General features: G+C 34.7%; 1 long non-coding RNA gene across 1 annotated transcript; it reads right to left on the reverse strand.

The window, feature by feature from the left end:
- Positions 1-4,359: 4,359 nt before the first annotated feature.
- Positions 4,360-35,647, reverse strand: LOC103879295. The gene is made up of 3 exons (XR_639860.3): positions 33,189-35,647; positions 25,304-25,391; positions 4,360-4,893 (listed from the first exon to the last, which is right to left on the reverse strand). It is a non-coding gene; the product is annotated as an uncharacterized LOC103879295 (long non-coding RNA).
- Between the last annotated feature and the right edge of the window lie 36,442 nt (positions 35,648-72,089).

Consider the following 72,089-nt stretch of genomic DNA (forward strand, 5'->3'; position numbering starts at 1 on the left):
GGAATCAACCCAAATGTCCATCAGTGACAGATTGGATTAAGAAAATGTGGCACATATACACCATGGAATACTATGCAGCCATCAAAAAGGATGAGTTTGTGTCCTTTGTAGGGACATGGATGCAGCTGGAAACCATCATTCTTAGCAGACTATCACAAGAACAGAAAACCAAACACCGCATGTTCTCACTCATAGGTGGGAACTGAACAATGAGATCACTTGGACTCGGGAAGGGGAACATCACACACGGGGGCCTATCATGGGGAGGGGGGAGGTGGGAGCGGGGAGGGATTGCATTGGGAGTTATACCTGATGTAAATGACGAGTTGATGGGTGCTGACGAGTTGATGGGTGCAGCACACCAACATGGCACGAGTATACATATGTAACAAACCTGCACGTTATGCACATGTACCCTAGAACTTAAAGTATAATAATAATAATAAATAAATTTTTTTAAAAAAGAAAGCCACACATACAAGTTAACAAAGGACAAGGAAATGGAATACATAAGAGGTTCTCAAAACTCAGCAGTTTAAAAAAATCCAATTAGAAAATGGGCAAAGACATAAAGAACCATTTCACAAAGGAGCATATGCAAATGACAAATAAGCACTTGGAAATATATTCAGCATTAATAGCCATTGGAGAAATAAAAAATTAAAACCACAATGAGAAACCATTTTATACCTGTAGGAATGGTTACTTAAAAAAAATAATAATAATGACATCACCAAAATCTTTTAAGAATTTGGAGAACGGATCACTCGTGTCTTTCTGGTGGCTCGTGGGGATGTGAACTTGCCCAGCCATTCTGGAAAACAACATATTTGTTTCCTTTGAACTAAATGCACAACTTCTATTTGACCAAGCATTGCATTGTGGGCATGTATTCAAGAGAAGTTAAAATTTACTTTCACACAAAACCCTATACATTAATGTTTACAGAAGCTTTGTACATTGTAACCACAATAATTTTTCCAAAAACTGGAAACAACTCAGATATTCTTCAATGAGTGCATGGTTAAACAAACAGCACTATATCCATACCCTGAAATACTACCGTTCAATGTAAAAGATCTATTAACATATACAACAACCTAGACAGATCTCCAGAGAATTATCCTAAATGAAAAGAGTCTATTTCAAAAGGTTGCATACTTTAAGATTCTATTTATATAACATTATTGAAATTATGAAATTATAGGGTGAAAAGCAAATCAAAGTTTACCAACTGTTAGTGACAAGGGAGTAAGGCTGGGTGTGGCTATAAAGGGGTAGTATGAGGAATATCTTTATCATCAATATTCATAGCATAGTAGAAATAATCTGTAATTTAAAAATAAAATAGCTCGTTATCTTGATTGTGGTGACTACCCAAATCTACATTTACGATAAAGTGATATAGAACTATACAAGTGCATTTTACCAATGTCAAAATTTTGGCTTTGAGAGTACACGATGATTATGCAAGATGCCATTGGAACAAACCCAGTGAAAATGCATAACACTTATTTACACCATGTTTGCAACTGCTTGCATATAGGTAACTATTTCCAAATTAAAAAATCCTTTGGTGTGTATAATGTTTTCATCATGTCTGTTCTACATGCAGTGACCTTACTCAAAGTCTTTCTCTGTACATAGATTTTAAGTCTGGTTTATTATTTTTTGCTTCCTTAAATCATGTTTTCCGAACTTCTTAATTTTGTGATGGATACCTTAGGCAATTTGAAAAAAAGCACTCAAATCTTTAACAATAAGCTCTAATATGAAACAATTGGCTTTCATCTTTTCTGTGATGCTGAGTCATTAGTTTGAGTGAAGAGTTTTACATAGTCTTTGTGACTTCAGGTATGAGACCTTTCGAAATAGACTCTTTTCATTGAGGATAATTCTCTGGAGATCTGTCTAGGTTGTTGTGTATGTTAATAGTTCCTTTACATTGTTCAGTAGTATTTCAGGGTATGGATATAGTGCTGTTTGTTTAACCATGCGCTGATTGAAGAATGTCTAAGTTGTTTCCAGTTTTTGGAAAAATCATTGTGGTTACTATGTGCAAAGCTGCTATATACATTAATGTACAGGATTTTTTGTGAATGTAAGTTTTAACTTCTTTTAAATACATGTCCACAATGCGATGGACATGTTAAATAGAAGTTGTGTATTTAGTTCTTAAGGAAACAAATATGTTGTTTTCCAGAATGGCTATGCAAGTTTACATTCCCACCAGCAAGATATGAGTGATCCCATTCTCCAAATTCTTTGTGACTGTTCAGTCTTCCATCATCAATGTTGATAGCACAGTGGGGAGAATCTGTAATTTAAAAATAAAATGTAGCACTGGCTTAATGGGTAAACAGTGTGAGAAAACTGATATAAGTGATTGGAAAGCTAAAGCATTGCATAAGGATAATTATGTCATAACTCATCATAATTAAGAACTTGGGAAAGAGACCACATGCCTATTGAGCTTGAAGTTCTATTGAAAATGGTAAGAAAATCAAGAATTAGTGTGAAGTTGTTGCTCTTCGTTGAGTGATCCTCTGCCATAAATAACGACTAGCATTTTTGCAAAATTGACTTTGACATTTTAAAGGCGTCATATCTTTTTCTGTACTATAGTAGTTATTGCTTCTAAAGTTTAGTCATCCAGGAGGCTGCAGATTAGCTCAATTAGTATTAAGTATCTTTTAAAGCAATCATTTTTTATATGACTAAGTAGACTTAACTAAAATTTCTGTTTATGTTAATCATGGTTTTGGCTACAAATAACAGAGTATCCAATTTTTTAAGTATAAAAGTGTGTTATTCTAACTATACATGTACACATACACATATATGAATATATACACATTCATATACATATATGTAGACATATATATGTATAAATGTGTGTATAGTGTTAGAATAATACACACACACACACACATATAGGTTGATATATAGACATGGGTTGATAGCTCCAAGGTTTGTTCAGTGGCTTTAGTGTCAAGGATCTGAGCCAACTTGTCTGAAAAGTTTTTGATCTTCTCGTGATTAAAATATGGCTTATAGCATTGCTAAGCATCATAAAATTGTCCAGAAAGAAGGGCTGATATGAAGGGATAGTGAGACAGCTTGCTGAACATCTCCTCTTTTTATCAAGTAAATTAACATTTTCCATCACTAAAACTGCATTCTATTTCTTTGCCAGGTGTGGACTTATGAACATCCCTAAACTGATCATTAGTAAAATTAATGAGTTCATTCTCTAGAGGTTATTGTCTAATATCTGAACAAACTCCACAATAAACTCCACAATTCTTTTATTCAGAAAGCAAAGATAGACCACCAATAGTGGCTACTACACCATGAAAAGACAGAACTAGGGGAAAACTGTGGGTTCTAAATATTCAGTATAACTTAATAAATACAAAAGAATGTGCCAGATGCATTAGTTTTAATGGAATAGGTGAACGTTCCATTCAAATGCCACAACTTAGCACATATTCAAGATTAGAATGCAATAGCATTTTGATATTATAATCTATACGCACTTCTTTTCATTCAATGCCACTACATATAACCTTGAAGTGAGGTGGCCATATCTTCCTCTCAACCTCCCCTATTTATGATCGAAGGCTTGAGGGATAAGTTGACATCTATTGCAAACATAGCAACATACATATTGGATTTCCTTTGAAAATTATAATTTCAAATACTCCATTCTATTAACAGCTAAGTATAGTAGTAATTTTTAGATCAAGTATTCCAAGTTTCTAAGATCAAACTTCCATAACCAGAGTTAAGTAAAAAGATTCCCTGCTTTTCCCCCAACTCAATATAACCATAGTGTATAATTGATCACAATACTTTTCAAGTTGATAAGAAAGAGAGAAAACCACACAGAGAGGGAAGGAATATTACATGCACTGTCTTCAGCAAAGTTGAGAATTTATCATAATAGTTTAAAACAAATCCTGAAAGAATAAAAGTATTTTGAATATTTATTGAGAAAGATTTATATAACTAATGTAAAGATTTGCTTATTATTTTTCAGAAATATGTTACACAATTATTATACAGTGAATGGGTGTTAGCTATGAGCAATAAGGCATAAGGTAATTGAGTAACACAAAGACAAATTGGACAGGAATATGATAATGATTCAACAGCTCACTTCAATTCCAGAAAATAGAAGTGTTTTAAATATTCAGAGAAGTAAAAGCTACTTTTCTCTCTCTCCCTCTGCCTCCCTCTCTCCACTCTGTTGAAGATGAGTATGGCATAGAAAATATCAAGGATTAAGGAAATTTCAGTGTTAGAGGAAGCATTTTATCTGAGCTTTGAAAATTATATGTATTTTATACATGCAAATATAGAAATATCTGTATTTTTCACTAGCCCCCATACATTTATCTTCCTGCATTGACATGCTATGTCAATGTTTTTTTCTTCTCTATTTTCTTCTAACATTTCTACCTATGATAATATTCAACTATATGTAGTTGTGATAAATTACCTGAGTGTAAAAAAGAAACTTTTAATTTAATAAACAAATACAAAACTTTGTGCACTAAAAACTCTTCGCAAATTATTACGTTAATAATGGCTATTTTTTGGCATAGTAACAAATACAAAACTACAGAGCCACTTTTTAGCTCTGTACCTCCCCCTTAGAAACCAGTTCACTTAACTCTTGGAGGACAACACTTTACTAATAAGCACAGGAGGAAAGAGGAAGGGAGATTGGGAGTTTGGGGAGACCTCTGCCTTTTTCCTGAAAGCATCCGGACAGGTGGGCACACCATTGGGCTCTCTCTTTCACTTCTCAGCACTGTATGACAGATGTGCACAGCATGCAGCAGTCAGAAAACAGCAAAGTATAAAGAAGCGGCTGATTCTCTTAACCTGCAAATTCAGAAGCCCACAAATTGGTAGAAAATCTCGCAATAGTGAGTTCTTGAGGAATTTAAGGTGCCATATAGCACAAAACCCTAATATATAATCTCTTCCTCAAGGGAAAGATGTAGTTTATACAATTTTAATGTGTAGACTAGTTTAACATGAAGATGAAAGTAATCATGGTTGTTCTACATGCATTTTTTCCATTGTTCCAAGTGGGGGGAAGAAAAAAGCAGAGATGTGTTCTCAAACCAGCTACTACAGATACTATATTATAAAAATGCTTTCAGTTATTAAGAAGAAACAACATTTATTAAATTGCTTTAAATATTTAATTGTCTATAATTGCTATTATATATCATTGTAATTATATCCTTACGTCGTACTAACCAACACCTTCATTGTTCAAGGAGGAAAGAAAACTTTATTCATTGTTCACTGAAAGAAAACTTTCAGAATGGCCATTTTTAAAGGATAATAAAATAATCCTAAAGGCACATGCGAATAAGCACGTAGAAAAGAAAGCTAGGATTGTAAGCAACAGGGTGAAGTGGATGGTGGGTTGCGGGAAGGTTAATTGTATACTATTTCCATGCAAATGTTTCTCAACTGTCATTGACAAAACAAGAAAAAGATTTTCATTTGCAGTTGTTTTAAATTAAAGCTTTATTTTTTAATTTTTTTTTTTTCTGGTGAATACATTAAGGCATGGATAGTTCATTCTGAGTTTTCAAAATGAGACCTCATGATGACAGATTCAGTAGCATGGACATGATAATCACTCCAATAATGGAAGCTGACTCATGAAATCAAAGTGTTACAGGAAATACTAAGTTGTTTCCTTCAAGTTTCACAAAAAAAATTGGCAGAAAAAGCCAGGTGGACAACGAACAGAGCAGATACCTACTCTATTCTTTTTCTTATCTAATGGGACCAGCCTAAGCATATCCTGTGTCCTTACTACTGAATCTTGAATTGTATGATATTAACATTCAGCTTGACCACCCATGTGTGTAAATCTTAGGCTAGATAAGCACTAGTAATGCAGCATCTTCTGCCTTCTATTGCTTACTCTGAACTTACATACATAATATTCTACAGTCACTAATACCACATCAGAGCGGTCTGAAATTGTTTATTCCTCCCGTTTCTGATTGCTCAGCCACTGACATTCTATGGAGAAGGTGACACATAGATGTTTAAGCAGAGCATAAAAAAGGAAGACATGTTTTCTGAGCAGTCACTATAATCACAACAAATAAAACATACTGCAAAAATAGATAAAGTGTTTAATCGAATAGGAGCTCAGATCCTAATTCTCCAATGACCTTCTCAGTTGAAAAGGATTACCTTTGGGAGTAAATACTCTGAGACAACACATTCTTATAGACAGCTGTTATTAAAAAATAACAGAAATTTTATTTGACACTCAAATAATGGATTTGATTAAAACCTAGGGGCTTATTGTAAGTCAAAAACAAAAATTAGACTCCTTTACATTTAAGTGCTAACTACTTTTTTCTATTCTTGTTGAACTTCCTATTCTAAAACCAGGAAAGGTGTGGCAAATAACTTTCAAACTTTTTACAGATTCTTCCTACAATCGAAGTAAATGTGAAATGTAATGCATCAGGTCCTGTAACCTTATCAGAGACATTAAAACATACAGGATTGTCCAATGTTTCATTTTATTTTTAAATTAGCAATGTTGCAGCATGGTGAATGTAGTCAATAATAAACTTGTATACTTGACATTTACTAAGACTAATAGATCTTAATTCTCATAAAAAGAAAAAGTAAGTATGTGAGGAAATGTTAGGTAGCTTGATTGGGGGAATCATTTCACAACAATACATACATCAAAACATCAAGTTGTAGGTCTTAAAATAATTAACAATATTGCTCTTTTATTGAGTAACATGTTTAATTTCTGCTGTAGTATATTTCAGTTTGTCGTTTCTGTGACTATTAGCATTTACATAAATAATGTGTAATCTTGCATTCTCTACATAGATAACCAACCTGCTGACACATAAAATTATGACAATTATAAAAAAAGGTACATAAGCTAGTGATTAATAACTTAGGTGCTATAATAGGAAGGATTGGCTTGGCATACCTTGGAGAAGAAAATTTATAAATAAAATGCAATTTATTTAGTACAAAAAAATAGTGTAAGTATTGAATATCCCGAATCTAAATGTCCAAAATCCAAAATGCTCCAAACCAGAAACTTTTGGAATGCCACCATGACACTCAGGGGAAATACTTATTGGAGCATTTCAGATTTTAAATTTGTGGATTAAAGATACTGAGCCAGTAAGTACAATGCAAATATTTCAAAATCTGAAAAAAAATTGAAACACTTCTGGACCCAAGTATTTTGGCTAATGGATATTCAAACTGTATATTTCTTAATAGTTTATTAAAACCATCATAGCGCAGATGACATAGTCTTATCAATGCTTTGATAATTAAGAAAGGTATACTTCTCATATACATTTATTTCTGAACTCTCTGTGGGAGCAATATCTGTATGTGTGTGTGTATTTGTGTGCATATACATTTGTGTTGTGTGTGCATATAGTATATATAAGAGAGAAAGTAATAATAAATATAAAAAATAATTTGGAACTCATAACATGTTATCAGTATGGGTGAAAACTAGAGATTTCTAGAGCACTGGTCAGTATGCCAAGTCGACTTCCGCTAATCCTTTTACTCAGTCACCCTCTATAATTTTTGTTTTCATCCACATAATGTCTGGGATCTGTTGCCATGTAAATATTTTAAGATTACTAACTGAACCCTTCCTATCGTCTTAACTGGTTTGATAGTCTTCAAGTTTCTTTATTCAGAATTGCAGAAAGTATGTCATGGTTCATGGGCAGTATTACAAAACTCTGATATCCTAACAACAACATTTATTTTGATTATATATAGGCTATACATTAACTTCACAATGCTCTGAGACTATTTATATGTGGAACATGTGTAGCTTCTCCCCAGAGGATTTTGAAATGATCCCATGGACTTATAGTTAAAAAAAAAAAAAGTCTAACACTCGGAGCACATAAATTCTTCGAGAGTGAATTTCATTCATAGGGAATGAAAACAGCCCATCCTATAATCAGGTGGAGGCTTCTAAGTTGTCAAATCTTCCTTAGACACACTCCTGTATAACATCTGAGTAACAAGAACTGGATAATTTTTCAGGGATTCCTGAATGGGTCTGTCCTGTAGGTATAAATACTAAATCGCCCTTCTGTAGCTGATCCAGAACTGTGTAATACAGATACATTTGATACACTATAATACGCTTTTTCCATTTACTTATACATGCTTTTCTAATAATCATTCCATTTTTAAAAATAAAAGCACTCAGATATCATTCAAAAACACTAATGGTTTGGTTTTTCAGTAGAAATGTATCATTAAACAGATTTTAGAGTGGATACCAGGCTTAAAATCACTTCAATTTTATAATCTTTCCACATTGGTTGTCAGAAATACTGGGAAATGGAAATAGCATCTATTAAATGAAACATCACTGTATTATAAGACAGTTTCATCTTTTAAAAGACCTTATATGCATTGTAAAAGAAATTGGGTAGCTCATTAATGAGAATAGAGAAGAATAAGATCTGGCTATTATTCCAAATGTTCTGTTTTAGCCTCTCTCTTTTTTTTTTTTTTTTTTTTTTTGAGACAGAGTCTTCCTCTGTTGCCCAGGCTGGAGTGCAGTGGCCAGATCTCAGCTCACTGTAAGCTTAGCCTCTCTTTTTTAATTAAAATGAAAAAGCATATTAGAATAGAATAGCACAATATGTATTACTAATATGATTTTCTACACTCAGAAGTCACAGTTGCTGTTTTTGGCAGCTGCCAAAGGAAATGGGCAAAAGAAACCATGAATTCACAGTGAATGATAAGTTATACCATACCCAAGGAAATGTCTTGCTGATACAGAATTCTGTATGATGTGTTTTAACTGGATTTATTCACTTCGGATCCTGGAGTCCTAACTATAACTGTAATGTAGTAGCCTCCTGAACAAAATTCAAAATAATATCTCAAAGACTTCTAAAACATGTTGATGTTGAAAAGACGTACCAAGGATGTCTGAATTCATTCTCCAATTGTTAACAATATGCATTTTCTATAAATTCATTTGTAATTAGTTATAAAACATGTTAAATTGCTTCTGTTATAAAAAATCACTTTTTTTCCTTATCAGGGTCCATTAGAACCTGTATCCTGGTAGTTGAGAAATTAAAATACTAAATTCTATTATAAACTTACTTCTGAGATACTAGCAGTATTCATGTCTATTTAGCTTATATTCATAATATGATATCATTTGTTTTTGCACTAATTTGTTGCTACAAAATAATATTTAAATACTAAGATCTATACATGAGTTTCACAGAAATTTATTTTTATGGTGAAAATGTTTATTTAAATTGACAGATAAGAGTATATGTGTTTATTGTATATGACATAACTGCTTTGAAGTATATGTATATTACACATATCTTTATACACACACACATATATGCTAGTTATTTTGTACTAGTTATTTAAATTTTTGATAGCATTTACTATATATTATATAGTATGTATATATTATATAAAGATATATACACACATATATATGCTAGTTGTTTTGTACTCGTTATTTAAATGTTTGATGGCATTTGCTATATATATATTTAGTCTAAATATATAGCAAAATATATTTATATCTTCACTTGCACATTAATGCAAGTGAAGACATAAACATGAATAGTATTTAATTCATGAATAACATGTATAGTATTTAATTACACAATCATTCAATTGTGTATATATATATAAGCTTTTTGCTAAATCTAGCAAATTAACATATACTTTACCTCACATAGTTATCATTTTTGTTGTGAGAACACTTTATATCCACTCTCTTATGATTTTTCTAGAATATAGTAAATGTTACCTATAGTCATAATTGTTTGCAATAGAGCTCTTAAACTTTTATTTCCTTACTGAATATTTGTACCCTGTGACCAATATTTCTTTAACCACCAAACCCCAACAATGTCAGCCCCTGGTAACCACCATTCTCTCTCCACGTCTATGATAGCAACTTTTTAAGTGTGATATTTGTCTTTCTGTGCCTGGCTTATTTTCACCTAACATAACGTAACACAACATAACGTAACATAACATAACATAACATAACATAACATAACATAACATAACAGTACCCTCCAGGCTCATTGATATTGTAGCAAATAATGTCCATTAGGTTAATCCATGTTGTAATCTTATTTGTTATGGCTGAATAGTATTTAATTATTCAATCGTGTATATATACCATATTTTCATTGTCTATTCATCCATTAACAAACGGGCATGAAGGCTGATTTCATATCTTCGCTATTGTGAATAATCCAACAATTAATATGCAAATGAAGATATCTTTTCCACATACACACAGTAGTGGAATTGCTGGATCATATTTTTATTCTGTTTTTACTTTTATGAGAAAACTATTTTTGAGGAATACTGTTTTTTAAAAGGACTGTATTAGTTTACATTTCCAACAATAGTCTGTAAGTTCCCTTTTCTCCACATCTTTGTCAACACTTATTTTTTGTATTTTTGATAACAACCATTCTAACAGGCTTGAAGTTACATCTCATTGTGGTTTTAATTTACTTTTCCCTGACAATCAGTAATGTTAAACATTTTAAAGTATATCTGTTGATCTTCTGTATGTCTGCTTTTTATAAATGTCTATTCAGATTCTCTGCCCATTTTGTAATTAATTAGGTTTTTTTCTGGCTATTAAATTGTTTGAGTTCCTTATATATTTTGGATATTAACACCCTACCAGATGTGCATTGTTTGCAAATATTTTCTTCCATTCTATATGTTGATTCCTCACTCTGTTGATTGTTTTCTTTATTGCGAAGATTTTTAGCTTGATGTAATTGTGTATGTGTACATTTGCTTTTTTTTTTTGCCTGTGATTTCAAGGTGATATAGAAAAATTGTTACTTATATTGATATCATGGTGCTTCTTCCTTAGAAGAAATCTAAGAAGAAATCTCTTCTAGCAGTTTCATAATTTCAGGTCATACAAGTAAGTCTTTCATCCACTTTGAGTTAATTTTTGTATAGGGTGTGAGACAAAGGCCAAATTTCATTCTTCTGCATGTAGATATCCAGTTTTATCAACACCAGTTATTGAAGAGATTATCCTTTCCCCCTTGTGTGTTCTTGACACCTTTGTCAAAAATGAGAGTTGGCTGTAAATACACGAATTTACTTCTAGGTTCTGTATTCTATTCCATTTGTCTATGTGGCTGATTTTTATGCCAGTACCTTGCATTTACTTACTAGAGCTTTGTAGTATACTTTGAAGTGAGATAGTGTGATGCCTCCGGCTTTGCTCCTTTTGCTTAAGATTGCTTTGGTTATTTGGAGAATTTTGTAGTTCTATAGAAATTTTAGGATTGTTTTGTCTATTTCTGTAAATAATATAATCAATATTTTGATAGGGATTATATTGAATCTATAGATCATTTTTGGTATAATGGACATTTTAACAGTATTAATTATTCCAATTCATGAACACCAGATATCTTTCCATATATTTGTGTCTTCTTCAATTTCTTTCACCAATGTGTTACAGTTTTCAGTGTAGAGATCTGATATTTCACTTCCTCAATTAAATTTATTTCTAAGTATTGTATTTTTATTTTAGCAATTGTAAACAGAAGGACTTCTTGATCTCTTTTTCAGATAGTTTGTTGTTAATCATAGAAATGCTACTGATTTTTGTATGTTAATTTGGTATCCTGTAACTTTACTCAACTTTTCTGTTAGTTCTAATGGAGTTCTGGTGAAGTCTTTGGGATTTTTTTAAACATATAATCCTGTCTGCAAACAGAAACAGTTCAACTTCTTCCCTTCCAATTTGGATGTCTTTAACTGCATTCTTTCCCCTAAGCACTCAGGCTAGAATGTCCAATACTCTATTGAAGAGAAGTGGCAGTAATGGGCATCCATGTCTTGTTCAAGATTTTAGAAGAAAAGTTTTCAACTTTTCCCCATTAAATACGACGTTACCTGTGGGTTTGTCAGATGTAGCCTTTATTACATTGAGGTTTATTCTTTCTATACCTAATATGTTGAAATGTTGTATCATGAAGGGGTGTAGAATTTTGTCAAATACTTTTTCTATATCTAATGAAATGCTTAAGTGGTTTTACTCTTTTTTTATTCTTTTATGATTTTCGCTCTTCATTCTGTTAAAGTGATATATTGCATTTACTGAGTTTTATATATTGAACCATTCTTGCATTCCTGGGATGAGTCCCACTGGACCATGGTGAATGATCTTTGTAATGCACTGTTGAATTTGGTTTGCTAGTTTTTGTCGTTGTTGTTGAGGATTTTTGCATCTATGTTTATCAGGGATATAGGCTTACCTTGTAAAACAAGTTTGAAAGTATTCCTTGCTCTTCGATTTTTGGGGAGAGTTTGAGGAAAATTAGTACTAGTTATTAAGTGTTTAATGGAATTTAACAGTGAATCTATCCGTTCCTTGGCTATTTTTTGATAGGAGACATTTTACTGTTGATTCAATTTTCTTACTCATTACTGGTTTTAATGTTTTCCATTTCTCCATAATTCAGTCTTGGTAGATGTTTATATTGTCATCCAATGTGTTGGTATGTACTATTTTATATTAGTGTCTTATGATATTTTACATTTTGGTTGCACCAGTTTCAATGCCACTTTTTAATTTCTGATTTATGTATTTGAGTATTCTCTTTCTTTATTCCTAGTTAGAAGTTTGCTTATTTCACTTATCTTTAAGAAAAAAACCTCTGTTCTTGATTTTTCCTATTACTTTTCTCAACTCTATTTCATTTTATTTGCTCTTAGCTGTAATATTTTCTTCCTTCTACTAAAATTGGACTTAATACGTTCTTAATTTTCTAGCTTTTTGAGGTGCATCATTTGGTTGTTTGAGATCTTTGGGTTTTTTTTGTTTGCATTTTGATGTAAATGTTTATTGCTAAATCTCCACTCTTAGAACTGCTTTTCCTGTATCCCATGTGTTTTTCTATGCGGTCTTTCCATTTTGATTTTTCTGAAAAAAATTTTACTTATTATTTTAATGTATTTATTCACCCATTGTTTGTAGGGGGCTCGTTGTTTAATTTCCATGTATTTGTGAATTTGCCAAATTTCCTCCTGTTACTGATTTCTAATCTTTATACCATCGTAGTAAGAGAAGACACCTGATGTGATTTTAATACATCTTAAACTTGTTAAGATGTATTTTGTGACCTAACTTATGATCTCTGCTGGAGAATGTTCCATGTTCAGTTAAGAAAGATGTGCATTTTGCAATTTTTTCTCACTGATTTTCTGTCTGAATAATCTGTCCATTTCTGAAAGTAAGATGTTGAAGTGCCCTAATATCATTGTATTGTAGTCTATCACTCCCAGATCTATTAACATTTGTTTTGTATATTTAAGTGTTCCTATGTTGGGTATATATATATATATAATTGTTATATCCTCTTGATGAATTATATAATGACCTTCTTTGTCTCTTTTTATAGTTTTTGACTAAATATCTATTTCATCTCATGTAAGTATAGCTACTCCTGCACTCTTATGGTTTCTGTTTCCGTGGAATATCTTTTCTCACCTCTTCACTTTCAGTCTGTTTTTTTTCTTACAAGTAAAGTGAGTCTCTTGTAGGCAGCATATAGTTCCATCTTGTTTATTATCCATTCATCCATTCAACCACTGGTATATATTGTTATCTTCCTTCTATTTTTTGTGCTTCCACTAGATAATTTTGCTTTGTGGTTGCCATAAAGCTGACAAAAGTTTTTGTAGTTACAACTGATTATTTTAAACTAAAAACAACTTAACTCTAATGGTGAATAAAATAAAACACTTTCCATTTTTACTCCATTCCCTACATACACATTTAAAATATTTGATGTCACAATAAACAAAAATAAAAAAGAATTAATATTCCATATTTTTAAATAATAGTTTTGTTTTGTATCCTTTACACAAAAGATATAAGTGATTTATACACCACCATTACAGTAGTAGAGTATTCTGAATTTGATTGTGTACTATCTTTTATTAGTGAGTTTTATACATTCAGATGTTTTTGCATTACTCAGTGTCTTATTTTCTTTCAGCTTGAAGAATTTCCTTTATCATTTCTTATAAGACATGTCTGGTGGTGACAAATTCCCTCTGCTTTTGTATTTCTATGAAAGTGTTTATCTCATTTTTTATCTAAAGGACAACTTTAATGGGTATATTATTCTCAGTTAATTTTTTTTTTTCTTTCAGCTCTTTGAATACATTATCCCACTCTCCTTAGGACCGTAAGGTTCCTGCTGAGAAATTTCCTCCTAGGTATACTGGAACTCCCTTATCTGTTATTTGCTTGTTTTCTCTTACTGCATTCAAGATTCTCTCTTTGTCTTTTTTTTTTTTTTTTTTTTTTTGACAATTTGATTATGATATGTCTTGAGGTAATCTTATATGGATTGAATATGATTAGAGACCTTTGACTTTCCTGTACCTGATATTTATCTCTTTCTCTAGGTTTGAAATGTTTTCTACCATTGTCTCTTTAAGTAAGAATTTTATCCCTTTATCTTTCTCTTCTTGAACGTCTACAACTCTAACAATTGCTGCTTTGACACTGTCCCATAAGCTTTCTTCATTTTTCCTTTTTAAAAATGTTTTTCTCTTCTGACTGTATATTTTCAAATAATCTGTCTTTGAGTTCACAGAGTCTTACTTCTGCAATTAATTCTACTGTTGGTGCTCTATTGCATTTTTCATTTTGGTCATTATACTTTTAGCATCAAGATTTCAATTTGATGTTTTAAATTATCATTTCTATTTCTCTATTAAATTTTTCATTTTGGTTACTTGTTGTTTTCCTCATTTTGTTGAATTGTTTGTTTCTGGAGTTTTCTAAGAAACCTACTGGACAAAAATCTTTGGAAGTTTGGCTTAGGGAATCTGCATTTAAAAATACCCCATGTTGGTTTATGTGCACTTTAATGCATGTTCTACATTGGTTTAATAAATTTTTATACTATTTGTATAGTAAAAAATATTTTATTATCTGTAATTATTTCACTATATGTAACATAATACAGAATAGACAGAGAAATAGATGAGATAGAAACATAGTATGTAGCATGTATTGTGCATATATATGAGGTAAACCTCGTATAATAAAAATAATAAAAAATAACATTGTATTAATGTGGATCTAATTTTCTGAGGTAATAAGAAAGAGGTTACTGATTTCTCTACATTCATCTAGTCCTTACAACTCTGAGCCTTCCAACTGCTTTCCAAGTAAGTAACTAATATTTTATCAAAGGCAAAATTTTAATAAATCTTGTCCAAATTGTAGTCAATGTTTTATTACATTTGTATGCTATTGTCTAAGCTGAAATTAAAAAGTAAAACAGTTTTTCACTATAATAAATGTAGTTATGTTAACTGGTAAAGACATGCAACATCACAATATTTACTAGGATTCAAAAGTAAAATCATCATAATAATTTTATTTCATAATTAAATATTTACTTAAAAATTTTTAATGTGCCAAATATATTGTTTTAGCTAACTTGAATTTTAAAATGGAAACTGTTGAAGGATAATAATTTCTCAGATTATAAATTCCATAAGATTAGGGCTCATAATGTTCTTGTTCTTAATATTATTGCCAATTCCCAACATTAGCCTGACACATAGAAGATTCTAAAAAGATACTGACTACACAGTTATATCCAAATTTGTATCGGTATGAAATTATTTGAATAGTACCTTCTGCATTTGAAGATTGTTTTGCAAAATAGTAGTTGTTGAATAAATGTTTTTTGGTTAGAATTGGGTTTGATTTATATTTTCGTAATCAAGGGAAAATTAATAGTAAAATCTATTAATAGATGGTGTTCAACCCTTTAATGTGAGGACTTTTTGCTTATCTATGATGGCAGATATCACAAAAATTATGCATGGACTTTTTTTCTTAGCTTATCAGTTATAGTTAGTGTATTTTATGTGTGGCCCAAGACAACACTTCTTTCAATGTAGCCCAGGGAAGCAAAAAGGTTGAACACCCACCATCTAGTATTTACACAGTACTCACAAGTTCATACATTAAGAAAATACTGTGTCTATTCTCTTCAAGAGGTAAAGGATATTGCATCTACTAATTTTCAATTGTGCTTATTATATAAACGTAAGTTATTATTGTTATTACACAATGTCTTCATGTCAACTTGTGTGCAACAATATATCTACATAGATTGCATGCACACACACATTTATTCCAAACCCAAAAAGGTTACATGAAATAAATCAGACTCAGGCAAGAATGAAATGCTTTTATATGATATATTTTTAAGAGCTGCATTCATGTATGATACTTCAAATTACATTGTCTGAAAAATTCAATTGAGTTAATTGATTTAGGCTTATTAAATTACTGAGATTTTAGAAAGATACAGTTTAGAATACTACTTAAAATTAAGTAAAATTCAATATGGTAACTTAAAAGACAGTTCTAAAATAGAATCACATTTAAGTTAGTTTTCTGTATTTTCTGCTTATAGAACAAATAAAGAAAGTGGAGCAGAAAATCAGTCACATTAAATTTACCACCATCCAAAAAGCCAAGGCAAGCTTAAAAAGTACATTAAGCTTTTATATATGGCTAAGGTTCACAGGTTAACAGAGACAAGTAAAAATTATTGCTAGTTCTACTAAAAGCTTCCACTCAAAACGGAGCTTAAAGATATTTTAAATATCTTCTTTAAGTTACATATATGTTACATTAGAATAAGCAATCTTGCAGAGCCAATTTTTCTCTTACTCCAATTATTATTGTTATTACACAATTTATAGAAATGTTAATGCTTTGCAATTTAATTGTTAAAGAGTATTTTATAATTCAATTTTATTTAGATTTTGTGTCCTTATACATTGTTAATTGCAAATTTATAACGCAGGAGCCGTAATTTTTATTTTATTCATAATGCCCATCTCCCTATGTATAGCGAGTTAATGTTAAACTGCCAGTAGTGATTTTCAAAAAGCATATGATAATAAACATTGACTATAGAACACTATGACAGTCAAGAAGCAAATGACTATAATAGTACAACTGGAAACAGTTAAAAACATTGGCATGGAGAACTCCAAAGCAATCTGAGCTGGATGAAAAACAAAAGCCTTTGCTAAATAGCTCTTTCCTACAACTCTCTAAAAATATAGCACAAAAAGGCAAAACAACCTTCTCCAAGCATCAGTCTGTCATTAATTTTAATCTCTTTATTTGCAGATATCCAAAAACTCTGTTCACTGTGTCTTCATTCAAAATTCTGTCATAGTATAATTGTAGAACTCAGGTTGAAAGTGCTCCACAAGGTTCTGTGTAAAGCAGGATTTTGCTGACTTTTTTTCAGCCAGTTCTTAAGAATTAAATACACACTAATTTGGGTGAACATTTGATTTTTTGGAAGAACCTCATGTAGTTGAATATGGCCTAAAAATTTTGTCCAAGAATATCTGATACCACTTTGAAAGCCATAATTTCTTCTTTCTGAACTTTTATTTTAGGTTCTGGGGTACATGGGCACGTTAGCTGCATGGTTGTATTGTGTGTCACTGAAGTTTGGGGTGTGCATTATCCTGTCACCCACGTTGTGAGCATAATAGCTGATAGATAGCTTGTCAGCTATAAAGCCTCTCTTTTCCTCCCCCATCTAGTAGTCCCATGCCTCTATTTTTTTCACCTTTATGTTTATGTGTACTCAGTCTAGCTCCCATTTATAACTGAGAACTTTTGGTATTTGGTTTTCTGTTTATGTGATCATTGGCTTATGATACTGGCCTTCAGCTACATACATGTTGCTGCAAAGTACATAGTTTTGTTCTTTTTTTAAGGTTGCTTCGTATCCTGTGGTATATATGTACCACATTTTCTTTTTCCATTCCCCCATTGATGGGCACCTAGGTTGATTCCATGTCTTTGCTATTGTGAATAGTGCTTCAGTTAACATACAAGTGCATAAATCTTTTCAGTGAAACAATTTATTTTCCTTTGGACGAATACCTACTAAAGGGATTGCTGAGTTGAATGGTGGTTCTAAGTTCTTTGAGAAATCACAAAACTGTTTTCCATAGCAGTTGAACTAATTTACATTCTCCCTAATATTACATAAGCATTTTATCTTTTCCACACCTTCATCAACATCTGTTATTTCTTGACATTTTAATAATAGCCATTCTGACAGGTGTGAGAGAGTATCTTATTGTAGTTTTGATTTGCACTTCTCTAATGATTAGTGATCATGAGCATTTTTTTCATATGTTTGTTGACTGCTTGTGTGCCTACTTTTGAGGATGATCTGTTTATGGTTTTCCCCATTTTTTAATGAGATTAGGGTTTTCTAGGTATAGAATCATATTATCAGTGAAGATAGATTGTTTAATTATTTTCCTAGTTGGATGCCTTTTTTGTCTTTCTTTCGCCTGATTGCTCTGGCTAGAACTTCTGGTACTATCTTGATTAGATGTATGGAGAGTGGGCATATGTGTCTTGTTTCAGTTCTTAAGTAGAATGCTTTCAGCTTTTACTCATTCAGTATGATGTTGGCTGCAGGTTTCCCAAAGATTGGTGTTATTATTTTGATGTATACTCCTTCATTGCCTAATTTTTGAGAGTTTTTATCAAGACATGATACGAGATTTTATCAATAGTTTTTATCGTTTCTATTGAGATGATCATCTGGTCTTAGTTTTAATTTTGTTTATGTGATAAATTGCATTTATCGATTTGCATATGTCAAGCCAGTTCTGGACCCCTGGAATAATTCCTAGAGATCATGGTCAATTAACGCTTTAATGTGCTGCTGGATTCAGTTTCCTGGTATTTTTTTTTTTTTTTTTTTTTTTTTTTTTTAGAATTTTTGTGTCTATGTTCATCAGTAATATTGGACTGTAGTTTAAATATTTTGTTATGTCTTTGTCAGATTTTGCTATCAGAGTGTCACTGGCTTCGTCAAATGAGTTAGGGAGGAGTACTTCTTCTTCTATTTTTTGGAATAGTGTCAGTAGAATTGGTACCAGCTCTTCATCATATGTCTGGTAGAATTCAGCTCTGAATTAGTCCTGTCTAGCATATTTTTGGGGAGTTGGTAGGCTTTTTCTAACTGATTCAATTTTGGAACTTGATATTGGTCTGATACGGGTTGGCTATGTCCCACCCAAATCTCATCTTGAATTGTAGTTCACATAATCTCCACATGTCATTGGAGGGACCTACTGGGATATAATTGAATCATTCATGGAGGCAGTTTCTCCCATACTAGTCTCATAATAGTAAGTTCTCACAAGATCTGATGGTTTTATAAGGGGCTTCTTCCTTTGCTTGGCTCTCATTCTCCCTGCTGCCACCTGGTGAAGAGGTGCCTTCTGCCATGATTGTAAGTTTCTTGAGTTCTCTGCAAGCATGTGGAACTGTGAGTCAATTAGACCTCTTTCTTTTATAAATTACCCAGTCTCAGATATGTCTTTATGAGCAGTGTGAGAAGGGACTAATACAGTAAATTGGTACTGCAGAGAGTGGGACGCTGCTGTAAAGATACCTGAAAATGTGGAAGTAACTTCGGAACTGGGTAACAGGCAGATGTTGAAACAGTTTGGAGGGCTTAGAAGGAGACAAGAGAATATGGGGAAAGTTTGGAACTTCCTAGAGACTTTTTGAATGGCTTTGACCAAAATGCTCATAGTGATATGGACAATGAAGACGAGGCTGAGATGATCTCAGATATGTAGCTTAGCTTGGCAGGTTATTATATTTTTGGCTGGAGGTGTTTTTGTTTTTGCTTTTTTTCTTCCAGAATGCTGAAAGTAGGCCCCTTCTGGCTTGTAATATTTCTGCTGAGAAGCCCACTTTTAGCCTAATGGGCTTCCTTTTGTATGTGATCTGAACTTTTTGTCTACCTGTCTTTAAGATGTTTTTCTTTATTGTTGACATAGTGGGTCTGGTAACTATATTCAGATAATCAGGCATTACATTTTCGTAAAGAATATACAGCCCAGACCTCTTGCACGCTCAGCTCACAATAGGGTTCACAATCCTATGATAATCTAATTCCACCACTAATCTGACAGGAAATAGAGCTCAGGCAGTAATGCTTGCTCATCTGCCGCTCACCTCCTGCAGTGCAGCCACAAAGGAGTACTGGTCTAACAGGCCACAGATGAGTACTGGTCTGTGGCCTGGGAGTTGGGGATCCCTGTTTTGTACTATCTGGTAGATGTCTGAATTTCGTATATGTAGATGTCTATGTTTCTAGGGAGATTAGAAAAATTTTCTTGAGTCATTACCTCAAATGTATTTTCTACATTGTTTATTTTTCTCCTTCTGTCCCAGGAATGCCAATAATTAATAGATTTGGTCGCTTTACATAATCCCACATTTCTCAGAGACTTTGTTCATTTTTTAAAAATGTTTCAAACTTTTTTTTTTTTTTCCTGACTGGGTTAATTTGAAAGACTCGTTTTCAAGCTGTAAAATTCTTTCTTCTGTCTGGTCCAGTCTATTGAAGAAGCTTTCAACAGTGTTTTCAAATTCCTTAAGTGAGTTTTTCAGTTCCAGAAAATGTGATTGACTTCTTTTCAAGATTTTTATCTCTTTCTTCATTTCCTGAATTGTTTTATAATTTTCATCGTGTTTATTTTCAATCTTGTCCTGGATCTCCTTGAGCTCCCTTGCAATTCATGCTTTGAATCCTTTATCTATCATTCCTGAGTTTCCGTCTTGGTTAGGGACCATTGCTGAGAGCTAGAACGATGTTTTCGTGGGGTCACAAATTCATATTTTTTTTATGTGGGCAGATTTCTCATGTCGCTTCCTTCTCATCTGGAATAAGTTTTATTGGGTAGGATAATTTTGGCTTTGCTTCTATACTCCTATGCACTTCTGTTTGTAGGTTTTGTATTGGGCTGTGTGTTTCAACGTGCTGACCAGTTGATGGCATTTGCAGGTAGGAGTCAGGTACCACACAGCTGGTGGATGTGGACCTGATCTTTATTTACTGTGAGATATTCTCTTGTTTCAGGTGAAGGGCTGCAGAGTGGGCTGCCTGGTGCTCTGAGCTTCCTCTTCCATGTAGTTGGTAGACACAGCTGGTCAGAACTTGAGACCCTGGCTCGCCCATGAATACCCCATTGGTGATCACAGGCACTAGCCCTCACAAAGCTGACTGAGAGGAGTTCCTGGTGAAATGTGCTGAGGTCTCTTCAAGGGAGTGAGAAAGTTTCACTGGCTCACTGACCTAGGAAAAATGTGATTTGTTTTCCTGTCACTCTCCTCTTCCAGGTCTCATGATTCCTAATTTAGATGCACACTGTAGTCTACCTCTGGACCACAAAATATGGCTGAGAGCCATGGAGAATGCCTGTTTGATGACTGTAGGAGTTGTTTCAGGGCATACTGTCATGTAGATAACTTTATGGCTTATCTGTTCTCCAATGAGGCAATACTGCTACTTCTTGTAAACGGTGGATGGGAGCTCCCATCCTTGAGCATGTGAAAGTGGATGTTGGTTGTAGTAGTGTTGGATAGTTGGGTCTTTAGAATGGAGTAGGTAGTTATTAGTTCCTAGGGCCCTAGATGGCTGCTAGACATTTTGTATGAGTTCTGAAGGGCCTGGTTTAGAGTTTGGCTAATTCACAGTTCAGGGGCTGGCTATGATTGGGGTGGAAGGCTGGTCCTTGGGTTACTGGCTGAATTCTTAGGCAGGGGCAGGCAAAATGCTTAGATGGAGGGAATATCACAGGACTGCAATGGTTGGGCTGCAGTGAAATGTTCAGTTGGGTTCAGTGTGACTGTGCTATGGGTCTTTCAGTGGGGAGGGCAGGACCTTTCAGCTGGAGCAACAGAGACTGGCAGCTGTGGGGCACATGGCATCCTCATGCTTCTCTCCTAACCAAGTGATGCTGAACTTTCCTGGTGGGGACATGACAAGTGCCAAGCATCATCTGTTTACTCTGGGAGTTTTGCCCTAGAGGAATGCAGAGCTGCAAGTGCTGGCAGAGTTCAGGGGAGGGCAGGGCCATTGTGCTGGAAGTCCAAGCCAGTGAGCCTTGCTTGGCTAGAAACAGCAGGGGTCGGGGTGTGGGCTGGTGGCTGCGGATAGTTGCAAGGTCTACAATCTGGGAGGCTCCCAGGGGAATGCAGAGCTATGCTCACTGGCAATGTTCAGGCATGGAGAATATCAGTGCACTGGAAGCCTGAGCCCAGCCCTGCCTGAGGAGGAGTGAGACAGTCTGGCTGCTCCTTGGCACTGTAGATGCAGCCTCTATTTGGATCATGGCAGTTGGGTGCTCAGGAATCCAAAGTCTGTGAGGCTCCAACCCTGAGTGGGGTCTCTGCAAAAACCGTAGTTGACTCTCTGCATTGGTCTGGAGGCTGGGGAGTATGTGTGTTGGATTGGTCAGGGGGGTTCTCCTATGCTCAGGATTGCAAAGGTCTGTAGTGGAAGTGTGGATTTACTGTGGACTCTCAGTCACTTATCCTTTCCACATGTCAGGGAGCTTCTCCCATTACCTCACTGGTCCTCTGTGGGTAGCTGTCCAGCTTCATTCCTCTGTTCTCTGTGGAGTCCCTCACTTTCTTGGTGAATCCCAACATGGTATCAGAGATACTCACCAGAAGAGTGAGCATCTACTCACCACTTTGTTTTCTCTCCATGCAAGAGTGGTGCGTTGTAGCTGCTGCTTCTAGGCAGCCATCTTGAACCCAACCTCAAAATCCACAATTCTTTAAGTTTAAGAAGAAAACATGTCTAAGTGGAGTAACCAATTTTCTCGTACTAATTTTCTGTATCATTTTGGATTATTCTCTTAAATGGTCTTAGCATCAGATGCCTTGTTTATAAAAAATGTTAATTAGATTAAAGCAACTTTAAGGTGTCTTAATGGTTTTATAAAACTGTGAATTTCTTTATGTAATCTTTGGTAGATAAAATGATCCAAGCCCCAATTCTTCCATTAGGACCTCCTAAGAAGAAAATATGGTATAAATTTTATAAGAAGACTCCTACTCGCAGACCATAAACTGAATTATCAGGAGTATATATGATTGGGGTTCCAGTCTCATTTATGCTTTGATTCCAAAAAATTAGCAATAAAAGACTGCCTTGAGATTAGCAATCAGCCTATAGGGCCCAAACCTAAAACACCTGCTTTATAAAATTGTGCAATCCCATTACTGGGTATATATCTAAAGAATTATAAATCATTCTACTATAAAGGCACATACACAGATACGTCTATTGCAGCACTATTTACAAAAGCAAAGACATGGAATCAACTGAAATGTCCATCAATGATATAGTGGATAAAGAAAATGTGGCACATATATACCACGGAATACTATGCAGCCATGAAAAAGAATGAGTTCATATTCTTTTCAGGGACATAGATGAAGCTGGAAGCCATCATTCTCAGCAAACTAACATAGGAATAGAAAACCAAACACCACGTGTTTTCATTTATAAGTGGGACCTGAACGATGAGAACACATGGACACAGGGAGGGGAACATGACACATCGGGGCCTGTCATGGGATGGGAGCAAGGGTAGGGAGAGGATTAGGACAAATACCTAATGCATGCTGGGCTTAAAACCTAGATGGTGGGTTTATAGGTGCAGCAAACCACCATGGCACATGTACACCTATGTAACAAACCTGCACATTCTGCACATATATCCCAGAACTTAAAGTAAAATGAAAAAAAGGAAAAGAAAAGAAATGTCCAAGCTGAAAGGGACTAAGTCAGAGAAGAAATTTATTCAGTTGAATGAGAACTTATTCTGAACTTAGTCCAAGATTAAAAGATTTTTATGACAAATGTTCTTGAGAGTGAAATGATGTGAAATCCCTCAACTTATCTGGAAGTCTTCCAATAAACCCTAGTCAGTTACTCAGAGGGGAAGAAACATTGTAAAGCAAAATTCTAATGAGTTGAATCTTGAAAGAACGTCAGAATACAAGGCCAATGTTAGTGCTCAACATTGGCCAAATAAAGTCACGCTGTCCACTAGTCTAGAGCAACCACTGGAGCAGAGATGGGTCTACAACATGTCACCTTAGATTGGGGGAAGGAGGAAAGAGAAAGAGCACAATAAAAGGAAAGTTTATGGCAAAGAGGAGGCACAGAAACTTAGTGTCTGGGAAACATGCAATAAGACTCTCGGAAGAAAATGAAAATAGAGCTACTAGGAAGATCATCATGTTTGTATTGCACAATATTGAGTACTAGAAAAAAAGGAATTTGGGAGCATTGTTTCATTGCAAACCAGGAATATTAATAGGTGATGTAGCGTTAAGGACATTCTCTAGACTGGCATCAGACAAGTCTGCATTCTAACATTGGCTCCCTTACTTATACTCTATGTGATCTCAGTAACTCATCTTTCAGTTTCTTACTTGCAGAATATGAATATTGACAGCTAACATGACAGTTTTTTATCATGATTAAATGTGATAATATAACACAAAATAGGTACTCAATGATTGCTACTGCCGCTAATATCACTGCTGTTATTTCTTTCAGTTAAATGGGAAGTAAAGCAACCAAAGTCCCCAAGTTTTAATCAAGTAAAACATATTTCAGAGGACATTAAAATTTTAAATGCCACAAAATTTCTCCATCATCTATTCAGTAAGCTCCTCTTAAAGAATTTCTTTTCACCACATTAATATTTACCTTAAGTTTTTAGATCAATGAAAATATCAGTGAGGTACATGCACATTTGCTAGGATGAGTGACAATTATTTCATTGATTCTTTTATTCCTTACCCTCTAAATCAATAATTGGGGATGTAGGTAAACTACAGCAAGTAAGGGCCAATTTACCAAATTTTATTGCTTTGCTGACAAGGCCCTTCAAAGAGCATCTACAAATAACATGGAATCAGAAAAAAGAGTAACATGTGGTAGCCAAAGCTACTCAATCTACAGTAAGACAGATGCAGTTCAAAAACAGGAAGACCTTGCCACCGGTCAAAAAAATCAGCATTTAGTCTTAGTTTCCTATGTGTTCTACTGAATTTTTCCCAGGTAAGCTTTATTTCAGGTATGACTATACAATATATTTAGATTGAAACTAAAATGACTGATTATTAAAAACATTACCTTTGATTAAAAAAAATCAAAATCACATTTTAAGTAGACTTACATGTTTAAAGTCAAAAAATATGTAAGCACAGTGAAAGTTTGTGGAAGTTAGGACACAGATGGAGAAAAGCAAGAGGTCATATTCCAATGTGTCTTCTCACCTGTGTTCTGTGCACCCAAGTCTGGGATTAATATCTTCTTTGCTCCTTAGCAAACCTTGTGAAGTATGCTTTGATGACTGCTTTATACCTGCAGAAATTCAGGCTCAGAGTTAAGGTCATGTCAAAGGTAAATTAGATCATAATGAGTTGAGGTAGCATCTCAACTTTACCAAACCTCGGAGCTGATGCTGTTTCCACTATTCATTATGCCTCTATGTTCAAAGAGAAAGGAAGCTTATATTTTCAAAACCTTCAGGGAGCAATATATTATTTAAAAATAAAAATTTCACGTGTCTCAATAATCCATTTACTGGCAAAGTTCATTATTATGATCTAAGCTTTAGATTTTAGGAAATACACACATTGAGCATGAGTAATGTTCCTTTTTGCTTTTGAGTCATATCCCCAATGCCCTTCCTCTTGGCCTCCTTTTCAGTCATGGAAATTCCTATTCATCTTTCAAATGGTGTCTAATATTGCTTCCTCTGCAAAGCCTTATTTATTCAAACTCTATATTTTTCCAACTACACAAAATGTTGGATGCCTATTATGTGGCCCCAGAACACAGGATATTTGTGCATGAGAGTATTTCTCAATTCACTGTACTTATTTGTTAATACATCAGTTTTCTGTGACTTCTGCAGACAAAAGAGGCTGTGATCTCTACAAGGACAAGGTTGTTGGCTTATTCATGTCTCTTTATCTTTAGTGACTACCAAAGTGAATAGTATATAGTGGGCCAGGTGCATTGGCTCATGCCTGTAATCTCAGCACTTTGGGAGGCAGAAGCAGGTGGATAGCTCAGGAGTTTGAGACCAGCCCAAGAAACACTGCAAAGCCCCATCTCTACAAAAAAAAAAAAAAAGTAAAAAAACGTAGCCAGGTGGGATAGTGGGCCTCTGTGGTCCCAGCTACTCAGGAGGCTGAGGCAGGAGGTTGAGCATGAGAGGCAGAGGTTCCAATGAGCCAAGATCATGCCACTGCACTCCAATCTCAGTGAAAGAGTAAGATCCTGTGTGATGGTTAATACTGAGTGTCAACTTGATTGGATTGAGGGATACAAAGTATTAATCCTGGGTGTGTCTGTGTGGGTGTTGCCAAAAGAGATTAACATTTGAGTCAATGGGCTGAGGAAGGCAGATCCATACTTAATCTAGTTGGCACAGTCTAATCAGCTTCCAGTGAATATAAAGCAGGCAGAAAAACGTGAAAATGGGACTAGTTTCCCAGCCCACATCTTTCTCCCACACTGGATGCTGCCTCCCCTCGAACCTCGTACTCCAAGTTCTTCAGTTTTGAGACTTGGACTGGCTCTCCTTGCTCCTCAGCTTGCAGACAGCCTATTGTGGGACCTTGTGATTGTGTAAGTTAATACTTAATAAATTTAATATATATACTTGTCCTATTAGTTCTGTGCCTCTAAAAGAACCCTAACTAATACACCCCATCTCAAAAAAAGTAAAAATAATAAAAATAGTACATAATGTCTGATGATGACTAAATGAATTGTTTCTTGTTACATATTCTGCTTATAAGAAATAAAATATTTCACTATTTAATTCACTTGTACAGAGATAGAAGCCAAAATCAAATTTGAAGTGAGTTGTGCTGTTTTCTCCTTTCCAGCTTCCTCACAAGTGAGAAATACCTAATGGAAACTTTGTACTGAATCTGAGTAAAACTAATTTCAGTTCTGAATAATCACTTTCCTGAAATTGATCTTTTACTTTTTTTTTCCTCTAATATTTTCAAAAAGAAGGGAGAGTGCCAACTCATTAAGAATATCTAAATACTTTTATTTTTCAGGCACTGAAAACGCTTGGATATCATACAGACAGTTTCATTATCTTCTGTTTAGAGGCACTCTGAATGTGAATTGCATCTGAGTCAGTCTATCCTTCCAGGGATTGAATTAGTTTTCCTCACACTCTCAGAGGAGGCAATGAATAACACAAGTTACATGTCAGGAGCATTCCCCGGAGATGATGATTTTGATTCAACATCCTACTGTTTAAAAAATATAGCAATATAATTGTAATATGCTACTGGGCATATATTCTGATGGCAGTTACCACTTTGAAAAGGATCAGATTAAAATGTCTTTATTAGAGGTCAAAATCAGCTACAGAAATTTATTCTAACCAAATAAATAATCTTATTTAGACATTTAGGTATGAAATTTATTACATTGGATCATTCTTGATAAAACTGCCTCGCAGCAAGTACACAAGATAAAAATAAATACACAAATACACAAATGAATGAATCTTCCCTGCGTCCTTCCTATTCAAAGACGACATTACTGTCAGTGATTGCTATTTGTGTGTGTGGGTGAAGCGGAAGAGACCAATCTGTAACCTCTAGTCCCTTCCACACTGTGCACAGATGGAGATTGTTCTTTGATTTGCAGCTGCTATTTGCAGAGCTTGTCACTGTTTGCAATTCTGTTACTTGGGCTCAACTTAGGCCAGAATCCTCCAGCCTGAAAACCCCTTAGTTCCTGATTGCAATAAGCCTGTTTGTTCTCAAGGTAGACTCTCATGAGAAATTACTGGAAAGTCTTTTCAGTGCATAGTTTTGTGTTGCCTTCTTCTGTCCCTTTTCACCTACTATCCTATGATTGGTGGAACAAGTTGCTCTGAGTAATTTTAACACTCATCTATGATTTTTTTTTCAAGTCATGATCCTTCCATACTGGTGTCCTCATTGCACTGTTAGGAAATAAATCTTTTGTTTATATTAAAAACAAGAAATTGTTAGTGATGACACACCCTGTCCTGGACTGAATTTGTTTGTTTGTTGTTTAAACAGCATTCATCAAGGGACTCCAATAAAATAGTCCAAAAAAAAAAAAAAAAAAAAAGTCGTGGTGGGGGCGTATAGTATGCATTGTGTTTCCAGGTTACATTCGTTCAGTAACATTATTAGAGTTTCTATTATTTACAAGACAGTTTGATAAATGCTGGGCCTATGAAAAGGTATAAGGAATAGCCCCCTTCCTGATTTACTGACATCCTACTAGGGAAGAAAAATCTATAACAAAAGAATTTCAAAACCATGGGATAATACTGTATAAATTAAGAGAGTTGAGTGAGTAAGTTTTCTGGTAGAATCCAGATGACTTTAAGAAGCACATGCAGGACTGCCATCAAATTGTGCAAATGTTTGTCAATATCTGTAGAATGTGCAACATGAGCCCTAATGCAAACTACGGAGATGATAATAGTATGCTAATATAGGTACATATATTATAACAAATGTACAACTCTGGTGTGAATATTGAAGGTCATGGAGGCTGTATGCATGTTGGGGCAGGAATATCTGAGAAATCTTTTTACCTTCTGCTGAACTTTTGCTATGAACCTAAAACGGTTCTAAGACAAAAAGACTGCCAACAAAAAACACACAGTAAAGGCACTTTAGGCTTAAAGAAAAACAGAAATGTATGCAAAATACAAACAAAAGTGAACAAACCTAGCAAGTTAGGGGAATAATAAACAGTGTAACCATTTAAAAGAATATATATTAATTCTACTTTCTACCAGTTAGTTTAACTTATCATTTGAGACTTTGCTATCATTTTACAACCTAGTTTGGGTTTACTTGAATTGGTTTTTATTTTCTAATTAAATTTTATGCAACTGGAGAATATGAAAACTAAGTCCTAGAAACCTGTATAATTTTGGCACCTGTGAATTATTGAAAACTGTTTTGGCTATATATAATTTTTCTCTCCTAGTTCATTATGTGGCAATATGTTAATTTTGTTCTGTTCTGTCTTATTATTTTCTAAAACGGCCCAAATGCAAAACACAAACTAAACACAAATTAACTGTAAAATAATCAAATATAAGACTAACTTAGATACCTAGAAATAGTGCAAAATACAAAGGCTAAAGTTTAAAACAAATAAGGAGTAAGTCCTAACAAAAGAGAAGAGATGAAATAATAAATTTATATTAAAAATAAAATTCTGAAGTGTTTTTTTTGTTTTTGTTTGTTTTTTTTTTTTTTTTTTTTTTTTTTTTTTGAGACGGAGTCTGGCTCTGTCGCCCGGGCTGGAGTGCAGTGGCCGGATCTCAGCTCACTGCAAGCTCCGCCCCCCGGGTTTACGCCATTCTCCTGCCTCAGCCTCCCGAGTAGCTGGGACTACAGGCGCCCGCCGCCTCGCCCGGCTAGTTTTTTGTATTTTTTAGTAGAGACGGGGTTTCACCGTGTTCGCCAGGATGGTCTCGATCTCCTGACCTCGTGATCCGCCCGTCTCGGCCTCCCAAAGTGCTGGGATTACAGGCTTGAGCCACCGCGCCCGGCGTGTTGTTTTGATTTAAAAGGCATTTTGAAAAGTTATCTTCTTTCTGCCAAGAACCTCAAAGAGGCCAACATTAAAAAAGACAGCCAAAGAATCTAAAAGCCAGTGTATGGGAATATAGTCCCTACTCTCATGAGTAAGCCTGTTACACAAGTCCATTTCTATGTATTCATTTCACCCATGTATTGTGTGCCAGATTGAGAAAACAAACAAACAAATATTTCGTTGGTCCTGGATATTGTTTTTAAATTGCATTATTTAAATTTCTTGGAGTCCAACAGAATTTACCCAAGGTCCACATAAAAAAATGGGGACACTGAGCAATTCTAGTCCCCTACCTCACTTTGACCAATACAGCTCTGGTCTTTTCTCTCATATGTTTGGATTTGTATGTGAGGTGCTGGTGAACAATAGCAAGACAAAAAATTAATGGAAAAAATATTGGAAGGAAAGAAAAGAAAACTGTTAGGGGAGTAGAAAGAAAAAAAGGGAAACAAAAGAAAAAGAGAAGTAGATAAGAAAAGAAAAAAAAATCCCCTATGAAAGCATAACACATTTAACATGCATTCATTTTCCTAGATAGACTCCTAGGGTATGTTACTGATTGTGCTTCATATAGCCATTGAGCCCTTTAGTTGCTCTATCTTGTTGATCATTTTCAGTAACTATTATTATTATTTATTATTTTATCCTACCTACCCAATGGTGTTATGGAAGACAAATCCACCAGCACAAAGCTCTGGTATGACATTGTTATGAAGGTTAGTAAAGAGGCAGCAATGCCACAGACGGGCTTCAGGGACTAAGTATTGTTTATAACACTTGTAGCTGCCTTGTGCTCTTCGGATAGCACAGACAGTCTGGGAAAGCAGTACTGACAGCACACATTTGCCTGCCAAGAAGGCTGGGAGGTAATGATTTAAGACTCTTATAAATCTCAGAAATGCCTGAAGGCCTTAGTGGTTTGTAAAAGCAATACTGGTAAAGAACCAAGTATCAATGTTGCTTGCAGCAATACAATTTTAATGTCATTTTTAATATTTAGATTTATGACAAGACTCCTAAAATAGCAAACTAGCAAAATCATGAATTGCAATGTGAGTTAAACAGTATTATGAAGTTCATTCGTTTCATCTCTTCATGTTTTATTTATTAATTTACAAGGTGATGAAGATGTAGTTATGAGTTGAAGACAAGCACTCTCTTCCTTTTATAGCATATGATTTGGTAAGAAAGACAGACAAGATGACGGAAAGACAGATATTAGTACTGTCATCAGTGTTCAAAAACACAGAATCTGAACAGGGAGATCTAATTCTTCCTGGAGAAGGAGTGGTGTATAGGGAAAGCTGTTGGGAGTGACATTTAACCTGTGGTCTAAAGAATACACGAGAGTTAGATTATATAATAGGGCATAGGGATAAGCACTATAATTAGAGGAAAGTGTATACACAAAAGTTTTGCATAATGACTGAGCTTTTGAGGGAGCTGAAAGAAAGTGAGTAAACATGGTTGCAGCTGAGAGTATGAGAGAGAAAGTAGTCTCAGATGAGGGTGGGTCTTAGAGACAATCTGTGCATGACCTTGCTGGCTCTGCTAATTCCTCAAGTTCCATATTAAGTATAATGGATAGCAATGGAAGGTGTTCCACAAAATGCTGCATGCGGAACCATAACCCTATATGGGATTTTGTGAAAATGTTTAAGTTTCAAATTTTGGTGGGACACAGTCCTATAGGCAAAAAGGCTTGAGACCACATGGCCTCTCTCTGTATGGGAAAAGATACTCTTCGGAGGGAGGTGGAAGGCATATGGATTAGTCAGATGGAAGCAAGCTGGATTTCAGCCATGCCACCATTAGAGATGGTATATTTATTTCAGTGTTTGAACTGCACAACTGTACATAGCAGTTACCAACATGATCCAATGGTCTGCTTCAAGATCACTCTTTAGAAAGAGCAAGATGTGGAAAGAAGTAAATCAAACCTAACAGTGTTAGAGAAATTCAGGAAAAAATAAGTTGCCAGCTTACACCAACTAGGATGCTAGTGGTAGTAATTCAGATAAATAGAAGAAAGGATCTTTTGAAGGTACAATTAACGTTAAAATTAAGACTCCATACAGAGTTATAGACAACCCTATTCTGAAAAATAGGAGAATAGTTTGACCTAAATCATGTTAATAAACATGTAATAAGTGAAAGGAGAAGATTAAACATTCAACCCTGTTATAGTAAATAGGTTTTAATAAGATCTGCACTTTTGGCCGGGCGCGGTGGCTCAAGCCTGTAATCCCAGCACTTTGGGAGGCCGAGACAGGTGGATCACGAGGTCAGGAGATCGAGACCATCCTGGCTAACCTGGTGAAACCCCGTCTCTACTAAAAAATACACAAAAATAGCCGGGCAAGATGGCAGGCGCCTGTAGTCCCAGCTACTCGGGAGGCTGAGGCAGGAGAATGGCGTGGACCCGGGAGGCGGAGCTTGCAGTGAGCTGAGATCCGGCCACTGCACTCCAGCCTGGGCGACAGAGCAAGACTCCGTCTCAAAAAAAAAAAAAAAAGATCTGCACTTTTAAGGACTTCCTGAGTAATAGACAGTACCTTAAGTCCTTTATATGTACCACTGCAATAATCCTGCTAATACTATGAGATCGATAATGAAGATGATCAGAATAATACATCTCACATGTAGCACATAAAGAATTTTGTCAGTATCCCAATTTTTTGACATTTTGACTCATATTACAATCCTAAAGTTTGGGTTAAAAGGTGTGAGCAGTTTTCAAGAAAGATAATTAAGGCTCAGAAAAGCGAGGTGGGCACTTTGAGAGGCAGAGATTGAAGGATCACTTGAGTCCAGGACTTCAAGACCAGCCTGGGCAACAGGCCAAGCCTCATCTCTACAATAAAGACAAAAATTAGCTGAGCATGGTGGCATGTGCCTATAGTCCCAGCTACTTAGGAGACTGAGGTGGGAGAATCTCTTGAGTTTGGGGGAGTCAAGAGAGGTCAACCTGCAGTGAGTCATGGTTATACCACTACACTCCAGTCTGGGTGGCAGAACTAAAACCTGTCTCAATTTAAAAACAAACAAACAATAACCACCAAAAAAAAAAAAAAAAAATAGAAAGCAAGAAAGAAAAGCTGAGTGGCTCACATCAGATCTCTCTTATTGAATAGGAGTCTTTAGATCAGATTCCAAGAAAATTATTCCAAATCTACCTTTAAGAGAAGAGTCCTATTTTTACAAGAAATGAATAACTGAGACACAGGACCATTAGTAATAATTAATATCAGATAACTTTTCAGGCACAGGAAACCTGAGAAAAACAGATGCACTTAGAATGTGAAGAATAATGACAACGAAGAGAGGGTAAAGGCAAACAATGCCCTCACCGTTTTTTTTTTTTTTTTTTTTTTTTTTAGCTGTGTTCTTTAAAACTGATAAGACATATTCATGATGATTTATAATGAATATAAATATTATTTATAAATAATCTTTCCCATTTTCTAGAGTAACAATATTGATGTTGAGGGTAGTCTAAATAACAATTATGGGAGATATATTCAGGTTTACCTCAAGTTAATTATCTGTAGTTAATGTCAATTTCATCTTATTTTTTAGGATTAGGAAATTTATTTCCTATCTCCTTGTTGATTAAACTGAACAATTTCAAGATGACTCCAAGTCCCTCTTTTACTCTTCCTGAGTTGTTCAGTAGCACTCGTATCAACTAGGTTCTTGTTTGATCTCTTTGTGATGAAAATATGAGAGGAACCAAGCGCAAAGATGTGAGCAGAAAGTCACAGGAAGCAAAGCACTCACAAGATGTTTCAATAACAAAACATTTCAGAAGTAAGAAAAAGGTCAGAGACAAGTATTTCTTAGTGTTATGAGAAAGAACTGTAAAAAGTTGCCATGGGAAAAGATCTTTTCAATTCACAATTTAGAAGGGAGATTTCCACAGCGTTCTTCTCATCGTGCCCATGAATTGCTCCTGGTATCAATAACATTCTCTGAAAATTAGGTTCTGAGTTCTGTAGGTGACCCCAGGATACCAAAGGGTTACAGCTGCCAAGGAGAGTGGTTTGGTCTTAAAATTATTAGAAGGAATATTAGAAAGATTATAGAAACCAATAAAAAAAGGTACACCAACCCACACAAATATAGTCACCTGATCCATGACAAAGGCGCAAAGGTAATACAATGGAGAAGGATACTCTTTCCAACAAACGACGTTGCAGCAACTTGACATCCACATACAAAAAACAAAAGTGAATCTAGATAGAGGTGTTATACTCTTCACAAATTAACTAAAAATGATTCATAGACCTAGATGTAAAATGCAGGATTATAAAACTCCTAGAAGATAACATCAGGAAAATCTAGATAACCTTGGGTTTGGCAATGCCTTTTTAGATATAACACCAAAGGCACAATCCATGAAATAAATAATTGATTAGCCAGAATTCATAAAAATTAACAACTTCTGCTGTGTAAAAGACATGGTAAAGAGAATATGAAGCAAAGCCACAGAACTGGGTAAAAATATCTGCAAAACCCATACCTGTTAAAAGACTGTTATCTAAAATATATAAAAAGCTCATAAAACTCAAGTAGAAAAAGAGCAATCCAAAATTTAAAAATGGACAAAAGATCTAAACAGATATCTCACCAAAGAAGATATACAGATGGCATGTAACTATATAAAAAGATGCTCAGTATCAAATGTCACCAAGGAAATGCAAATTGAAACACCAATGATATATCACTATCCACCTATTTGAATGCCCCAAACCTGGAGCTCTAACAACATCACATGTTGTTGAAAATGTTGAACAACAGGAATTCTCATTCACTGCTGGTGGGAATACAAAATTGTTTAGCTACTTTGGAATACATTTTGAAAGTCTGTAAAGCTGTTTCCACAAGATCCAGCAATCAGGGATTGCTTAGTATTTACCTAAACGAGTTGAAAGCATATGCCCACACAAAAACCTGCACACCCATGCATAGCAGATTTATTCATAACTCTATGAACTTGGAAACAAACAAGATGTTCTTTAGTAGGTGAATAGATAAACAAACTCTGGTACATCCAGACAATGGAATATTATTCAGTACTAAAATGATTTAAGTTACCAAGCCATGATAGATATGGAGTAACCTTAGATGCACATCACTAAGTGAAGAAAGCCAATCTGAAAAGGCTACACACTAGATGATTCCAACTATATTCTAGAAAAGGCAAAACTGTGAAGACAGTAAAAAGATCGGGGTTGCCAGGGATTAAGAGAGAAAGAGGGATGAATAGGTGGAGAAGATTTTAGTGCAGTGAACAGGAAGCAGTATAACCATTTAAAAGAATAACTATACGTACTGGGAGATGAAGAAACTCTTGTGACTCACTTTATTGCAATATTTGCTTTATTGTGATGGTCTGGAACTGAAACCACAATGTCTCCAAAGAATGGCTTATTTTTAGTTTTCTTTCACTTAACAAGGGGTATCAGGCATATGTAATATTTTGAAACTAAGTTTTTTATTTGTATTATGTTGCTGACATCAACCATCGACTTGGATTCATCTTTAACTGTTGTGTAATACGGCACTGTCTGAACATACTGTTACAATGTATTCCATGAGTGTTGGATCCCTTGATGAACACTTGAGTTGTTTCCAAGCTTTTGTTACAGTGAAAATTAGTGACATAACATTTCTGAACCAGTATTTGATTGTATAAGTGCAAGAGACCCTCCTAGACATTCCTAGAAATAAATTTTCTGTGTCCAAAAACATGAGAATAATCAACTTAAAATATAGTGCCAAACTGTTTCAGTGATAGATAACTAACTCTCCAACTGGTAATATGTAAGAGATTCCACAGATTTTCACTACCTCTAAAACTTGATATTGTGAAATCTAAATGTTGCCAATGTAACAAGAATAAGACAGAAAATTATAGTGGTTTTGATGTTGATGTCACTGCTTACAATGAAGTTATTAATAAATTTCTTATTTTGTGTGGTGACCTATGTAAATGTAAAATGCCTGTTCATGATTTTTGTCCATTTTTTCTGTTACTTTTATTTGCATTTCTCATTATTTTTTCCATTTGCAAACACACACACACACACGGAAAACCTTAGGAACCGAGCATGGTGGCTCATGTTATCCCCACATGTTGGGAGGCTGAGTCGGGTGGATCACCTGAGCTCAGGAGTTTGAGACCAACCTGAGCAACATGGTGAAACCCCACTTCTACAAAAAGGACAAAAAGGACAAAAATAAATAAAATAAAATAAAATAACATAAAATGAAATAAAATAAAATAATACCAGGTGCAGTGGTGTGCACCTGTAGCCCCAGCTGCTCAGGAGGCTGAGGCAGAAGAATTGCTTGAACCCAGGAGGTGGAGTTTGCAGTGAGTAGAGATGGCCACTGCACTCCAGCCTGGGTGACAGAGTAGGACCTGTTTAAAAAAAAAATGGGGATGGCACTGAATCTATAAATTACCTTGGGCAGTATGGCCATTTTCACGATATTGATTCTTCCTATCCATGAACATGGTATGTTCTTCCATTTGTTTGTGTCCTCTTTTATTTCACTGAGCAGTGGTTTGTAGTTCTCCTTGAAGAGGTCCTTTACATCCCTTGTAAGTTGGATTCCTAGGCAATTGATTCTCTTTGAAGCAATTGTGAATGGAAGTTCCTTCATGATTTGGCTCTTTGTTTGTTACTGGTGTATAAGAATGCTTGTGATTTTTGCACATTAATTTTGTATCCTGAGACTTGGCTGAAGTTTCTTATCAGCTTAAGGAGATTTTGGGCTGAGACAATGGGGTTTTCTAAATATACAATCATGTCTTCTGCAAATAGGGACAATTTGACTTCTCCCCATAAAGCTACCAATGAGTTTCTTCACAGAATTGGAAAAAACTGCTTTAAAGTTCATATGGAACCAAAAAAGAACTCGCATTGCCAAGACAATCCTAAGTCAAAAGAACAAAGCTGGAGGCATCACACTACCTGACTTCAAACTATACTACAAGGCTACAGTAACCAAAACAGCATGCTACTGGTACCAAAACAGAGATATAGACCAATGGAACAGAACAGAGTCCTCAGAAATAATACCACACATCTACAGCCATCTGATCTTTGATAAATCTGACAAAAACAAGAAATGGGAAAAGGTTTCCCTATTTAATAAATGGTGCTGGGAAAATTGGCTAGCCATAAGTAGAAAGCTGAAACTGGATCCTTTCCTTACTCCTTATACGAAAATTAATTCAAAATGGATTAGAGACTTAAATGTTAGAACTAATACCATAAAAACCCTAGAAGAAAACCTAGGTATTACCATTCAGGACATAAGCATGGGCAAGGACTTCATGTCTAAAACACCAAAAGCAATGGCAACAAAAGCCAAAATTGACAAATCAGATCTAATTAAACTAAAGAGCTTCTGCACAACAAAAGAAACTACCATCAGAGTGAACAGGCAACCTACAGAATGGGAGAAAATTTTTGCAATCTACTCATCAGACAAAGGTCTAATATCCAGAACCTACAAAGAATTCAAACAAATTTACAAGAAAAAAAAAAATAACCCCATCAAAAAGTGGGCAAAGGATGTGAACAGACATTTCTCAAAAGAAGACATTCATACAGCCAACAGACACATGAAAAAATGCTCATCATCACTCGTCATCAGAGAAATGCCATATCAAAACCACAATGAGATACCATCTCACACCAGTTAGAATGGCAATCATTAAAAAGTCAGGAGACAACAGGTGCTGGAGAGGATGTGGAGAAATAGGAACACTTTTACACTGTTGGTGGGGCTGTAAACTAGTTCAACCATTATGGAAAACAGTGTGGCGATTCCTCAAGGATCTAGAACTAGAAGTACCGTATGACTCAGCCATCCCATTACTGGGTATATACCCAAAGGATTATAAATCATGCTGCTATAAAGACACATGCACATGTATGTTTATTGCTGCACTATTAACAATAGCAAAGACTTGGAATCAACCCAAATGTCCATCAGTAACAGACTGGATTAAGAAAATGTGGCACATATACACCATGGAATACTATGCAGCCATAAAAAAGGATGGGTTTTTGTCCTTTGTACGGACATGGATGCAGCTGGAAACTCTCATTCTCAGCAAACTAAGGCAAGAACAGAAAACCAAACACCACGTGTTCTCACTGATAGGTGGAAACTGAACAATGAGATCACTTGGACTCTGGAAGGGGAACATCACACACTGGGGCCTATCATGGGGAGGGGGAAGGGGGGAGGGGGGAGGGGGGTGAGATTACATTGGGAGTTATACCTGATGTAAATGACGAGTTGATGGGTGCTGACGAGTTGATGGGTGCAGCACACCAACATGGCACAAGTATACATATGTAACAAACCTGCACGTTATGCACATGTACCCTAGAACTTAAAGTATAATAATAATAATAATAAATAAAATAAAAAAATAAAAAAGTGAAAAGGAAGAAAGGGAAAAAGAGAGAGAAGGAAGGAAGGAAGGAAGGAAGGAAGGAAGGAAGGAAGGAAGGAAGGAAGGAAGGAAGGAAGGAAGGAAGGGGAGGAGATGAAGGAAGGAAGGTCGGCAGGTCGGCTGGCTTATATGTATTATATTTATAGTTTGTTTGTTTGCTTCTTTGGGTTTGGTTTTGTTTCCTTTTTTAGGTGAAGTCATGCTATGTTACCTAGGCTGGTCTCAAATTCCTGCGGTCAAGCAATTTTCCCACTGCAGCCTCCCAAGTAGCTGGGACTATAGGTGCACACCAGTGCACCTGGCATAGTTTGATAGCAATTATATTAATATATATATTATATCTGTGTATAGGATACCTTTTCACATTATTTTAATGTGTCTTTTAAAAAAACAGAATTTCTTGATTTTAATAGAGTCAAATTTGTTAAGCTTTTTATAAGCAACAAAATTTGTATATTGTTCAACAAATATTTAACCTGCTATTACTTTTCACCAACCTAATATTTCCCCCACAAGATCTAAGGAGTATTTCAACTTTAAAAAATTTTTTTACTAAGAAAACTAGTTTTGCGTTTTGACATTTAGTCCACTACCTATCTTGAGCTGTACATAATCTGAGGCAGGGATACAGTTTTATCTTTTTCAGCTTGAATAACCAATTTTTTACTTCTATGTACCAAAAATCTCTTTAAGATATGATGAAAGATTCTCAAGTATTTATGTATATTTTAGAATTACAAATCCTTTAAATATAGAACAGTGGCTTCTTTATACCTCAAAGCAGATAATATCTCGGAATGGACACTAATACGCAAAAAATAGGAAGAATTGGAAAAGTAACATTTAAAAATAATCAGAGTTGTGAACTTTTTAAAATAAAATATATTCAGGATGTGTTTAGTTACACGAATCTATTGAAAGAGGGTGTTTACATTTGTTTAGAGGACTGTGGGGGCTCAGCATGAGGATCTGTAACCCTGAACACTGAACATTTTCCAAACTGTAATTTAATAAACAATATTAAATATTTTATGTTCAGATATTAAAGTACTCATGTTAAGATTATCTACTCTCAACATAATTAACTTTTCTTAATCTTCTAGAGGAAACTTTATTGAAGAGATATGAGGTATGCAGCATGCAATCTTTTTGCCAGGTAATAAGCAAAATTTGCTTGTTTTGAAATTCACATGACAGAGTGCAGTAATGACATTTTTACTCATATAAATAATAAATTCTAGAAATACATTTTTAAGAAATTCTTTGATTAGCCGATAAAGTAGTAAATAATATTTAGCTGTTTTTGGATAGTTATTAACTTTGTTCAAATAATTTCTTAACTTCTGTTTTAACAATGATACTTTATATAAAATTTACAACTTACAGAATATATACATATATACTCTTTTTTTTTTTTAAAAAAAGATGGAATTTCACTCTGTTATCCAGGTTGCAGTGCAGTGGCATAATCTTGAGTCATTGCAGTCTTGCCCTCCCCAAGCTCAAGTAATCCTCCCACCTCAACCTCCTGAGTAGCTTAGACTATAGGTATGTGATATCACGCTTAGCTAATGTTTTTCTTTTCTGTATTTGTTGTAGAGACAGAGTTTTGCCATGTTGCCTAGGCTAGTCTTGAACTCCTGTGGTCAAGTGATCTGTCTGCCTCTGCCTCCCAAATTGCTAGGATTTCAGGCCTGAGCCACCATGCCCAACCATAAAAATCTATTTCTGCAGTAATACTACTGAATAGAGACGAGACCCTGCCAGCTTGAAAATTTGTATATTATAGTGTTTCATAACTGTTGAATCAACAAGAGACATTAACTTACACACCAAAAAAGAAATAGTGCTAAAAATATATAGATTTAAATCTGTATGAAAATATACCTTATTTTCAAGAGCCAGAATGCTCTGCAGCTGCTCATCCAAAAGACAGTCAAATGATCATCCAGTGTCTATTTTGTCCCGTGTTTATGTAATACAATAATATATTACTTCATAGCATAGCAATATATTTGGTTCATCACTTTGAAATTTAGTGCTAACTACCCAAATAGTTTCCTTGTGCCCATAGAAATTATGTTGTCTTAAAATTTGTCTTGGCACAAATTTTCTGTCTTAAAAATAGCAGTGTAAGAAGGACTATATCTATTCCTTTCATTTCACTTTGAACTATAAGAAATGGAGGGTTATAGGTCAACAATATTTTCCAGTTTTCAAGGTGACTATTTCCCTGGTTCACGTTAAAGAAGGATGAAATGTTTGTCTGTAATTACAATTATTTCAAATATCTAAACAAAATTATTTACCATTCATATCCTACCTTTAGCTGGGTGAGTCATTTGATGACAATTTTCTATTATTTGCATAGCACATGTTAGAGTTTAGGAATAAACAGACAGTTGTCATTCAATTTTTTTATAGGAAAGTGTTTAATTGCTGAGAAGTAAAACACAAACTGACCTTACAGCTTAATTATAAAAATGAAACCTAAAACATGAAAACCAAGGGAACGGAAAGGCAAGGCAATAAATATCATAATCAAACATTTCTTTCATCAAAATATCAGTTCCCTTCTTAAATTTTTAGGTTAATGCTCTAAGTTTATTGTTGAGGCTGCTTTAATATTATAGTTTGATGTACTATCTTCCAAGTGATCTGATGTTATAATCCACCTTGGGTCAGTATCAGAGACAAAATCCATAGCTTCATGCCACTTAACTAAATAAATATCAACACTCAGGCGAAGGGCTTTGGATTCTGTGATTTTACACGTTCCTCACCTAAGTCTTATTATCAGGCAGTTTTGGTAATTGACGTGCTAATATAATTGTTCTCAACACTTAATTGGGTGTCAACTTTAAGTTCAAAAGGAGCTATGCCAAAGAAGCATTTTTATGTTTCTCATTCTTGATTTTTTTGTACTACTGAGTATAGAAGTTTGGCTTGAAAATAGTGATAATATTACATAACTTCACGGAAAAAAGAAACACAGTGTTTTAAAAACTTTTGGATGGATGGGCTGTAGTCTGAAGTACTACAGGAAGGGAATGCAAACCCATATCTAGAGGATTTGTCAATTCCAGTTAGTGTTAAAAAAACACAAACACCAAATCAATAGTGATGAAGCACGATATTTCCCTGACCCCTTCGCGGAACTCGTGACAGGTGTGCCTCGTTTATTCAGCCCAGCGCTGTCAACTCCTTGCAGGAGAGAGAATGCGAGTAAACAGGGCAGGAACTAGAGGGCAGGAGGACTGGAACCAGCCAGCCTGGTGGCAGCGCAACAGGATCAAACTCCACTACTCAGACCTACTAAGTTTAACTCGTCGTGGCAGGGAGAATGCAGGTGAGCAGGTGCACGAACTGGAGCTAGCAGTTTTGGGTACCTTCAGGAGCAAACTCTATGCGGGCCCCCTAGCAGCGTCTAGATGGGGATGCCTGCAACCCCTGAAGCCCCAGAGGACATGTTACAGTGCTCTTTAAGCTCTGCCGTCCATGTATGGCTTATGTATTGACCTATCAGTGGAACCTCTGCCTTTTCACATGAGGTGGCTGCCCTCCAGCAGCAAGGGCAAAGGACCAGCGTGACAGCTTTTTGTGTTCACACTTGTGGTTCCCGAGATCTTGTCTGGCATCTAGGAAAAGTGAGGTCTCACTGACGAATTGAAGGATAGTAAATGTGGGAGATTTTATTACCAGTGAAGGTTACTCTCAGCAGGAAGGGGAGCTGAAAGGGGACAGGGTGGAAAGGTAATCCTTCCCTGGAGTGTGGCCATCTCCGGCAGGATTCTTCTCAAAGTTATACCATCAAGCTGTCCCTCTGAAATCAAGCCTCTTCTCTCCAATGTCCAGCTGTAGGCTCTGACGTCTACCTGCTTCTCCTCTCTGCCAGCTTAGTCTGAGATTTTTATAGGGACAGGATTGGGGATGGGGAGGGTCATGGGTAGTTTAGGAAAAGGCAACACTGGAGCAGGAAAACAGGGATAGAAGTTCTCACTTTGGGCAGTGGGTTTCAGGCTTTTGGGATTAAGAGTGGAGTTTCGCTGGGAACCTGCCCTTTTCTGCCTAGAATTTCTTTGCTCCGTGTCCTTATCAGTGTCATGTCATTTCCCAGAGGCTGGATAAATTTTATCACATGGTGTTTTTTTCACCACTGTATTTCCTATTGCCCTAGAGATGGAATAATCTTTTGGGCCCCTTAGCAACATATAGGCAAATTATGGATTCTCAGGTCTCATATATTAATGTACTTTGTTACTCTTCTGATCTTTTTTTTTTTTTTTTTTTTTTTTTTGTTTTGAGACTGAGTCTCCTGTGTCTCGCTCTGTAGTGCAGTGACGCGATCTCCACTCACTGCAAGCTCCGCCTGCCAGGTTCACACCGTTCTCTTGCCTCCGCCTCCCGAGTAGCTGGGACTACAGATGCCCGCCACCACTCCCAGCTAACTTTTTGTATTTTTAGAGACGGATTTCACCTTGCTAGCCAGGATGGCCTCGATCTCCTGACCTCGTGATCCGCCCACCTCGTCCTCCCAAAGTGCTGGGATTACAGGAGTGAGCTACCAGGCCTGGCCTGATCTTTTCTTAAATAAGATACTAAAGAAATCCCAACCACTATATCATATTGCTATAAATTCATAATTACTTAAATGACAATAAAAGCAAACAAAAATTTATTAGAGCCACTGGCAAAAACAGTGAATCTTCTGTAAAGATAGGTGCTTTTATATCATTAATTTATTATTATATGCTAAAATCCACTCTCACACACATTCTCATGACTCTCATTGATGGTTCTTGTTCAAAACTTGTAATTTTTTAATGATATAGGCCATTTTCTTCTAGCAGGGACTGTTACTCCTGTACTCATACAACTCTGACATGTTCTTATAGTAACACACCTAAAGCCAATTAAGAGTAGCAAAAGCAAATCTTAAGAAAAAAGTATCATTTTTTGATATACTGATTTTGGTTGAATTGTTACATGGGCTCAGGACAAATTGTCTCTGGTGTATATACTCAAATGTCATAATCTGAAATCTCAGAGACACACTCATTCCCTATCATATCCCAGATTTCCAGGGCTGTGAAGACCTACACTAATGTGTAAGACTTATATTCTTCAAGGTACTAAACCTTGAAAAGTCTTTAGCAGGTCAATTAATTTCCAAGAAAAGTGAGGTGGCCTGACTAAAGGTTCAGATATCTAAACTAATCTACAGTGGACACATTTTGTACATTATCAGGATATGATGATGGAAAGTGCTCCTCTGTGCTTTAAAAATATTAATGCTAAAATACTTTCCTTTAGTTTTACATTTAGTACATGTATTAATATAGAACTTTTTCTCAGACCTATACAATGTCAGATTTTTTATTCTCTCAAGAGGTATCTTAGTCAGATTTCATTATGAACTCCATACATAAGAGCTCTTTGGCATTTATCATTGAAGAAATACCATAAGTTGTAAAGTTGAGCTAGGGAGCAGACATTTATATTAGAAATAAGAAAAAAAAAATAAACAGTTCTTGTAAGATGTTGATTCATAGTGAAAAATATAAATTCTGAGCAGCTGACACATGGAAGCAGGGATGGGTGCCTCTATTTTGTTAAAAATAGAAGAAAATATATCAGTATAATAATTCAATTAAATAGGCTGTTATATCACAACTTTCAATGTGCCTCTTGGTTGTTAATTTTTAATGACATAGTTAAGTCAAGAATTAAAATAGAAATTCCATTTCATTTATTAAAATAGAATCTCCATTCAATTTATTAAATTTCTTTCAGTTCTTATTAGGAGTTTTGCTATGTTTTGGTTGTTCTGTGTTTTCTAGTTTTGTTTTATGGTAAAACAAAATCAAAATGTCACTGCAAGAAAAGGAGCTATGCTAGTTGATGGAGGAAAAAAAAGTAAAGAAGAGACAAGAGAAAAAAATTGTACTTTCTTCAGAAATAGAGTATTTTCTGTTGTGAAATGACTCTGTTCTAACCCCTGATCCTGTAAAATACTACTGCATGCAATACAAATGGACCTCCAATTGTAGGATTGAACCACAGACCCCCGGGCTTATTTAACAAAAAGTAACTCTCTTTAGCTTTTCCCTTTCCACTTCCTGGGGTCACCTTTGACTGCACTGAAGAAAAGAGTGCTAGAAGCACTCTGTATAACTCCCTTTACACTACTGTCAACTCGTGCAGCCTGTCCTTTCTATCTTGCCTCTACTGGTGGTAGTTTGCAAGATTCTGTTGTGGTTTCTTGACAAGCGTGTGAAATTTCTGTGAGTTTCACTAAAAGAAAAGAAGCAAACTGGTATATAATACTACCTAAAAAGGACAAGAGAAAAGAGAAGGTAAAAGAATGTTTACCTTTTATTTTTCCCCCACTGTTGCATTGTTATCTTAGAAACATTTATTATATGTAGGAGCTGCTCAATAAATATATATTTATGGAAGGAATAAATGTGTATGGTTCACTCAGCCTTCCAATCACTGAAAAGGAATATATGATTGACTCTCTACGTCTGATTATGTTAATATCAAAGAAGGTGTTAACAAAATACAGAAACAAACAAAAATAATCACATTTTAATATATGAAATACTTTTCTACTGTTTGATATATTTAATTTAAATTCATGAAATCCCACTGGGTAAAAAAAGTCTACAAAGCGTTTATTCAATTCTGCTTAATCATGGACTATTATTCCCCCAACTCACCTCCCCCATTAAATAGAGACTCCATTCCTTTTATTTCATCCAAGATTCATGTATTTTATAGGTCAAGTCAGCTTGCTGACACTGAATTATAATAATTGTCAGTCTAATGCTTTCAAAAGCCTTTTTTAAAGTATATCTTTGAACACAATAATTTCTTACCAACCAGAAGGGAAGTAGTTGAAAGCTGTACTTATTTCAATTTATCAGGCAGAGTAGCAGGAAAGTAACATGTGTTTTACTATCTTTGTAGTGTTAAAACCATTTGCTATGCTAGTATGTCATAGAATAAGCAGTTGATATATAACCAGGCTGTTTTTTCTGTGCAAACTATATGCTTAAGAGAGGAGGCAGAGAAGAGGCAAGGTATATACCAGCAGTCTGGAAACCCCTCAGCATAAATTTCCGAGCCTAAATCTTGTTGTAAAGGTCACATATTGTGTTATATAATTGTCAGCTTGAAAAGTTCTTTGATAGCTTGAACTTTACTACTTGTAAAAAGTGCTGGGCTGCCAAGTAGAGTACATTTTCCAGGTTTCTGAGTCCATGCTTGAGCTAAATAAAGTGTGACAAATCCCCTGAGGGCAACCCAGGCTTTTCATGCCATAGGCACCTCTGACTCAAAAGTTACAGCCTTAAAGTAATATAAGACGGCACAGCCAACTACAGAGGTTGCCTGAGCCAGGAAGGAAATTCTCTTGAGATAATGTATACGTGACATCTCCAAAATGCTTCAGAAGTGATCATAAAATACAATGTATGATTTTTTCTATAGAAAACAGCTAATTTAATAAAACAAAGACAGTCCAACCATTTGGATTTGATTTTCTTTGTCCTGGCCAGCTATTTAACTGACATTTGTAGGAATCCACTTTGAAGTAAATTGATGACTCTAAAAGGACAATTTATAACTGAACAACTAGCACTTAACCATTGGTTAAGCATCTCCCCATGTCTATCTGTTATAGAAATTTGACTATAAGCTATTTCAACACACACACACACACACACACACACACACACACACAGAAACACACCTGCCTTTTGAAAGGATTTTTTTTAAACTATCATAACATTGGTAGATTTCTTAACAGTTGTTGACCAGCTTTTAAATCCAATTTTACCTGAGAATTTCTTATGAAAGTGAAATGAAGGTGTTTCTGACCTATATATCTACAAAAATTGTTTCTTTTCATATTCCAAATACCAAAAGTTAGGAAGAATTGACTTCACCACAACTAAGTGGCATAGAAATGTTAAGGAAAATGGTCAATATAAAAACGTACATTACTGGGTTTCACCAAAAGGGAGCTATAGTATTTATGCCTATTCCCAGATGCCCTGACTGGGAAAATGAAATGGCTCAATGTGAGGCAGAAAAATCTGCTCCCTTCCCATTTTTATTGCTATATTTTTCTACCCTTTTCTCACATGGCACATAATAACTTGGCCATTCTCTTCAGGGTCAACTTTAGGAATAAACAGAGAAAGGAATATTGTCTATCCCCTGGACAATAGGAAAATTCTCCACCCTTAGCCCATTCCAAAGAGGTGCTGGCCAGGTGTCACAGGTTGTCAGTCCTGGAGTCTCAGGTGTCCAGTCAGAAGAGGAAGGCCCATCAAAGCAGAAGTGGATATGAATATTCACAATGTGAAAACAGGGCAGTCAAGAGTACTTTGCATATCACTTAATTCAATTAGTCAGGTTTTACAAAATGATTTGTGCCTACAGATAACTTTCCAGAAATTTCTAGAGGAAAGAGAAGCAGTCGGTATTATATGAAAAACTCTGGAAAAGTCACAGTAAGAAAAGTTGTATACGAGAGTTAAAGCCGGCATTTTTTTCCAAATGCATTTAACAAATCCTTATCTTTTATATTTTTTAAACAATAGTTATTAGCATCCTCTTGTCCCATGAAGCAGGAGCTGGGGAGGTTTGGAGAAGATCATTCCTGATGTGTGTTTGACTTTTGAAATCATGCCATTACCAAGATTTACTACAAAATGATCAAACTATATCAAATAACACTGCAAATGAATGCTTTATTTAATGTAAAAAGAGATAATCCACTTGTAATTTTAGTTCATGGATGTAAAGAACTGAAAAAAGTATCCCTCCTATTTTTACAATAAGCGAAATGCTGGGCAAACTTCAAATTAATGATTTTCTGAATCCTATAAAAAACTGAGGTTACAGAGCAGAGTAACCTAACCCAGAATCTGGAGAGGCTGCCAGCAGGTAGAAACAAACCCAGGCACTTGCTTAAACAAACCCAGATGATGCTACTGGATGCATCTGGATTCATCTAAATTGGGGAGAAAACTTCAGTGAGAAATTTTTGAAACTTGCTAACCTCCCATGTGTGGGTTTTTATGGGAGTGTAAAAGCACTCTCAGTGTAAAAACACCAAAAGGAGATGGGAACCTTTACTGATAGCCACAGACATAGGTGGGGGTTCCCATCTCCTTTCAGGCTTTTTCTCCCTTGGACACCACCAGTTGCCAAATGGAAACTCAGAGAGAACCCTAAGAGATGAAGAGAGAGAAGGAAGTGGGAGGGATGATGGAGAGAGAAAGGAAGAGAGAGAGAGAGAGGGAAAGAGAAAGAAGAGAGAGAGAGAAAGAAGGTGAAAGAAGAAAAGTAAAAGAAAGAAAGAAGCAAAAAAAAAACCTCTTACAAGGAAAATTAAAATTGTAGCCTGAGTGTTCTGGTAGAAACTTTCTATAGCTGGAAAAGAAAAGAGAAACCCCAGGTGAGCCAATTAATCTTTAAGCGTGGCCTGGATTCAATGACTCATTTGTATGTATAATGTAGACAAGGCAAACTAATAACTTCACAGAGAAACAGGCAGAGGCCATCTTAAAACCAAATGATCAAGTTTAATATCACCAGTAGTAAGTTGTGTTGATATATTGTTCCCTGATAAACTGCAACAAGAAGGTAAATTCACCTAGGTGCTATCTTTTTTTTAAATCTTAACCTCAAGCTAACCACGTGAAAACCCAAACTGATGGTCATTCTATTAATATTTCACCAATACCCTTCAAAATTGTCAATGACATTAAAAAGAAAGACTTAAGCAACTGTCACAGATTGGAGGAGACCAAGGAAACGTAATGAACAAATGCAATGTGGTAAACTAGATTGGATTCTGGAACAGAAAAAGAACTTTTTTGAAAAAACTAGTGAATACTCAATAACGTCTGTAGTTTAGTTCACAGTATTGTACTAATGTTAGTTTCTTAATTTTGATAAACACATCATGGCTATGTAAGATGTTAACTTTAGGGTAAACATGAGTAAAGATGTAGAAAAATTCCCTATACTTTTGTTGCAAATCTAAAAACCTAAAATTATTTCAAAATAAAAAATATAAAAGAGGAGTGGTAATCACTTAATCCCCCCACTGTCATATCTAATGGAATCTTATAAGACTCACTTGCATTTCTATTTCTCTTATATCTTGTTTAGAATTGCAGATAGAAGTAATGATGATATCTATACTTTTTCCTACTTTAAGACTTTGATATTTTAAAAATATATCAATGTGCTGAATCAGAAAAAATAAAAACAGGAGTTCATAAGCTCAATTAATTATGAGCAGGATCTTTCTTCCTCATACCTTATTCATCTGTGTTACAGTGTATGAGTCCAACATGATGTACCCTTACTCCTGAACATGTTTCATTTCCACTTATATTTTCACAATTTGACATTTCTCTTTCCTCTCTGCTCTCCTCTTCTTGTCATATTTTTAATATTGCATGCTTTTTTCCAGCCTGTCTACCAGTGCTATTTAAAGGAAAAGATTTGCAGTGAAGTACTAGTTTGACTGCTCCTGAACTGCAGCGTGTACTACTAGATGAACCAAAGGTATTTTAAAAACTTTGCCATACATTGTATCTTAACACTTGTCATAGAAAGACAACACTTAGTGACACTGGTTGAAAACCCATGTTTGGATTTCATTGTCACATCATTTCTCTCATTCTCTTTTGCAAAATGTCTTCTAGATTGATAAATTCAAGCAAAGCATGAGAATTATCAGACTAAAAATATAATTATGTGAATGGTTCGATATACATGTAGACAAATGCAACATCAACTTACATTCTGGTGGCATCATATAACTGCAAACTAGAATTTAAATTAAAATCAATTCCCAGTCCCAAAATTTAGACTCTAAAAAATTGAAATTACATATTTTAATTTAGTTTATTTATTCAAAATCACAGTACTGTTATAAAGGTCTTTATGTGGAACAAAGTGTGGTGAAACTGATGAGCAGAATTAGTATCATTCTGGAGCTTATTAGAAATGGAGACTTGAGCCCCACCCAGGATAGACTGAACCAGAAGAATATACGTATCAATAAGAAAGCCAGATCATTCAACAAGCCATTAAATGTTGAAAAGCACTGCTGTAGACAAAATCCAATGTGCTTAACTATAAAATTAAATATTGCTGTATTTGTAAAACCATACTGTTGTACTGTGACCATCAGTCATTGTATGATTTTCAAACATGAATATGATATACCTATTATAGACGAATGAGTTGGGATTATAGCAGGATTCAGAGATAAGCAGAACTGCCAAAACTAAGGCTGGAAGATTTAAATTATTAATGAGATCTTGATAGATGTAATTTACTACATACTCTCTGGTAAGTATATATCCTTTTAGACTCAAATAAGTAACTGATTTGAAAAGGCTATAATCGTCTGCTAGAGTTGTAAGTATTGTTCTCGGATCCAGTAAAAGAATCAGGTGACCAATACATGTCTTTTGGTATGTCAATAATTGAATGGTTATCTCCATTTCTTTGTGTGGAATGGCATCAGGAGTGTAGAAGAAAGTAGGAGACATCACTGAAATCAGAACAGCCCTTCAGAGGCAAGAGAGTGTCTGTATTTATTACTATAATTATAGTTACTAACCCTTAGTGGAGGCCAGGCATGGTTCCAAATGCTTAATATTTATTACCTAATTTATCCTTTCTAACAACCCTAGGAGAGAGGTATTATTATTGTCTCTATTTTATGGATTCAAAAAAAGGGGGAGAGAAAAAGTAAGCTATTTGTTCATGATAGTTCATTGCAGAAACAAGTTTTGAAATCAGTCATTTTAGATCCCAGTTCTTAACTGCTATCCTTTTTCTTATATACATTGGAAAGTCACCATTTTGGCTTATTTTATTATTTACTGATCAAAAGTTGACTTATGACTCTCCATAGCTGACAGTTTTACAATATATATCTTGATTTGCCAAATTTCTACATTGTTTTTGAAATCTAAAAAATTTCCCTATAGAGAAAAATATGTATATGTACACATATATTTCTTACTAGAGCTATTCTTATACTAATTAGCCATAATAATTGTAATTCTCTCTTTCTCTCTTTCTGTGTGTGTTTACGTGTGTGTGTGTGTGTGTGTGCATGTGTGTTTAATCATAAAATTAAGAAGATAAATAACAGACAGACTTTCCTGGGATAAAGGTGCAAAGGGTGAGTATTGATGAGGAAATTGAAAGAAAGAATATATATGAGTATTTAAAAAAGAAATTGCTTCAAGGTGAAATTACATGAGCTGGGAAAGGTAGAAGGAAGACAAGGTTATAGCACTGTACTGTGTGTACATTTCCCCTGGAAAGCAGGAATACCAATGTGGAGGCATGGGAAGAAGGAAACAGGGAGGCCCATATTAGAATCTTAGGAGAAGGTACACGTAGCTTGAATATGTACATTTGATATTTCACAATTTTTTAAATATAAAGAAATACATTCTGTGACAGAGCCCCAGATATCAACACATTCTTAATGAGTAGTCTTGATGGGTAATGTAAACACTGATTCTAAATTAGTGCCACAAATACCCCTTAAATGCTCACAGCAGAATTGGAGGCAGAGGCAGGGAATCTTTGAGATAAAAAAGTAAAAGTTGTAAGGATATGATTGCACATGAAGAAAATACTAAGGAATTTACAAAAACACTACTAGAACTCATATACGAGTTTAGTTAGGTTGAAGAATACAAGGTTAGTATGTAAAACAAAAAGTTTGTTTCTATATACTAGCAGTAAACAATTACAAAGTACAAATTTTAAATGTTACTATTTATAGTAGCATTAAAACCTTGAAATACTCAGGGATGAATTTGACTATATATATATATAGTCAAATATATATATATAGATATAAAAAAATACTTATACTCTGAGAACTACTAAATAAATGGAAAATATACTTTGTTCTTGGACAGCAATGCTCCATATCATTAATATTTGTCAATTATCCATGTAAACCAAATTTTGGTTTACATGATTTGTAAATCAAATCATGGTTTACAAATCCAAATCATTTGTAAACCATGATTTGGTTTACAAATCCAGTATAATCCTAGGCATTTGGAACTTAATACTCATGGTATTAATACTCATGGTTAGTGTTAGCTATTGACCTGAAAGTATCATTTTTTTTTATATTTAACTTTTCTTTTCATTCATAAGTAATCACTGCTTAAAAATTTTCTCTGAATATACATGTATGTATTAAAGCCAATTAATATGAGTGAAAATAAAATTCAAATTTTTATCCTTAAAAAAAGAGTTTTCTTTTTTTATTTAAAAAGAACATGGATTTTAAAATGTTGAGATAGACTTCTTTAGAGAATAAAGGTAGAGTAAATATTGAAACCAAATTTTAATTTTAGCAACCGGTAAAAGCTGTCAGGCCAGTGTGGGGAACTGGAATGTGTCCAGGGAAAAAGGCCTGTCCACCTGGCTCTCCACATGTATAACACATCCCAGAGCTACAGGACTTAGCAGAAACTGAGCTGGGGGAAATTGGGTTGGAGGAAGGGATGAGTTCAACTTGACTAAAATTGGTGTCTCAAGTGGGCAGCATAGGCAGCACCAAACTTCTGCATAAAGAGGTAAAGATAACAATGCCAGAGATGAGACCAAAATAGCCAATCCAGTGAAAACCGAATCATAAACCAGCTAGATATCTCAGAATAGTACAGTAGAGAATCAGGATATGGCATCTCTGAAACTTTGCCAAAGTATTTGCTGCTTTCAGCCAGTTCTTATTGGCCTGGTTGTCGTGCTTATCTCGCAAGGATTTTTTATTTATTTTATTTTTTAAAATTTGAGATGGAGTCTTGCTCTGTCACTCAGGCTGGAGTACAATGGCGTGATCTTGGCTCATTGCAACCTCTGCCTCCTAGGTTCAAGCGATTCTCCTGCCTCAGCCTCCTGAGTATCTGGGATTACAGGCGGCCACCACCACACCCAGCTAATTATTATATTTTTAGTAGAGATCCGGTTTCACCATGTTGGTCAGGCTGTTCTCGAACTCCTGACCTCAGGTGATCCACCTGCCTCGGCCTCCCAAAGTGCTGAGATTACAAGTGTGAGCCACCGTGTCTGCCCCATCTCTAGAGAATTTTAAAGACACTGCACATCCTCAAGTATTTGGAGAGGAGGTTTACAGGGTCAGTAAAATTATGCTTTATTGGTTATAAATGTTCTATTTGAAGTAACTTAATTAAAATAATTCCCCTTTCCCTGTTCCATGATAACATGCACTACATGTATGAAAAATTAATGAAATGCTATATTTTGGCTAGACAGAAATTGTCATTATTACTGCAAAAGATGAATCTTAAACAGTATTCTAGAAAAAGAGTTGCACTGAGAGCCAGGACCCTGGCTTTGCCACTGTGCTCCTGGGCATTTCACTTATTCTTTCTTAGATTCAGTTCTCTCATCTATAAAATGAGCAGGTTGGGCCAGATAATCTCTGAGGCCTATTCCACATCCATAATTGTACAAATCCATCATTATTATCACTGCTTAATGTGAACAGCTATCTTGTCAGTGTATACATATACTGATTCAAAGCTGTTGGCTTAATATAATGAGACTTTAAAAAATGTCTGTTTAATTTTTCATAGAAAGAAAACTGAAGTAATGGATTGAACACATTTTAAAGTAATGTAATTTAGGATGCTGATGCTTTTATTAGAATGGAAAAAACGTGGTTTGATTTCCTATAACATCTATTCATGTTGCACCCTCTTCCAATATTTTTATACAGATTTTCCCTCTGCCAACAGCAGTAACCAATTTTAATTGAATGGGGGAAAACAGTTCTGATTGTCTGTCATTCTATTGGATTTCATATCATTGAATTTCAAGCCAGTTTCACTGGGACCTGCCAAGAGTGGCTTATGCCAACCTCTGAGTCTCCTTGTTACACTTCTATCCTGGGTAGCATTGTTTGCCTTTTTGTCTGCTCTCTGATTAAACTGACATCATTTTGCCTTTTGAGACTCTGGTGTCATTTTCTGTTGACAGTGTCTAGTAATGGTAACAGACCGGTGTCCTTGTGGAATGGGTAGCAGCCATTGATTGGTAAGGTGTATTAATGCTGGCCTGTTAAATGACATGCAGACGTGTCTTTGTGCTAAATGGCAGCTGAATGGATGCCAGCGAGAGAGGTTATTAAGCACAGATAAGAGGCAGCACCTCTATTCACTGGCAATGTCACTTTCTCCCATTTGAGGAGAGACATTTGTTCAAGACACTTTTTTTCTCCTCTCGCTGACAATATGTAAGGCAGAAAGTTGGTGTCTACATTGCTGCATGACTGCAGAATAGATTGTTTCAAGAAGGTGAACTCTGGAAAGGTACATGTAGAATGGTTTCTACTTAAAGTCGTATTTTATTGAATGTATACCTTCAAATAATAAAATTTAAATTGTTAACACTGTCAGAAAAAAACAATCAAAGGCACAGTAAAAACAGGTGTCATTTAACATTGCTCTTTATCATTTGGAAATAAAGAAATAATTTTATCTTCTCGGGTCTTTAAAGAAAAAATTGCCTTTTAGTATTAATATTATAAAATATTAAACATTTTGAAATAAGCAAACAGCAAAATATAATGAAACAATACAACTTTTCAAAATAATTTAAGAGTAAAATAGTGAAAACATTCTTTGTTTTCATTTTGTTGTTTAAATTTTCAGGTATAAATTGTATATGGTTTAAGGTATCAGGTGTATAATACACTTAAAATTGTACTTACTATTGAAAACCAAAAAAGTCTTTCTGTTCAGAGGAAAATGTCTTCAGTTGTCCTCTTCCTGTTATAAATTAAGCAATGCTGACATTTTCTGTTCAGGTTTAACTGGCTAGGCTTCTTATTTGTGGTTTTTCCTTTACTTTGAAATATTCCCCAAATCCTAACTTAGAATCAATCACACTTTAGGAGTTTAGCCTGTTGCAATGATTTATAACTCCTATATCTTCCTTCAGTCTCCAAATTCCTATGAATGTACCCCTTTTTGTCTTATCATAAAGCAATTAAGTGGGCGAAGGATATGAACAGACACTTCTCAAAGGAAGACATTTATGCAGCCAACAGGCACACGAAAAAAATGCTCATCATCACTGGTCATCACAGAAATGCAAATCAAAACCACAATGAGATACCATCTCACACCAGTTAGAATGGCGATCATTAAAACATCAGGAAATAACAGGTCCTGGAGAGGATGTGGAGAAATAGGAACACTTTTACACTGTTGGTGGGATTGTAAACTAGTTCAACCATTGTGGAAGACAGTGTGGCAATTCCTCAAGGACCTAGAACTAGAAATATCATTTGACCCAGTCATCCCATTACTGGGCATATACCCAAAGGATTATAAATCATGCTGCTATAAAGACACATGCACATGTATGTTTATTGTGGCACTATTCACAATAGCAAAGACTTGGAAGCAACCCAAATGTCCATCAATGATAGACTGGATTAAGAAAATGTGGCACATATACACCATGAAGTACTATGCAGCCATAAAAAAGGATGAGTTTGTGTCCTTTGTAGGGACATGGATGCAGCTGGAAAGCATCATTCTCAGCAAACTATTGCAAGAACAGAAAACCAAACACCGCATGTTCTCACTCATAGGTGGGAATTGAACAATGAGAACCCTTGGACACAGGAAGGGGAACATCACACACTGGGGCCTGCTGTGGGGAGGGGGGAAGGGGGAGGGATAGCATTAGGAGAAATACCTAATGTAAATGACGAGTTAATGGACGCAGCACACCAACATGGCACATGTATATATATGTAAGAAACCTGCACATTGTGCATATGTACCCTAGAACTTAAAGTATAATAATAAAAAATAAATAAATAAATAAATAATAGATTTGCTTATAGAATATATTAAATATAATTACTAAGTTTGAAGCATTCTGTTAGGCACTGAGGACAAAAACAAATGGACAAATATTAATCCCCTACCTCCATTATGTCACTTCTTTGAGTCTCTATTTTCTTTTCTGTAAAATGAGAATTACAGTATATCAAAAAGTTGTTTGGGAGTTTTAGATGAAATAGTGTATAGAAAATACATAGCTCATTGCAGGATGCAGAGTTAATGATTATTAAGCATGTCTTTATTTCCAAACCATCACGAAAGAATTAAATCACAACCTCTAAGTTCCACCATATTTGAACCATGTATCAAATTTGTCCAAGAACCATTCCTTATAGATAATAATCAAGAGATCAAGATGTGAAATATGATCTCTGACATGTTTGTTTTTAACTCGAATAGAAGACAGCAGTCGAACATATACACACAAACAAATATATGTGTATTATTTACTTGGTGACTGATATGTAATCTGCACTGGTGTTGTTGTATGTTTGTTTGCTTTCAGAGGCAGTGTCTAACTGTGTAATCCAGGCTGGAGTGCAGTGGTGTGGTCATAGTTCACTGCAGCCTTGAACTCCTGGCTTCCAGGGATCCTCCCAACTTGGCCTCCCAAAGTGCTGGGATTACAGGTGTAAACCACCATGCTTGGCCTTGCACTACCTTATTTACAACTCTCTACAATCCAAGTCTCTTCACCCATTGGGATGGTGTTTCATTACATCATGATAAAGTTTTAAGACATAATTATTTCAAGAAATTCATAATTATAAATGTTAAGGGCTTTAATTACCTTTACAATGGTTTATGATTTTCTGCATATCCTCTTGTGCATAAAGTTTTGGAAACTTCTTGATCATAGGGGCCCATTTACATGCCTAAATTACAAGAAAATACGAATTATTTATTAGCTGCTACTCTAGATGTTACTATGTTCTCAGGTGTATTCTTGTTTCTCAAGACCTCGGGTAAGATTTGAGTTCATTACTTTAAACACATATTTGGGAGGTTGAAATGGATTATCATTTATTCACTTGAAACTCGGTATATTTTGGTTTGAGAAACTACAAATTATAATGATTCTCAGAACCTGATATTAATAATAAATACATTTTTATTATGCCATGAATTCTTAATATTTTCCAGAATATTCGGTATTGTTTCTTATACTTTTAAAATTTACTCTGCGAAATATAAATGTGCACACGTCTTTTTTATGGCTTTTGAAATCACACATTGTGCTTTCTCAAGTACATAGTTTACTATTATCTGTAATAATAAGTCAGACTCAAAGAACTCCAGCCAGAACCTTTCCAGAAATAGAGAATGGCAAGATGCCACAGTCAGCTATAGAACCTGTAGTAAGTTTTTTTTGAAAAGCAGTTTTAAAATGTGCTTACTATTTCTTTAGGCACTTACTCTCCTGTGAGGCAGAGGAATGAATGTTTACTCTGAAAATTTAATCTTTCTTGAGTAGTTTGTTCTCATACTTTCTTATATCTGGCCATACAGCTATGATCCTGAAATAGCATTTCATCTCACCATTTATGGTATGTAAGAGTATGCACCATTATTTGAGATTATTTATAAAAATCTAAACAGCATTATATTTTCAGTTAAAGAAAGCTTGGTAATTCCAGATAAAGAATATGAATTATTCTACCTGTATAATAAACTTATGCCCAAAATAAAATCCTACATTTTGTAGTAGCACTATACCTTTTACACAAAAGTATGAACTCAAAATACATAAAACCAAATTTGTGCTATTTTATTTGATGCATGTTACTCTGCTCCATGCATTTCTCAGTTTGGCTCCTTTGCAAAATGCCTAGACAATATAAAATTTAGAAAAAGCCAATGTGCCATCTCCACATTACTTCAATCACTGCAATGCTCGTGTCTGGCTGACATAAATGAAATGACAGCTGTTTCTTCAGTGCATTTGATAAATAGGTTTGGAGTAATTTCCTGATGGATAGTTTGGTTGCTAAATTTCCAGTTGTTGCAAGAGCAATGATGACTCTGACACTCTTCTTTAGAGGTAATTAAACTTTCAGCCCATCTGTGCAGTAACTTTCATAATATTTTCAAAGGGCACAGAATGCTTTTAGTATTTGTACTACTTCATTTGTGCTTGCTAAGGGACCTATTATCTAGCCGAACATTGTTGAAACAAGTTTTTCAAAAATGGTTAGTAAAAGAGGACATTAAAAATGTCACACTAATCAAGAGTATAATGTTAATGCTGAATTTAAAAACAAACTGAAGGATGCCTTGTTTACCAAAACTACATTTCACATTTTTGTGTTAGGCATTTGATCTTTGACAATATATGTTATTCACTCCTGATGTGAAATGATAAGTCCTGAATATGATCTTTCTTGTACTGCAGATATTATTTTCTTAATTTTGAGAAGTTTTTAGCTTTTATGTACTTCATTAACAGAAGATCATATTAAAATATGGAAACAATGAGTTAGATAGACACAGAAGAAAATATTTTTACAATATTAGATACACTAATGGTCATTGTCTCCAGAAACTAAATTTCAATGCATTAAGTATCTAATGGCATCTAGATAGAAGTAAGATTTTAAAGAGTGTAAGAACTTTTATATTTTAAAATGTTGTCTTACTTCTTTATTTTTTCTTATTATATGTGTTTTTTGTATGTAGCTTAAGAATGAAGAAAAGGCCAGTGCGGTGACTTGGGCCTGTAATTCCAGCATTTTGGAAGGCCGAGCTGAGCAGAATGCTTGAGCTCAGGATTTCGAGACTGGCCTGGGCAACATGGCAAATCCCATTTCTACAAAGAATACAAAAATTAGCCAGGCATGGTGGTGCACGCCTTTGGTCCCAGCTATTGGGTAGGACAGTGGAATTGGGGGGTGCTGAGGTGGAGGATTGCTTGAGGCCAGGAGGTCCAGGCTTCAGTGAGCCCTGATAGTGCCACTTCACTCCCACTTGGGTAACACAGTGAGAAACTGACTCAGAAAAAAGAAGAAAAAGTTGAAAATTAAAATCTTCTCTAACTCTACCTAATTAATTATCATCAGTTTAGTTATGTAAGTGCTAAAAAGCACACAGACACAAATTAAAATTACCCTATGCATTTTCTTCTGCTATCTGGTCTTTTATTTTATCATAAACATGAAGTATTTTTTGACATAACTTGCTCAAATTTTTAATGTTAATATTCATAATTTTTATTTGTAATTGACACATTATAAGGGGTACAGTGTGATGTTTCAATGCATGCATACATTAGATAATGATCAAATTGGTATAATTACCATATCTATCACTTTAAATATTTATCATTTCTCTATGATGACATTCAAAATCTCCTCTTCTAGCTGTCTTGAAATGTACATCACATTGTTATTTGCTATAGTCACCCTGCTGTTTAATAGAACACCAAACTTAAATTTTCTAACTATTACTTTGTAACCATTGACCAATCTTTCCTGGTCCCTCCATCATTTTATGCCTGACCTCTGGTAACCACTATTCTAATCTCTACTTCCATGAAATTAACATTTTTAGGTTCCAAATATGAATAAAATCATTCAGTGTTCCCTCTACGTGCTTGCCTTATCAAAAACATTTTAAAAGTTAGTAACATTTCTTTTGATATTTGCAAACACTTCTATCAATTGGGTAGAACTTATGATTTAACCCATCTCTTTTTATTGGTAATAGGATGTCTATCTTAGATGGTTTATTCATTTATATGTTCTCTTTTTTAGGATATTTAAATACTTTTTTTTTGAAAGAATTTGATAAAATAATAATAGCAATCCTGTTATGTGTGATGCATGTATCATCTATGATGAGTTGGGATATACTGTAGTTTATATAGACAAATCTTTCCATCTTGATTGTTCATAACTTTATATAATTTATATAAGGAAATATCCTTTTCATATATACAATAAAATTCATTCATAATTTCTTCTGTTATTAATACATTTCTGTTTAACCAAAAGGTACTTAATTTATCTGAAATTTATTTCTCTGCAGATAATGAATCAATGTTGATTCTTTTTTTTCCAAAAGTATCATAATAATCTAAATGCCATTTATATTATCTTTTCTCTGCTTCTAATTTTCTCCTTTCTGTGGTTATTAGTGATTTCAAACTTTATCATTATTCTGGAGTCATTTTTAATGACTTATAAATTCATTAACATCAAAACAGAGCTAAAACTTTCAAAAATACATGATTGAAGTTTTGTAATTGAAAACTAAATTGCTTTTGATAAAAGAAGAACACAAGGAATTCAAAATCTAACAAAAAAGGTTTTTAATAAATAAGTTTAAATTACAAGTGAATGGGATCAAAACCAGTGAATTCAGTGTATGTTAAACATCTACTGTGTTTATGCGCTGCTGAGTATGTGGGTCTCAAGCAAGAAGAAAATACGGTCCTTTCACTGAAGACACTTCCAAAGAAATAATGCCATTTGGAAAGATTGTGATAGGATTGATGCATGTATAGTGTGATGTGCAAGCATCATCCTTCAACTCAACTTGGCTTTCAAAAAAAGCTTCCGGGAGGTGACATGTTTGTCATGAGTAATGATGAGTGAATAAATATTGCAGGAAAAATAAACAAATAAAGGTATGACTGACTATAAATAATGCTATAAAACGAGTAACATAAAGTTTAAGGAAAATGGAAATTGCGATATTGTAAACTGTATGAGTTCAGCTACTCTTATTTGGTCATCTGGTAAATAGGAGAAAGAAAAGCATAATTGTTCCCCAAGTATCTATCTAGTCATGAAGACTCTTTTGACTGAAATAATAATTGGTAAGAGAAAAACAGAATAGGAATAAGAATGTAAGTTCTTAACTGATAACTATTCTCATTTTTTACAGTTAATATTTAGCCTAGCTGGAGATCATAATAAAGTTATAAAATCCCATGTTTTATTGACTTATTCAAAGGTTGAGTTTGACCCCAAACTGTGTTTTTTCCAAATATATACAAGCATTGAGATTCCTAGAATTGACTCTTAATAACAAGGTCTACTCTCTTGGCAATACAAGTTTCAGTGACACAATATTAGTTAATGCAGAGTTGATCAGCATAAGCTGAATAATCTTTTATTCCAGCTCTCCCTCCAATATTTATTAGTGAAGCTTATTGAGCTTTGCAGAGAACTAGCTGTGTAGCATCACACATGTGTAGAGAAAGACCACCAATTGCTTTTTAAAACTGAGTGTTTGCAGCAAATAGAGTATCACTTGATTATAAAAATACTCCTAATTTACTTTTAAATTAAAAAGCAAGAAAAAGTCATAAGGATGAGGTATCTTGGTTAGTAATAGACATTCTACATATAATACTATACTAGGCTCGATGAGGAAACTGAAATCAAAAATTTTTCCTGAACTCATAGAACTGACAATGTTTCTTTATTGTAAAAATGAGATAAAGATGGATATGGCCTTTGCCAAAGTTGATTTTGTTAACAGACACACATGATGAGTTTTAAATAATGTCTCTCTATAATATGTAATTTATTAGACTTTTAATGTTTACTTTGGAAAAAACAATGAGTATTGATATTTCCATAATTAATGATATTAAATATATGTGTGTACATGTAGTTTACTTCTTATCATAATAGTTAAATTACTTTTATTTTATTTTATTTTATTTTATTTTTTTTTTTTTGAGACGGAGTCTCGCTCTGTCACCCAGGCTGGACTGCAGTGGCCGGATCTCAGCTCACTGCGAGCTCCGCCTCCCGGGTTCACGCCATTCTCCGGCCTCAGCCTCCCGAGTAGCTGGGACTACAGGCGCCCGCCACCTCGCCCGGCTAGTTTTTTGTATTTCTTAATAGAGACGGGGTTTCACCGTGTTAGCCAGGATGGTCTCGATCTCCTGACCTCGTGATCCGCCCGTCTCGGCCTCCCAAAGTGCTGGGATTACAGGCTTGAGCCACCGCGCCCGGCCTAAATTACTTTTAAAAGCAAACTACATTCATCTTTTTAGGTTCATGTATCTTTCTCTTTTCAGAATCATTTCTGTTTTTCTTTTTAAAATAGCAGCTACCAAGAGATACCACTATATTTCATAATTTTAATTGTTTCATAAAGAAGTAATAGATATCTTGCCCAATGAAAATAAAGTATCTCCCTTTACTGTAGAAAGGGTTTATTGCCCTATTCTTTCCTCCACCTTTCAAATTCTTTGTGAAGAACAGGTGTGCTGATTGTCAAGCACTCTATGAGATTCAAATATGCAGCAATATTTTTTCTCTAAATCTACATTTTACACCAACTGTTCAATTTCTTTTCTTTTCTCTCCTCATGAGATAAGAGATGAATAGTGAGTGACATGCCTTGAATCTAAATATAAATTTTAGTGAAAACAAGGTGTTACGTTTTGGGGGACTGTGCTGCAAGACCTGACTTGAAGTAGTGTAAACTGCTCTAGAACCTCATTTAGAAGAGCTTTCACAGTTTTTTTATTAATGTGTATATACTGCTTTCTTGTTTTTTGGTGAGTAATGAAAAAAATAAGGTATGTCTCACTGTTCTTTTGAGAAATAATAACAAAAAAATTACAACTAACATTCTACCCCCTCTCTCGACAACAGGTTTCAAATAATTAGGCACAAAATTTAGTGATAGGCAGAAGGAGCAATCTCTTTGTAGGTAAGAATCCTATGTTATAGAAAGTTAACACGAATCTAGGCTGCTCTTTGAGGACTTTCTGCTTTATTTTCTGAATTGTCTTCAGCAGTGGAAAAGGCAAACTACATTTGGCAAGAATCTCACATTTGAATGGTTACAAATATGAACACAATTTACTTTAATTACCTTAACATGTTTCAAGTATTAAATGTGATTCATTATTTGCATCAATTTTCTACCACTTGCTATTTTTTTGTACCTTATTTACTAAATTTTACTTAACACATTTAGCCAAGTTGACAGAAAAGAAGTTCCCAGCAGTGCCTTACTTCATTGAAGGAAAGCCACTTTATTTTTCCCACAGAGATCTCACTAGAGGTTTAGCATTTACATTTCTCAGGAACCTTAAGATTCTCAGCAGGGTGAAAATAATTGTTTCAGGTATTTATTGCTGTAATAAATCAATACTGGCCCCAAATAGCTGAACATGTAGAGAAGTTATGCCAAAACAGCACCATCCCGTGTCTTAGAACAACCATCAGTCTACACTTGTTCTTTTCTCTTCTCAAACAAGTGGAAAAAAAACAGGTTTAGTCTCAGTTTTATAAATTAACATACTCTGAAATTGCTTTTGTCTTTGTGCAATTTATAAAAAGTACACATTTTAACTGTAGATATGTACAAAGTTTTTCAATGAAATATGTCAGATCGTTAATTAAAAATAAATTATGTAATATAGTAGTTAATTACAATTACTATAGAATTTTCACAGTGGAGCATATCTGAGAGCTAAATTCTTTTCCAGTAACCAAACAACTTGCCAAAAATTGAAATCTTTAAAAATTAAAATCTTTGATGGACATTCAGCCACCAAAAGAAGCACACCAATTGGTAAAACAGTTGATTGCATGGTTAACAGAATTACATTCTTATTTATATTAATTAAAATCTGCATTGTTCATTACTATTACTTCACCTCCATGCTGGTTATACCCTCGATGAGCTCACTATTTGAGCTACTCCATGTTTCAACACACAACTCTTACTGAAAGACACAGGAAGAAGGTGAGGAGGGGTTCAAGGGACTCTTTGCCTTTGCCAATGTGAAAACTGATGCTATAGCGTGAGGCAAAGTTAAAAACAAGTCAGTAAAGGGATCAGGGCAATGCTAATTCAAGGAATGCCAGATTGAGGTAGCAAAGTGGCATCCAGCGCAGAGCCAGGTTTGCAGTTACATAGAAAGCAAGTCCAAGAGGTTGGGCATAATGGCTCACGCCTGTAATCCCAGCACTTTGGGAGGCAGAGGCAAGTGGATCACTTGAGGTCAGGAGTTCAAGACCAGCCTGGCCAATATGATGAAACCCCATCTCTACTAAGAATACAAAAAATTAGTAGCCGGGAGTGGTGGTGCATGCCTGTAATCCCAGCTACTCAGAAGACAGGAGAACTGCTTGAACCCAGGAGACAGAGGTGGTAGTGAGCCAAGATCATGCCACTGTACTCCAGCCTGGGTGACAGAACAAGACTCTGTCTCAAAGAAAAAAAAAAAAAAGAAAAAGAAAAGAAAAAAGAAAGCAAGTCCAAGAAAATCTGGATCAAAGATAGAAAGCAAGTTCTCAAATAAATGCACACAGAACTGAACAAACATTTTTGACTCATTTTTATTAGATAGTCAGGTAACAATATAAATATGAGTTAGCCTAGTTCAAAGAGATTGCTAGAATGAACTCACCTGAGCTTTCTCCTGTTTGACTGATGTCTGGTTATTATAAAAATATCCCTTATGACATGTGCTAACGTATCATGCTGTACAGAAAATGAAGTATCTAGAACTAGATAAAATATTCCAAAAATGACTTGATTGGTCTGTAGTCCAGTAGGATTAAACATATTTCTTCGTATTAATAAGAGCTAACACATTCCCTAGGCTTGGCTCCATATGCCTTCCATCTACAGAACAATTTTCTGCCATTCTCTAATCCATCAAACTTTAAAAACTGAAAGTGTTTCTTTAATGTTTGATGCAAACTTGTTTGCTGCAAAATCTGATTTGAATCATAAGTTTCATAGACTTTATCCCACTTTATATGAATATAGTCAGCTCTCACTATGAAGATATCAAGGTGCCTTGTAACCCACTGGAAATTCTTCAGTGTAAATATCATTTCACCTTTCTAAAACTGGAAACTTTTAAAATCTGAAACAGCTTTGGACCTTAGGGTTTCAGAAAAGTGATTTGAATCTGTACTCATGCATTTAACTATCAAAACGAACACATGAGTTACATACTCTATTAGTCTGTTCTCACGCAGCTATGAAGAAATACCCGAGACTGGGTAATTTACAAAGGAAAGAGGTTTAATTGACTCATAGTTCCACATGACTGGGGAGGCCTCAGGATACTTATAAGCATCCAGAATGGGAATCAAACACATCCTTCTTCACATGGCCACAGCAAGAAGTGCAGAGCAAAGGGGCAGGAAGCCCCTTATGAAAAAAAAATCAGACCTTCTGAGAACTCAGCATCAGGAGAACAGCATGGAGGTAACCACCACCATGATTCAATTACCTCCCATTGGTTTCCTCCCACAACATGTGGGGATTATGGGAACCACAATTTAAGAAGAGATTTGGGTGGGGACACAGCCAAACCATATCACATACCATGAGTGAGTTACATGTATATTGTGTGAGTTTCCCAAAGTCATCAAGCTAATTAACAAAGGAGCCAGGGTTTGAAACATTGCAATCTGGTTTAATAGTTCATTTTCCCGCTTCTCATATTTTATTAATTACCTAAAATGACACCATATAAGGGCCTCAATAACTGAGTGTGATACATTCTATCATTGAACATTATCTAGTGTCTTTTCTTCTTGAATACTGAAGTTCTTCATCTATTCTGTAAAATTCGCATTTCTAATTTTCTTTAACTTTGTCCAACCATTTCTGTTTCTTTAAGCTTTATTGAACATCTTGGGAAAAATATTTAAATATTTTATTAAAGAGTTCCAATACTTTTTGTTTGTTTGTTTCAATTACCAAAGGTGATTTTTAAAAAATTATTGTTATACTTTAAGTTCTTGGGTACATGTGCAGAACATGCAGTTTTGTTACACAAGTATACACGTGCCATGGTGGTGTGCTGCACCCATCAACCCGTCATCTACATTAGGTATTTCTCCTAATGCTATCTCTCTCCTAGCCCTCCCACTCCCTGACAGACCCTGGTGTGTGATGTTCCCCTCCCTGTGTCCATGTGTTCTCATTGTTCAACTCTCACTTATGAGTGAGGACATGCAGTGTTTGGTTTTCTGTCCTATTCTGGAAGTAGTAAGTATGGAAGACAGATAAAAACAAGGTATTCTTGGTTGATTTTTTTTTGTTCATGGTTGGTTTGTTTTTTGCAAAACATTTTAATCAGACACTGGAGAAAAATAAAAAATAAGATGTTGTAAAATCTCTCTTTAGAAAAAATGTAGAAAAATATCACCTATTCATCTTTATTTTTTAGTTTGTCTAAACATTAAAATTTTCCAATTCTCTCTTACTGGAGATAAACTTTTGACAGCAATGACATTGTAAAGTTTGAAATAGTTTTATGTTTGCAGTCTCATTTAAAGTCATATGTGATTGACAAATATACATGCATATATTCATATATATTATTTTAGTGCTTCCACAAACTTAAATATCATGGTGTAAATAGTAGCAAAATAATTACTTAGTAAGCACTTCATCTTTTTCAGAGCTAAATTTAAAGTATATAACTCTCTGTGGAATACAACTCAATTATGCATTGGTTTTACATGTATTCCATTAACTATTCTATTTTTTTCTGTCAAGTTATTAAGTTTCTTTTTCAGAGTAACTTCAGGCTAGAAATACCCTTTTGTCTATTGCCTTTAGTAGATAATTTATATTCTTGTGATTTGTTACATTTGCATATTGTACATTTATAGCTACACTTACACACTAAAAAAAAGATTAGGTTGCTGGAGAAGTTAACAAGCTTATGAAACTAGTACATTGATTAAGAAATTTATTCCCTTAATCAATAATTATTTATTAATTTTTCTACCGTGTGCTGAGTACTCCATTAGCCCTAGGAATATACTAAGAAATTAGTACCAAATGGTCTCTGAAGTCATGAAGCTTATGGTCATTTTCCTATTTTATAAAAAGCACAGGAATAATACAGAACCCCTTTACAATTTTTGTTTTTTCTTCCTAAAATAATGTTCTAATTTTTAAATCTTAGAGGTCTATGTTAATACTGGCTTGCTAGAAGAATATCTATTCTTTCAAAAAGAAAACTGAGTAACTGAAATTGACATTTACTATTGAAATATTGCTGGAAATTGATAGCAAAAATTTTTCTTCAAGAACTCAATATTTTAACAAAATGGGGTATGTAGGCATTTATATCTTATGGGAAGAAGCTAAAGGAAGCTCATGTGACAGCTGTGCTTTTTAAAAATTTTGTGAATACTTGCTCTATATATTTTGAAGTGATGTAATTGGATAAATACGTTTTAAATTGTTATCTTTTTCTGAGGAATAATCATTTTATCATTATGCAATCTCCCTCTTTGTCTCTAACAGTATATATATATATATATATTTAAATTCTATCTTTATTTTTTGGACATTAATACGAACACATTTTTTAATAACATTTTATTTTAGATTCAGGGATACATGTGCTTGTTTATTTTGTGGGTATTACATACGCAATGGTGGGGGTTGGGCTTCTAGTGTACTCATCACTCAAATATTAGACGTTATATCCAGTAGGTAATTTTTCAACCCTCCCTCCTAGCCCTTTCCTCTTTGGAGTCTCCAGAGCCTATTTTCCCCACTTTTATGTCCATGTGTAACTCATAAAACTCTCACTTCTTATAGCTTCTTATTGTAAGAACATACACTATTTCATTTTCTGCTTCTTTTAGTTCACCTAGGATGATGGCCTCCAGCTCCATCCATGTTGCTGCAAAGGACAAGATGTCATTCTTTTGTATGGCTATATAGTATTCCATGGTGTATATATACCACATTTTCTTTATCCAATCAACTGTTGGTAGACACTTAGGCTGGTTTCATGACTTTGCTATTGTAAAGAGTGCTGCAATAAACATGAGTGGAGGTGTCTTTTTGATATAATGATTTATTTTCCTTTGGATTGATAATTAGTAGTGGCATTGAATCTACATATTGCTTTGAGTAGTGTGACAATTTTAACAGTATTGATTCTTCCAATCCACAAGTATGGGATGTTTCTACATTTATTTGTGTCATCTACCATTGTTTTCATCAGTGTTTTGTAGTTCTCCTTGTAGAAATATTTCACCTCCTTGTTTAAATGTATTCCTAGGTGTTTTATTTTTGTATGTGTGGCTATTTTAAATGGGATTGAGTTCTTAATTTGGTTCTCAGCTTGAATGTTATTGGTACATAGAAATGCTACTAGTTTTCAGACATTGTGTATTAGACTTTACTTAAGTTGCTAATCTGGTCTAGGAGTCTTATAGAGCAATCTTTAGGATGTCCTAGGTATATGATCACATTGTCAGTGAACAGAGATAATTTGACTTCCTATTTTTTCAATTTAGATGGCTTTTACTTCTTTCTCTTGTCTGATAGCTCTGGCTAGGACTTCCAATCAGAAGACAAGTGGAAATAGTGGGTATCCTTGTCTTATTCCAGTGTGTAGGGGAAATGCTTTCAACTTTTACCCACTTTGTATGATGTTGGCTGTGGGTTTGTCATACATGGCTGTTACTATTTTGAGGTATGTTCCATTTGCCTAGTTTGTTAAGAATTTTTTCATAGAGAGATGTTAGATTTTGTTGAATTCTTTTTCTGCATCTGTTGAGATGATCATATGGTTTTTGTTCTAAAATCAGTTATATGGTGGTCCATGTTTATTCATTTGCATATGCTGAATCATCTTTAATCCCTAAAATATAGCCCACTTGATCATGGTGAATTCTTTTTTGATATGTTGTTGGATTCAATTTGCTAGCATTTATTGAGAATTTTTGCATTTATGTTCATAAGGAATATTGGCCTATAGTTTTGTTTTTGTTTTTGTTTTTTATTGTATGCTAGCCTGATATTGGTATCAAGATGATATTAGATTCATAGAATAAGTTAGGAAGGCATCCCTCCTCCTCAATTTTTTTTGAATAATTTCAATAAGATTGGTATCAGCTGTTCTTTGTATGTCTAGTAAAATTTGGCTGTGAATCTGTCTTTTCTTGGGCTTTTTGTTGCTGTTGTTGTTGGGAGACTTTTTAACTGTTAATTCAATTTCATTGCTTCTTGTTGGTCTGTTCAGGGTTCTTTTTTCTTCCTGGTTCAGACTTGGAAGATTGCATGTTTCTAAGAATTGATCCATTTCTCCTAGGCGTTTTTGTTTGTGTGTAAAGAGGTGTTCATAGTAGCCTCTGATAATCTTTTGAATTTTTTCTCGTATTAGTTGTAATGTTACCTTTATCATTTCTGATGGTACTTATTTGAATCTTCTCTATTTTGTTCCTAGTTAGCCTAGCTCACAGTCTTTCAAATTTGTTCATCCTCCTGAAGAAAAAGTTTTTGTTTCATTAATCCTTTGTAGCACATTTTTTTTGGTCTCAATCTCATTTAGTTCTGCTCTGATCTTTTTACAGTTCTTTTCTTCTAAAAACTTTAAGTTCAGTTTGTTCTTGTTTTTCTAGTTCTTTGAGGTACAACACTAGGTTGTTAATTTGAGATCTTTCTATCTTTTTGTTGTAAGCATTTAATGCTATAAACTTTCCTATTAGCATTGTTTTGGCAGTTTTCCAGAGGTTTGGGTATATTGTATGTTTATTTTCATTCTTTTAAATAACTTTTTCATTTCTGCCTTTATTTTATTGTTTATCCAAAAGTCGTTCAGAAACAGTCGTTTCGTTTCCATGTACTTTTATGGTTTTGAAAGTTCCTCTTGGTATTGATTTCCAATTTTATTTCACTGTGGTCCAAGAAGATACTCAGGAGGATTTCAATTTTTTTTTTTTTAATTATTGAGACTTGCCTGCAGCACAGCAACATGGCACAAGTATACATATGTAACAAACCTGCACGTTATGCACATGTACCCTAGAACTTAAAGTATAATAATAATAATAAAAAAAGAAAATGTTCCACACACAGATGAGAAGACTGTATATTGTGTAGTTGTTGAGTAGAATATTTTATAGTTGTCTATTAGGTCCATTTGCTCTATAGTCTAGTTTAGTCTGTTTATAGACAATATAGTCTAGTTTGCTTGTTGCTTTTCTGCTTTGATGATGTTTAGTGATGTCAGTAGGGTCCTGATGTCCCCCACTATTATTGTATTGCTATCAGTCTGTTTCCTTAGGTCTAGTAGAATTTGTTGTATGAATTTAGGTGTTCCAGTGTTGCATGCATGTATTTTTGGTATAGTTATATCTTCTTGTTGTGTTGAACCCCTTATCATTACATAATGCTATTCTTTATCTTTTTTTTTTTTTAGCTTCTGCTTGTTTAAACTCTTATCTAATATGAGAATGGCTACTTTTATTTTATTTTCCATTTGTATGATATATCTTTTTCTGTCCTTTTATTTTGAGTCTGAATGTGTCTTTGGTCAGTAGGTGGGTCTCTTGTAGACAGAATATGTTTGGATCTATTTTTTTATTCAATTTGTCACTCTTTCAAGTGGGATATTTAGGTCATTTAGGTTCAAGATTAATATTGATATGTGAGATTTTGTTTTCTACATAGTGTTGTTAGCTAGTCATTTTGGAGTTTTGATTGCATAGTTGCTTTATAGGGTCTGTGAGTGAGGAGCAGTAGGGGCAGTGGTCACACAGTATGTAGTCTGCCTGCTCTTCAGTACCGTGGCTGTGGCATCTATTCTAGTGATGTTCAAAAGTACTTTGTCTTCCTTCTTGGCAGGACAGTGGCAGCTGGTGCTGGGATATTCAGGGATCAAAGGCCCATGGGGTTTCATGTGGGCTTGAGTGGTGCCTGTACACAGACTCCAGGCAGTTCTCTCTGGAAGCCTGAGGAGGCCGGCGGGGGGGGTGGTCTCTCATGGTCAACATTGCAAAATTCTTTGACAGAAGAATGAATCCCCAATGAATTCTCTCTTCTGCACCCTTTCTCTGCATTATGCAGTTCCCCGAGGCATTGCAGCTGTCTGAATGGGCAGCTGCTTCACTGGGTTGTGTCTTTGTTGCTTCACTCCCCTTTGCTCTCCATGGGTCTCATTTCTTCCCTGCTGAATCCCAATATGATCTCTTAGACAATCTACTTGCCAGGTTACTATTTACTTGCTGCTTTGTTTCCTCTCCTTGAGAGAGATGCACATTAGCTGCTTCTAGTCAGCCATCTTAAACTGGAACCCAACACATTTTCTTATGTTTAACATTTGCCTACTACATATTTTTCAATATTTTATTTCTAACCTGATTGTGCCCTTATATTTAAATTGGGTCTATTGTAAACCATTTTTTTTCACTTTGTTTTTATCTGCTCAACCTCTATCTTTTGACTGGACTATTAGGTCTGCTTATATTTAATGTAATCCATGATATAGTTGGGTATAAGTGTACTATTTTACATTTATTTACCATTTGATATTTATTTCCTTGTTCCTAATTAACTGAGTTAATTTGAATCCATTTTTATTTTTGTCTTTCAATTGTTCTCCACTATTGGATTAAATACACCTCTTTTGTATTATTATTATTATTACTACTTTAAGAGTTAAAATATACATAGTTAAATTATCAGAGTCTACTTCAAATTAGTATTATACTACTTCACATAAAATAAAATAAGTTTAGGTATAATTTAATTGATCCTCATCACCTGTACTATCATTATTTATATTTTACTACTATTATGTTATAAAGCCAACTATGCATATTATATTTTATTTAAATAGTCAATAATTTTCTAATAATTTCTGAGACTTTACAAAATATTTACTCATATATTCATCATTTTGCGTAATCCTTGTTCCTTTATGGAGATTTAGGCTTTTATCTGTGATTATTCCACTTTAGCCAGAAGAAATGTTCTACTCCTTGTAGTGAACATCTACTGGTGACAAAAGTCTCAGCTTTTGTATACTGAAAATATCATTATTCTGCCTCTAGTTTTAGGGACATACTTTAAGTGGATCTAGAATTTCCATTTGACAGGGATTTTTCTTTTCCTACATTTTGAAAATGTAATTCCATCATGTCCTCTATTGTATTTTTTGGAAGAGAAGGAAGTCATCTTCATTGTTGTATACTAAATATAATAGACATTAATTTCCTTCCTACTGCTTTTATAATTTTTTCTCTTCCCTTTGGTTTTAGCAGTTTGACTATAAATGCCTATGTATGAATGTCTTGGATATTCTGAACCTTTGGAACATATGTTTTTTTTTTAATCAATTTGGAAAAAAATAGCCATTTATATTATGTTAATTTCTGTACCTTACTCTTCCATCCTTTTCTAAAATTCTAATGATACATTTAATATATGGTAGATTGTCTGATTTTATCCCACAGGACGTAGACTTTCTGTTAGTTTTAATTGTCTTTTTCTCTACATGTCTTAATTTTTGTAATTTTAAATATGAAATTTTCTCTTTGTCTTGTCTTCTTTTAAGCAGTATCAATGAATTTTTATTTAAGATATTGATGTTTTTAGCTATAAAAGTTTTAGTTGTTTCTTCTCCAATTTTGCTATTTTCTTGCCAAAATTTTCTATGTTTTCATTCATTTTGTTCATTTTTTGTCTGCAAATTTTTAAAATGTATTCATAAGACATATTTAATACCCTTGTCTACAGATATCACCATACAGATTAATTGTGGTAAATGCTTGTATTGACTGTTCCTTCCCTTGATTATATATTTTGTTTTTGTTTTTTCTCATATTTCATTTTGTTTTGTTTTAAATATATGCAGGAAATTCTTATAAAGTATGTTATAAAAGATTCCGTTTGTGTTATCTTCGTTTAAAGAGTATAGAGCTTTACTCTGGTAGGAACTTACTTCTGGGGGATTCTTTTATTTTTATTTTTTATAATTTGGGTTCTTGGTCAGAGGGAGTTATTTTGGTTTTTTTCCTTAGTTCCTGGGCACAGATGTAGCCTTTCTAAGATTTTGACTGAATTCCTGGGTTGTTCACCAATAGAAATCTTTCCAAACATATCTCTGAAGTTGTGAAATCTATGCCTAACTCGCAGCCCCAAGGAACTGTTTTTCACAAGGCTTATGGAATTGCACTCTGTGCTCGGGCTGTTTATTATTCACCAAAGACTCTGATATCCTGTCCTGCAAATTCCAAC

The sequence above is a fragment of the Papio anubis genome, chromosome 15, assembly GCF_008728515.1.
Source record: "Papio anubis isolate 15944 chromosome 15, Panubis1.0, whole genome shotgun sequence".
Classification (NCBI taxonomy): Eukaryota; Metazoa; Chordata; class Mammalia; order Primates; family Cercopithecidae; genus Papio; species Papio anubis.